We start from the raw sequence: 72,089 nt of genomic DNA, 5'->3' as shown, positions 1-72,089 counted from the left end.
GGATTTAAATGACTTATTCAGGGTCACAGGACTAGGAAGTGGCAGTCACAACTCTGGCTCTAAGTCCAAAGCTTGTGCCACTACTCCTCTCTAGGATACCTTTCAATATATCTGCTTTATCCCCAGAAAAAAATAAAATAATGTTTCTAATTCTAATTCAAGGGTAAAAGCTTTATGTCTGTCTGATATTCAATAGTGTCCTCAAATGTTTAGCTGACTTGTTTTGGCTAAATCTGATGAATAAATGGATGAAAAAAAACCATTTACTAATGCTTATCATGTGCCAAGTGCTTTGCTAATCACTAGAAATATAAATACAAAAATAAGGACAGTTTCTGCCTTCAAAAAGCTTTTATTCTAAAAGAGATTGAGACAACATACAATGGGAGGGATAGTTTGCTTTGGAAAGTTACAGAGATGGTGAGATGTGCCATAGGAGAATGGATTGGCACAATAAGTGTCAAGGAGCAATGACAGAATTAGTTTAATAACTGGCCAATATGACAGCAAAGGAAAGTAATGAATGTTGGAGGGGATGTGGCAAAATTGGGACACTAATACATTGCTGGTGGAGTGGTGAACTGATCCAACCATTCTGGAGGGCTACTTGGAATTATGCCCAAAGTGCTTTAAAAGACTGCCTACCCTTTGCTGCAGCCATAGCACTGCTGGACTTGTACACCAAAGAGATAATGAGGAAAAAGACTTGCACAAGAATATTCATAGCTGCGCTCTTTGTGATGGCCAAAAATTGGAAAATGAGGGGATGCCCTTCAATTGGGGAATGAATGAACAAATTATGGTATATGTTGGTGATGGAATACTATTGTGCTAAAAGGAATAATAAAGTAGAGGAATTCCATGGAGACTGGAACGACCTCCAGGAAGTGATGCAGAGTGAAAGGGGCAGAACCAGGAGAACATTGTACACAGAGACTGATACACTGTGGTACAATTGAATGTAATGGACTTCTCTACTAGCAGCACGACAATGATTCAGGACAATCCAGAGGAACTTATGAGAAAGATGCTATCCTCATCCAGAGAAAGAACTGGGGGAGCAGAAAGACAGAAGGAAAACAACTGCTTGATCACATGGGTCCATGGGGATATGATTGGGGATGTAGACTCTAAATGATCACCCTAATGCAAATAATAATAATATGGAAATGGGTCTTGATCAATGACACATGTAAAACCCAGTGGAATTGCTAGTTTGCTACAGGAAGTGAGAGAGAAAGAACATGAATCATGTAACCATGGGAAAATATTCTAAATTAATTAATTAAAAATTTTCAAAGAAAAATTAATAACATGGGAATAGATATTGAATGATAATACATGTATAATCCAGTGAATTGCTTGTAAGCTCTGGGAGGGGGAACAAAAAAAGTGGGGGAGAAAAAGAACATGAATCACGTAGTCACAGAAAAATACTTAAATTTAAATTTTTTAAAAAGAATTAGTTTAATCATGGTTCCAGAAGGCAGGAAGATGTGGAGAAGTGAAGGGATCCATTAAGAAGACAGCTGTCACCAAAGAATCTATATGTCTGCCTTTTAACAAATGAGCCCATCCTATCCTTCTCATCAAAGGGAAGAAGCTGAAATTCCCAAAGATAACTGACTGAATCAAAATCACATGGCAGGGGGCATTTAGGTGGCTTAGCAAAATGAGAGATCCTGGGTTCAAATTTGACCTCAGACACCTCCTAGCTGTGTGACTCTGAGCAAGTCATTCAACCACCATTGCCTAACTCTTCTCTCCTATGCCTTGAAGACAATACATGGTATTGTTTCTAAAATGGAAGGTAAGGTTTGTTGTTGTTGGTTTTTTTGTTATTAAAACCTAAAAAAAAATTTTTTTAAGTCACATAGAAGTAGCAAATCTGGAAAAATCATATGTGCTTTCCGGATTCCCTATCCCTGGCTAAATCCATGAGACAACTTGCCTGCAAATAAATGGCTTCTCTTTGGCTTTGACCTTGCAAAGAGAATTATTGTATTCTAATAGTTGGGATAAAGCATCTAGGTGGCAAAGTAGGTAGAGTCTCTGGCTTAGAGTCAAGAAGACTCATCTGGAGCTTAAATATTGCCTTAGAAACTTACTATCTGTGTGACTCTGGGCAGGTCACTTTAGCATGTTTGTCTCAGTTTCCACATCTGTAAAATGAGTTTGAGAAGGAAATGGCAAATCGCCCCAGTCTCTTCGCCAAACTGAAAACCAAATAGGGTCACAAAGTTGACTGAATAACAACTGAACAAAAATAATTGGTATGCTGTCTTGCTCTGGAAGACAGAACCTGTAGAGTGCTATGACTGGGGTTTGATCTAGCACTCACATTCAAGGGTCAAACCACTGGCAAATCATTTCCTCTATAAGTCGGTGTCAGACCCTAAACTTTAACAGAAAGACTAGGTCCAATCTCAGCATCCTCCCTCTGAGAATCTCTATGGCTCCTTTGTCCTACAAAGGGTTATCCAAGAGAATGTGCGAATCTGTCTTGTTTTCAATGGTCTCCCAGCCCTCTGCAAGCAAAGAGGCTAACAAAAATATTAACCAGATAATAATCAATAAAGGGCTGAAAAGGGACATGTCCATGAGTGTCTTTAGTAAGGAAAATATTTATATCATCTCTTTGTGAGCTCCGTTTCTCCTCTCCCAAGAGAAGTCATAGACCTGCCAATGTGCACAGTAACAAATTACTGAATGGAGCATTCCTGCTATCACGGGAGGAGAGGCTATGTTACTGGTAGTTGCTCTCTCTCTGGTCTTTCCCTCTGGGGTTTGCGCACTCCCTGAACCTCCCATCATTCTTACACTTTCCCTTCTAGCCCAGTGGTCTATAAGGTTGGTGTCATGCTCTGACCTCAAAGGGATGATCAGAGAGTGGGAAAATGCATCCTAGAACACTCTCCCCACAATAACCCATCAGGGGGCTTGTCTCCCACATGTACCCTCCAATATTCTCCCATTGCACCCTGAGAACCCATCTGCCATTGCACCCCTAGCAACCCAGCTGTGCGAGCTCCCTGGGTCCCTCAGGGCAATCATAGCATAACCATGATTTTCACACACACACATCCACGGATCCCTGCTCTCCAGAGCAGCAATTCTGTGAGACAAGCCCCTTGGAGGGAGGCTCCTGTATTCAAGCACAGTGACCAGTAAGAACCCTCAGTGTGACTGCTAGATTTAGAGTCAGGAAGACCTGGGTTCGGAGCTAGTGAGACATTTACCAGCTGTGAGACCCTGGACAAGTCCCATGAACCCTCTCAGCCTCAGTGTGCTCATCTATAAAAGGAGGGAGCTGAGCTAAATGAAGTCCCTTCTAGCTTTAACTCTACCATCTTGCACATATCCTTATTTTGTCGGGAAAGTGATTAAGTCACATAGCATGAATAGATATGGACAAGTTTTTATTGCATCACAGATTTCATTATAATCTTTCCCCCAAAAGTAATCCTTCTTCCAAACTTCCCCATTACTATCCATGACAACTCCATTCTTAGGGTCCCCCAGGCACCCAATTCTGGTATCACATCCAATCTTGTCATTTCTACTAAAGAAGCTCTTTTGTATTTGTCCCCCTCTCCCCACTCACCTAGTCCACCCGCACTGTAGTTGAGGCCCTTTTCACCTCTCACCTGGACAGTTACAATAGCCTCCTGACTGGTCTCTGTGCCAGAAGTCTCTCCTCTCCAATCCATCCTCCAGACAGCTGCTAAGTGATTTATCGGAACTGCATATCCATCCATGCCACTCCCTTACTCAATAAATTCCAGCAGCTTCTTATTGACTCTGGAATCAAATACTATCATATCTTTATCTCATCCTTTTATAATTTCTTTTTTTAAATGTATAAAATTATACACACTGTAATATATTAACCCAAATCATATTGTTTACTGTATGGGGGGAGGGACAACTGGAATTTGGGACCCCCCCTCTCCCCTGGAACATTTACTCTCCAGTCCAGGACATCCCCTTCGTGCCAGCTTGCCATGGAGGGAGAGAATTCAGATTGCAAAAGATCAAAAAACAATTGTTAAAAGATTGTTTTTACATGTAATTTAAAAAAGGAATAGACCCCCAAAAAAGTAGTATACATATATACTTTATAAACAAAAGGTAGACAGGTGAATTTGTGGACCTGGAATTGCTGGACCTGGAATGAGAGAGACAAGTTCAAATCCAACTTCAGATACTAGTAGCTTTGTGGTCCTGGGTGAGTCATTTGACTTCTGTTTGTCTTGGTTTTCTCCTCTGTAAAATGTACCTCCAAGGGTTGTTGTAAACACAAAATGAGAAGATACTTGTAAAGTGTTTTATAAACTTTAAGGAGCTATATAAATGCCAACTGACTATTATTATTACTATTAAGTATATATCTCTAAGGATATGCTAGAAAAATTTTGACTGATGGGACATATAGTCAAAAAGGTTTTTAGAGTAGTGTTGAGTATTGTCTCCACTATCCTAAAATTCTTGACTTCAATTTGAAACTCCTCTGTCTTCATCTAGAAGCATAATAAAATGCCCCAGCTACCACCACTGCATAGCGTCTTGTTCCCACCTTGCCATCCAAAGACTTCCTTCCCTTATCAACTATGTATGTCATCAAACTTCCCTTCTAATCAGCCCAGTGGGCAAGCAGCAGTAGAAGAGAGAAGTGCATGCTGGCTACAAAGACATTGATGAAGACATACCATCCTGATAATATGTAGACTTCTTTGACAATAATGAAGAACCAATCTTAGAGTCAGTCAAGAATGTGCTAGAACCAGCTCCTATTGGCTCCAGGCAGTCAATTGTTAAATTTTCAGTGTGAGCATTTATATCTCAGAAGTCAGCAAACATTAGGAATCAAGGTTTCATTTATTGTTTTATTAATTATCTAGACTTAAGAAAGTGGCAGAAAAATGAAACATTAATTCTTTATAAAATGTGTCATTTTATTGTTTTTCCCCCAAGAGTCAATCATTAAATGTTTACCCATTAGTCCCTGGTGCCAGCCCTACATGATCTGAGAACTATGGATAATGTGTGATAAATCATCTGATGACTTTGAAGTGTTTTGAGATCCTCAGAGTTTGGGATTCGACCATCTGTGATTTCATAAATAAAGGGAACTCCCAGGTGAGGAAAATTACTCTACCAAGGCAGATCAGCACCTTCTCTGCAACTTAAGGTTTTAGAGAATGTGTCTGAGGTCCTGAGAGTTAAAACAATGTATCTATGGTAATGACATGGAGGTACAGGCTTCTCCTAGACACCCCAAACTCCAGAAGTGTTCCAGGTCAAAGGGGACATGAGGAATTCCCTTCTAGGAGCATCCACCACCACTCCCTTAGGACTTTCCTCTAGATCTCCAATTATCCTAGATAAGCACCCCCAGTCCCACTATGATTTGGACTTTCCCCTAGATCTCCAATTATCCTAGATATGCACCCCCAGTTCCACTATGATTTGGATTTTCCCCTAGATCTCCAATTATCATAGATATGCACCTTCCAGTTCCACTATGATTTAGACTTTCCTCTAGATCTCCAATTATCCTAGATAAGCACCCCCAGTCCCACTATGATTTGGACTTTTCTCTAGATCTCCAATTATCCTAGATATGCACCCCCCAGTCCCACTATGATTTGGACTTTCCTCTAGATCTCCAATTATCCTAGATATGCGCCCCTAGTCCCACTATGATTTAGACTTTCCCCTAGATCTCCAATTATCCTAGATATGCACCCCTAGTCCCACTATGATTTAGACTTTCCCCTAGATCTCCAATTATCATAGATACCTCCCAGTCCCACTCTGTTAAACAACAGATAGTACCTAATCTAATCATCCTCTGAATTCTACAGATCATTCCTTACACCCCCCAACCTCAATAAATTCTTATCCTGTAATCCCTGCTGGGAAAGGGAGCACAAAATCCCCATACCCCATCACCTGGAGGAGGCAATGTCTACCCTTGCACACTGTCTCCTGGCCATTCAACATGATGCCCAAATTAATAAATTTCTCTTCTTATTTTTAAGCTAAGTTTTGGAGTCTTGCATTCTTGCAAAGGGCAGCCTGTCTAGATCTGGGGTTTTTACCTAAAGCTCTCCCATGATGGTAACATAGCTAGTAAAAGCCATATCTGCTAGCCTCTACGTTGGTTCTGTAGTGCCTTTACCATACTGCTTCTCAAGATAAGTGTCATATTTTTTAAATGACAAAGCCATGCTCTCTCAATATATTCCCTAATGGCAGGGAGTCGGTGGGAGGGGAAATTGTCCTGAATGGGCATTGGCAACCTGAGCCTCTAGAGATATGTGACAGCTGATTGTCATTGCAGAGTTCCATCCTCTTAATGGCTTCCTGGTCATTTATGAAAGCCGAGTGACTGCTAATGACCCTCCACATCACTTTCCCTTCAAAACTGAGGATGTATGAAGAATGGGAGAAAATGGGGATGCTGAAAAGGCTTTTTCTATCAGAGGGGGGGAAAAAGTACTTCTAAACCTGGGCACTGAAATGGTATCAATAGATTCGACATGAAAGGATTTCCTTCTAAGAGACAGCAATGGAACTTTGAAAGGCTTCTTTTACTCCACTGCAATGCCTCCTCTCCTGACTTAAAAATAGCCCCTCTCCTTGGCAATAGAAGACCTGTTTCTCTCCAGTCACTTCTTTACTTTCCAAAGGTTGATGGAAGCATGGATTTTCTATTGACTTCAAAGGGACCTTTGTACTCCTGTCAGTCTCCAGGCAGGAGGAGGTGGAGCAGAGAGCAAGATGGTTGCTACCTGGCCTTGCTCTTTCCAGATTCACACGTGGCCTCTTGTCAAGTCTTAAGAATAAGATGAGAAAATCTGACTGATGTTTAAGTTAAAGCTGCTTGGGTCCTTTTCTGCCTTACAATTTGGTTATCTCTTCCTTTCCAGTTCTAACAAGTAAAATGCTCTGGAGACTGTCTTTTTTAGTTGTCAAATATTAATTTATTCAAAAACTGCTCAAGATTTTTAACTAGCCAGAGCCCAAACAGACAGCAAAATCTCAAGTGGGACCCCAAAAAGAGAGAAAGAGTGAGAGTGAGTAGCAAGGCAGCCAGGCTGAGCCAGAGAAAGCAGAAGCTTGAGCTCAAGCAACCAAGGAGACAATTTGGGGGAGAAAACAGAGCGAGGGCATAGCTAGAAAAGAAGGGCAAAAGAGACCCCACTTCTTCTCTCTCTCATCTTATAGATCCCTTTTCTGATTGGAAAACAGACACATGGGAAATGGCTTCAGACACTTCATCTCCTCCCTCACCACTTCATCATTGAAAGAGGTGGTTCTCAACAGGATGCCAACACACCCTTTCCTCCTCACCATGTGGCTGGACCGCCAGGGGGACTAAAGTTGACTGACTTCATTACCGAAGAGAGTTCTTGTTTACAGATGAAAATTAACATGGCTCTACCCTGCCTAGAGTGAAAGCCAGCCCAGAGTTGCACCCTTAACCCTGTTATTTTTAACAAAGGCACAGGATCTAGAGAAAAGAAGGGAGGACTCAACCTATTTTCATAGCCTGCAGGAGAGACTGTTTTGTTGTTTTAAAAGCAAACTGTCCTTGTAGGCCAAAAGGGCAAACCATTTCAATATCACAATTTAATATTAATTTTCCATCCAATAATAGTGAAAAGTGGGAAATTTAGTGCTACTGTCTCTGGGATTTATTCTTTTTAAAATGTATCAGATTTCCTTTGTAACACCCCCACCACCACCATCAACATCATCACCAAATTGTACAAGTTGGCAAATGTTAATGTACCCACTAGATACCTTCAAGGGTCATCAGGTCAACAATCCAAATATAAATGAACAGAAAAATCATCCCTTGCCTCAAGAAACTTATATTCTAGTGAAGAAAGACAATATATTTAAAAGGGCTAAAAACAAGAGTGGGAAGGAGACAAAGTCTAAAGAGAAAATCATGGTAAATATGGACTCTTCCTCAAAATGAAAACCCTGAGAAGAATTCACCAATGGAAACAAGGAGTCTCTAGGATAGAAGAAGAAGGCAACTGGAATGGTGGCAAAGTCATGCTGCATAGTGTGCAGAAGGCCAGCATTGGAGCCAGGAAGACCTGGGTTCAAATTATGCCTCTGACAACTACTACCAGGGGACAAATGGCAAGTTACATAGCCTCTCAATATCTCAGGAAATCTTGCTGACTTCTGTTGAAGTTCTGCCCCTGGAATCCATCACATCAATGAAATTATAGATCTAATGAAAACAAGACCAAACTACAAAACTATGTGTTGTACAATAAGAGAAAGATGAAGTTAAATTGGATATGGTTCCTACCATCAAAGATATTATAAAGTAAGTTAGAGCAGGAATCGAACTTGTGATTCCATTAGTATGGGGAATCTTGAGATGAGGAAAATCCTTCTACCAATATAGGTTGTCAACTTGACTAGAATACTGAAGGGTTAAATAATTTTTCTAGGACCATCCAGCCAGGATGTGTCAAAGGTAAGACTTGAAATCATTTATTCCTGCCCACCATATCAAGCTTTCTCTAAGTAAAATAAAATATGTGAATAAAGAAGAAAATAAAACAAAATTAATTCATAAAGCATACAAAATACAAGTTCCCACCAAGGAAGAATGATTTTTAATTATGTGTGTGTCCGCACATCTTGAGATGGGAGGAGAGGAAGAGAGTGTTAGATGTGTAGTAAAGGAAAATTGGTGAAGATTTCATGGAAGAGGTGGCATTTAGTTTTGTCTTGAGCAGATTTCAACAAAGGGATTGGGGGTGGAACAATCCATGCATAGATATGCTACAAATATTTATTCAACAAATTCTACAAATATTTATTAAGTACCTGCTAGGTGTAACAGTTAAAATTTAGGGAAACTGAGGCAGGTAGAAATTAGTTTCTCTCTGCAAGGAGTATGATATTTTTAGAGGTTTATTAAAGGTTGAGAATTTAAGAAAAATACAAGTAAGAAAGGCACGTGCCAGGTGGGCCAAGAGGCCCAATTCAATTTCACTCACATCATGAGATGCGTCTGCTTGCCAGCAGAGACAGGAAGAGAAGCGCTCCAGAAGCCTTTCCAATCAGGTTAAATACCCCATCTCGATCTCAGCCCAGGTGAGAATTCAGTGAGATTACAAAGCATTCTGGGGAAGTGGAGCAAGGACTTCTGGGGATTGAAGTCCTGGATTCAAGTCTCCATTTTTACATTCCCTTGTTTGATCCACTGGGAAGAAGAACTTCCCCAAAGGATCATAAAAACATAATCAATTTAAAGATTACAATAATTTGAGGATAAGAGAAAAAAAAACCAATAATTGTTGGATGCATTGACAAAAAGCCAGTTAGGGGGCAGTCCCCTTTGGCATGGAAGTATACATACAAATAAATGTTCAGTCAACCACACCCAAAGTCCATTTTTGTGCAGCTTGTGGTCTGGAGGCTTCTTCATGGTGTCTTCTCCAACAGTTCAGTTCTGGATTCAGAGAGGTAGCATCTTTCTTTACCTAAAATTCTTCTAAAAAGGAATTTAAATTTTGCAATTTAAATAATGATATTTTTTTACATTCCCCTGTTAAGAGGGTGATTGAAAAATACAGGATCACTTAGGGATGCATGGCTGAGGTATGAGGTATATGAATCAATTGGCAAGAGAAATTAAAAAGATATCAGAAAAATCCAAATAAAAAAGAAAATACTGGTTGAAAATATAGACAATCAAAGTCTTATATGTGTAAAATTCTAAGTAAAAGAAAAATAAATCTATAACAGGTCCTTGAATCAGGGCCCAATTAAAATGATCTAAGCAATGATGCATTTACCCAGTCAGTAGCCAGAACTACAGAAAGTTACCACACTATGAAAGACAGAAAAGGGACCAGATTAAAGGAGCCAAGGTTGAGATACTTGGTAGAATGTGGAACAAGGAAGACCTGCCTTTAACACATTAAACAGCCTCAACCTTGAACCCCAAACACGTTCAAGTCCTCTTTGTCTAGGCTCAAAATTACATCAATCCCACCAGGATTGGTTGGTCTCTTTGACCTTGTGCTCGATTGGCACTATACAGTTTAGCTTTGTGCTTCTTTAGCACTGTGCAATGGCTCTTTTGTGAATATCTTGTCCTGGAATCAGACAGAATCATTAAGTAAAGTCCCATAATTTATTTTAAACAATTAGTGGCATCATTTTTATAGTCTCTAGCCTTTTGGGCATGCTCTGACAAATGTATCTTACACTTGTAGTACTGAAAAGTCAAAAAGTTAAAGAAAATCTTAATGCTGGTGACATGTGCTTCAAATATAAGAAGGAGAGAAAAAAACCTGAAAACGTATATATTGCACATACAAGAAAAATATATTAAAAGTCTTAAAAAATTCAAAAATATAGCTTATGATCATTGACACACTGTGTCAGCTAAGAAAATATAGACTACAAGGCTTTCTCACCAAAAATGAGATCCATTTCCTCTTCATATCTGGCCATGATCCACTGTAAGTATGAGCAAATGAATTGAACAAGGTAACGTTTTTCATTTTTAAAGAACAGTAGTACAAATATGTAGTTATCAATATCCCCAAAATTCTCAATAGCCCAATTAATTACAATAGCAAACAAACACACTATCATATTTCACATAAGTTGCTGTATGACATTATAGAGCCTATGAATTGATGGATATTTGTCACAATTTTTTACAAATGTAGCAAATCTTTCAACCTTGGTAATAAACACTTTTAAACAAAGTAAAACTCATCTTGGGTTAAGAACATAATCAAGAAATCTAGATATCATTCTGGTGGAAGTAAAGTGGTGAGCTGAAGAGTTATAAATGAGAGGTGCTCCTTTTTTGGAGGCTTTTTAGGGGTACAAATGCCCTGAGATTAACTGCCCCAACTTCCATTCACATATTTAGAAATGCGGGAAGGTTGGGGGTTATAAAATGTATTTCACTTCAGTTACTAGAATGAGCCTTACACCTTGTGGTAGGGGCAGGAAAATGGCCAGAGATTGTTAAAAAAATTATAAAAATCATGTTTTAAAAAACCCTTAAAATCAATTTGAGATATTTAGCACATTAAATTTTCCAAAGGTTGTTATAGCAATTGTAACCAGTTCTGATGAAGTCCATCTATCCTCTATGTGACAATTTACAAAGGCAAAAATAGAAAGGCTGTTTTTTCATATATGGGCTTAATTACAATGATATTTGTTCAGTATAGTTATAGGGGAAAAGCAACAGAATATAACAGGCCAGATTCCAACCAAAGACCACCCGCCTATAGGCCTGGCTCTCAGTCCACTGAGACACCCAGCTGCCTCCCCAAAGTTAGCTAAAGGGTTACAGGAAGCTGAATATTTTCCCTGACATGCAGGGGAAGTCAATAAAAGGATCAATGCAATTAAAAGATATTCTTGTAAAATAGTCATGCTTTTAAGTTCCTGTTTTGAAAGTCTCTTCTCTCCCTTTTCTCTTGCCCCTCTAATAACCCATGTGGAGGCCAATACCCCCATTTTTTACCAGCTAGTAGAAATGAGTCCTGAGTGATGAGTGATCTGCTCCAAGGATAGAGTTTGTTGGGCAGGCAAGTCACCAGGTGGTTGAGATCTGGGTTAAACAGGGACCGGGTGAGTGAGAGAGAACACTGGGGTAGGCAGGGCTGGGACAGGAACACAGACAAGCAAGGCTGGGAGCCTGAGCAGGCAGCCAGGGTGGGCAGGTGAGCTGCAATATGGGTCAAACAGCAAACAGGTCTAGAGCAGATGGCTGCAGGCAGGCAGGAAGAAGCAGCCTAGCTGGGTGGGGTGAGCTATCTAATGGCTGGAATGAGCAGCAGCTTTGTGAGGGCAAAAAAAACCTTGACCAGAGAAACGTGGCTTAAAAAAAAATTCTAGGCTAAAAAATTTGAGAAGTTCTCATCCAATCTAGTGGTTGCCAAAACTGTAACAGTTAAAATTTAGGGAAACTGAGGCAGGTAAAAATTGGTTTCTCTCTGCAAGGAGTGTGATATTTTTAGAGGCTTATTAAAGGTTGAGAATTTAAGAAAAATACAAGTAAGAAAGGCACGTGCCAGGTGGGCCAAGAGGCCCAATTCAATTTCACTCACATCATGAGATGCATCTGCTTGCCAGCAGAGACAGGAAGAGAAGAGCTCCAGAAGCCTTTCCAATCAGGTTAAATACCCCATCTCGATCTCAGCCCAGGTGAGAATTCAGTGATATTACAAAGCATTCTGGGGAAGTGGAGCAAGGACTTCTGGGGATTGAAGTCCTGGATTCGAGTCTCCATTTTTACATAGGTATAGACAAGGGTCATCACATCAATACACATTTACTATGGGCCAGGGAATATGAATGTCAGCAAAAAAGAAAAAACCATCTCTTCCCTCATGGAGCTTATAATTTAATGAAGGGAGACAATAAATAAAAAAGAGCCAAAAACAAAGATGGGATGGGGCAGCTAGGTAGCTAATTAGATAGAGAACCTGGAGACAGAATTAACAGTAAAGCAAAAGACTTAGAGACATAAAAATCCAAGACCAATTTGGAGAATGGCACGTCAATCAACCAGTTTGGATAAAACATGGAGCACATCAAGGTGAGCAGTGAAAAATAAGGCTGGGATTAGGACTTCAGTTTCCTACTCAAGTTAGTTACATCCATCAAGCACCAGCTTCCTGACAAAAGAAGAGGACCCAAACAGGCATCTTGGTCATGTAACAACCTGTCTTCACTGTTACCTAGTTGCAAAGAATTCTGGATTTTTCATAGTTTCAATTCCTGGCTCTTCCATTCAAGGCTCTTCCATTCACCTGTCCTCCAGAGCTTGGCATGCTTTTACCTTAGAGGAAGGAGGGAGTTATTTGACATTATTTGCTACAATTTTTTTCTTTATAGTCTATGTTCCTTTTAAAGTTCTACTCTGATTATAGAGTCCTAAATAGCACTAACTGGTTTGGACATAGACATTCATCAAGACCATCTACTAAGACGTGGACAGGGTCTTGAATCTATATGGATCCCATAACAACATAATCACAAATCTTTGAAGCAATCAATCAGCCAATACATGAGCATTTATTTAGTACCTACTATAGGTCAATCATTATGCTAAAGATTGGGGATACAAAGATAAAAACAAAAGGATCACTGCCCTCAGGAAGCTTACATTTTATGGAGGAAATCAATATGTACACATGTAAGTATGCATAAGCTCTATACAAAATAAACCCATGTTAATTAGGAACTAGCAAATGGGGAAATTAGAAAGGCTTCATGTAAAGATGGTATTTGATCATGAAGCATTGAAGGGACTCTGTTTAAGGTTATTTTTTTTCTTGTGAAAATTAAAAATCTAAGATGAAGACATAAGGAAAGTCATGGAAGATAAAGGCACAAGAACTTGATTCTGACAAAAGAAAAGGTTTTTTTAATTATATGCATATGATTCATATGAAAACATGGTTCAGAGACCTAAAAAGCTGACATTATGCTGATATTGTAGGGAGAAGATGTTGCTCAAACAATTGTTCCTGAGGTTTTGCTATTACTGTGACTATTAGACTAAGGGAAAGCATTTAACAGAGATCAGCCACCTACACAAACACTTTGGCTGAGTATAATGTGTTAGCACTATCCGAGCTCCATTTTCCATCATCATCATCATCACATCATTTATAAAGTGCTTTGCTTTAAAGTTTGCAAAGTGCTTTACATATTTTATCTCAATTGATCCTCACAATAACCCTGGGAAGTGGGTGTCCAAATTACAAATAAGGAAAACTGAGATAACTCGTCCCCAGCCACACAGCTTGTTAGACTCTGAGACAGGATTCAGACTCCTATCTTCATGCCTCCAAGTCCATAATGTATCACCTAGTCCCAGGGAGGAGGTTAGTCTACATGATTTCTAAATATTCTTCCATGTTTCTGTCATCTATACACAAAGTATAACAATGAAAAAATCTACCTTCTAATGGGCACATCTGGGTTGAATCAGTCCGATGAGGGGACTGGATAGAGGACATCTATTGTCTCCTCCAGATCTAAATCCTGTTATCCCATGAATACCAGTTAAGCCTAAGTGGTTTCAATGACCTAGATGCCATTTGCTTTTTGAACCGTGTATAATCAGAAGTGAAGGTAGGACTGAGCTAGTTATTTTCAAGAACAGGAAGACGTTTTATATAAAAGGTGATGGAGAACCATCCCCTTTTTTCCAACAGTCACAGTAGCAGAGGTCATTGGGCTTTCACTGAGGCAAGAGTAGAACAGGTTAGACATTTAGCCTATAAAAACTGTGGGGTTGTGCATGAGCAATCCTCTGTTGTGAAATCTTAAATAATAGATCCCATTGCTCAGGGAGCAGTCCCTGAGCCCTCTTTGATGCCTCACAGCAGTATGGAGTCAAACCTGTGTTCTCTGAGGTTATGCCAAATTCTGTGGAATCCAAACTCTTTTGGGGGGAAGAAGGGGATACTACCAAGCTGGAAGGGCTTCAAGCATCAGCGTAGCCATAGGTTATGGGTCTGTCATCTCCCCACGGTAAGCCTGGAGAGGCTTATCACTCAGTCAGATACAAGGTAATACAATTTTTTCAGCCACCACAATTCTCAAAGACCTATAAACAAAGGCAGAGAAGGGTCCCAACCTGAATCCAGGGAGAGGAGGGGATAGAGTCCACACCGACAAAATCAACAGACCCTTGACCTATTAATAACTATTTCACCCAAAAATAGGAGGAAGGAATTGATGCCCCTGGAGATCCTTTCATCTTCTATGTTTGTGTAATGTAGTGGAAAAAAAACTCTTGGAATGAGGCTAAAGGACAATAATAACCTTCATCCTAAAATTCCCATTGTAGAGTCTGTGATGCAAACTGAATGGAATGAAGTAGATTGGAATCATTGGATTATAGATGTTTAATTACAAGAAACCTTTGAGGCTGTCAAGTCCAACCCCTCATTTTACATATAAGGAAATTGAGGCACAGAAAGCTTACGTGATTTTTCTAGGGTCACACAGCCAGAAAGTATCCCAGAGCAAGAGCCCCAATCTTCCTAACACCAAGTCCAGCCCTCTGTCCCCTATACCAGAGAAGTCAAAAATGCTACCTGCAGCTTGAATTCTCCAACACATTCTAGTATGGCCAAACTTATTCATATATAATTTGGAAATATTTCATAAAATTAATATAAAGTATAATAAAACATAGATAATATTAATATATGATTTTCTAAGTCAACATGTTCCTATGGCAATCCTTATGTGCTGTTTCATGATCCCTATTTTGATTTGGGTTTGACACCAACTGCCATAAGGCAATCTATGAAAGGGTTTTACTTCTAAGCTATTTTACAAAAAATGTCCTTTGCCCTCAAAGCAACACAGGCTAAATTGTTTAACATTTCAGCTTTAGAAAGTGATGTTTTAAAGTGTCTTTTTGTATAATTTACATAAACACAAGACTTCCATCCTGCCTTCTTCCCAATGCACTCTGCCTGAGTCCAGACTCAAGAAATTATTGGGAAATTCATTCATGGCAGCAAACTCTTCCTCTTTTTAGAATACCCTTTATTTGGGGCTATTCTCCACTGGGGATGTCATTCTTAAACAAAGACTCAGGATCCAATCTTAATTTGAAAAACATATGATCCCAGATCAATAGCCCCCTACAAAACGCAATGGACCAAAAGGCTAGGATTTTGGAATTCCAGTGACATCTGGTTTTAAATCCCTGTATTGGTGCCCTGGGCTAGTGCCCCCTTCTTGGCCTCAGCACAAACCCAGAGCAATGAATTGTACATGGATGACTGGAGAGGAGGCTATAACCCTGAAGGAACCAATCTTGCTCTGGGTGAATAGGGCCTTCGGGACCCAGATGGACTGCCCCTCCTTTCTCCCCCCACCATAAGCCCCGACTAGACCTGGTTGCTTAGAAAGACCTAAAGCAGACACTGAAAGGCTGCACTCACCAGTAAGCTTCCTTTTTTTTTCCTTTTCACCTTTTCTTTTTTTTTCTTTTAATAGATCTTTTTGGAATATCTTTTGATATTGGGTCTCCCTCTCATGCCTAAGCCAGAAGTTCAGAGGCCACTAACAGTTCAACCCTACTGATAGCTGTTAAGGAAGCTTTGACTTGCTCATTATCTGACTGGAGCCTCCTTAGGCAGCCTCGTGCCATCCCATCCCCTATTCCCAGGGCCTTGTTATATTATATTATTATATATTGGTGCTAGCCTTAGTGCTGATACAAAGGGCTTAGCAGAGTACTTAGCACATAGTAGGTGCTTTGTAAATGTTTGTTGATTTGACTTGCCTTGAACACCCAATAAATTTTGCCTATGTTTTGGCTCAGAATTCCCAAGCTCAAGTAATATAACAGCCTCAGTTTCCCCAATAGCAGGGATTACCATCATACCTGTCCAGAAGGCTTCCTTCTGCACAGCTCATGTTCCTAGGGCAGAACCTACTGGTTGCTTCCCAGTAAAGCCCATACCCTCCCCACCAGCCCCTTCCCTTATTCCCTTCTCTCGTCCTGACTGCTCCCCTGAGCTCACCCATCCACTCCCTGGGACTTACCCTAGTCAATCCTAGTTGAAACTGAGCAGTCCCCAACATGTGGTAACTCTTTCCCCTTCCCACCCCAGCCCCACTTCCTGATCCTCTCCCCATCCATCCAGGGCCACTGTGCTCTGACTAAGCCACAACTAAAATGCTTTCTCCAGGGCTTTTTAACAAATGTTGCCCAGTTGCTACAGCTTTTCCCTGGGGGACAGGCTCCATTATTTACATTTTGGGTTCTCAAGGAGAGGCAGAAAAGGGTTGTTATTCCCTTCATAGGCTATGACAAGGTGCAATACATAATGAACAAAATGTCATAATAGCTTGATAAAGGCACTTTGTAAAACACATGGAAGAAGTAATTAAAGAAAAAACTAAATGAAGATTCAATTCCAAGGGGAAGGATGCCTTTGGGTTTTTTGACAAAGCAAAATATTCCCCAACCCAATTGTTTAATAGGGCTTTCCCCAGAAGCACTAGCACATATTAATTCAGATTTCAAGGCAGCGTGTTTATTTTAGCTTCAACCTACTTTCATTGGTGGGTAATTAGAGAAACTGAAAGTGCATATCTTATTGCTTAATTTAGAGTCTACCACTGTTACCAAGCTTTTTGAGGATGTGTTTTAATGATAAAGAGCAAAGAACGGTTTTTATTCAACTCTAAGTCCTTGAGGAAGGCAGAAAATCGAAGCTGGCATTCTCTACCTGTGTATCAAGCTCCATACACTGATTTCAAAGAGGGATCACTTATTCGTTATTAGTTCCTCATCAAGATTTTGCACATGCTAATTAAGAATCCAGAGAAAGAACCTTACCAAAGGATCCCAAAGCACTATAAAATGCCTCTGGAGTCATGAACATCCATCTTCATTTATTGATTATTTATTGCCTATCATTACAAGAATATCTAGAGTACAAAGAACACAACATCATCCTTGATGTTTGTACGCAAAGTACTTTGCATTTATTATCTCCTTTGGTCCTCACAACCAATCTGTCAAGAACATACTAAAGGGGCATCTGTGTTCCCAAGAGGTAATAAGACTCCTAGTATATATGACTCATGACTATATTAAACTCAGGAAGCTCACTTATCTAATAGGAAAGATAAGCATCAACAATGGAAACAGAGGACAAATCACTCTATAATTATAGAACTTAAAGTAAGGAACTCAAGAGATCTAGAAATTAAAAATCTCATTCCTTGTGTGATTCTCTTTTATCTATCCCTAAGAAATAGCATTAAGTCCTTATCTAAACATTTTCAGGGACACACCATAAGAGAGCCCAATCCATTTTTGGATAGCTCTAATAATTAGACATCTCTTCCTCATATAGTTCCTAGATCTGTCCACCTAAAACTTCTCCCCATTGGTACTTTCTTCTGTCCACTGAAGTAATAACAAACATCCACTCCTTCATTTAAGTATATATGAGCATAGTTAAAGCTAACACAGAGGAGATGAACATATAACTAAACATGTATGCATACAGTTTTTTTAATGGTTCTATAGTTAAAGAACATGTGGCCCAAGGAGGTTAAAATAATTGTTAATACCTCCATAGAATGGGAAACTCTATTAAATGGGAGATACTATCCTAAACTGCATTTTGTCTTTCAAATCCATGCTTTGGTAGGCACAGATTTTCTTTTGCATCATCAGTACAATTCTTCCATGCTCAAAAAACCACAAGCAAAATACACTCTAAAATATACTGGATAGAAATCTCTTCCCCAAATAGTACCTTTTAGACTTAGGCTAGGGCTGCCAGCAATCCACACATTCCCAGAAGTACAATTGGAAGCACTTTCCTAGGACTCCATTTGAGGAGAATTATAAGACAAGTCTCCCATGAAATGCCTGTCCTCATTGCAGACTCTACCTGGTCCTGACCCCTAGAGCAACTAATTAAAGAGCTAAAACCAGAAATACTTTTCTAATAAATCCTGTATCATATTTAAGGCAAAAAGTTAAATGTTTTATGTTGAGTCAAGGTCTTAAGAAAATGGCATACACACTTCATGTCCCTGTAGGTCAAGAGAAGGGGGGGAACGAAAAGAAAGTTAGAAGACTACCTTGTGGAGAAGTTGATCTCCAACAACATTCTCAGACCAGAGAACCCATAATAACCACAAAGCATTGGTGAGTTATTAAAATTAACTGTAAAAATTTGGTTACCCTCAACCATGAGAGATTTAAATGTCTTTCTGAATAAAATGTAGCAACTTCACTGAATGAACAAAAATTAGATACATCTTCGTTAAGCTCTAGAGATAGAATTTGAAGGAGTGAAAGCCAGGATCTGCCTGTGGAGGCAACCTCTCAAGGTGGGAGAAGGAAATTTCTCTTTTGAAGCCAAGCTATTCAATCACTGAGAAACATCAATTCCATCAGGAAACAAAGACACACACTACAAGCAGACACAGATACAGCAAAATATGAATGAAGAAACAAGAGAGAGAAAGAGACAGACAGACAGACAGACAGAGAGACAGAGAGAGACACAGAGACAGAGAGACAGAGAGTGACAGAGAGAGAGAGAATGACAGAGACAGAGAGAGATTTTCAATCCCTGGTTGAAATGCAAAAAATACTGAGTGAGGAAAGAAAAGACTTCCAAGCCCTGCAGTACCAAAACTTTCCTCCAAGAATTGAACCACTAAAACCCAGCATAGCACTCCCTACTTGGCTATTCTCCCCAAATTGAACTCACTCTGGTGGTTTGGATTGAGACAATCAGTATACCTGGCAGATGTTAACCACAAACAGGACTAACCATAGGGAAACTCCCCTTATGAAGAATCCCTTTCATTTACAATGAGTAGAATGTGCTCCATTAACAGTGGTAAACATTTTTGTTAAGCAGACTTTTTTTTTGTTTTATGCCTTGTTTGATATCAATAATTAAAAGATGATTGAACTAGTTATCTGTTTTTACATCTTTCATGGGCTCTCATATGATCTTAACTTACACCTGGAAGACACCTTGGTTAGAGGAGGGCTTTAAAGGAAGCATTTTAGCCTACCAAAAATTTATACTTTTTTAAATAGTCAACAAACAATGAGCACAGTGGTAATATTTGGAGTTTTGATTTAGTTGTTTGTTTTTACTTTTTTAGTCAATTTTGTGATTCTAAAGATGAAATCTTCTGCAGAATATCATTTGCAAAAGCCTGTCTTGATTCCTTAAACCTTCATCAAGTATGCCCTTGATACATCTGTAGATTATCCTCACAAAGATTTCTTAAAGCTGAGAAAGTAGGCATATGGATCAATAGTTATTGATTTCTTCTCTTTTTTCAGTAGTGCTAACATCCATAAGTTTTTCCAGTTTTTAGTGTCTTCCCCTTTTTCATATATTTTGAGAACTGATCCTTCATGCCCTCAAAGTCATGTAGTCTCTTACATAAACTTCCTTTATATAATTTTCTTTTGTCCCAATTGTTCTTTCTATTATTGTTTCTCTGAACTCAGTTTCTACTTCATGTACCCCAGTGGGAAGTAGTAAGTTTGAAGGGGTGCTCATATGAAGGGGTGCTCAGCCTTACGGATTGAGTCCAGGCAGAGAATCAGTGGCTGGAGGGAAGGAATAAAATGATTATAAGCCATTCAAAGCCTTCTTTTGAAGCCCAATGTCATGTGTAAGAGTTTAAATTTAGGTTTTTTGCTAAATATGAGAGTTATAAAGTAATATTATGATCACCAATTTTAAAATATTGGAGTTTAAGTCAAAATTACTCTTAGCAGCTTTATTTACAAGGAGGTAGAAAGAGTGAAAGTGTAAATGTAGATACAGACAGATTCCTAACAAGCCTACCAGCCTTTCTCTGGTAAAGTCTGGTTCAGCCTCTGCAGAGGCTTCCCCAAGACTGTCTCCACATGGATTTCCTGGTAATCTCTTCAGCCAGAAGTCCCAGTTGTGTCTTCAGCCAGGGTTCCACCAATGCAGCCTCCTCCAAAGCTAAGGTAGGAATCTTAGCCACTCACCCAGCAAGCCAAAGCAGATTCCAGGGGAAAAGTCTCCCTCAAGCCAGGAAAGGAATCTCTGGAACCAATCTCTCCAAATGCCAGGAAGGGGATGAATGCTAGACCATGCTGGCCTCTTTTTTCATGCTTCTTTTTTCCATGGCACTTCCTGTCATTCCCCTTCTTCACAAAAACCAATTTGCCTAGCCCCTGTCCAAAGCTGGGGAGGAGGGAGAGAGGCCTTTGGAGGTGTGAACTTACTCCAGTAAGTGACTCATTTACTTAATGGTAATGTAGGGATACTTTAAGTTCTTGATTTGATCATCTAAAAAAATAGACAAGGGGAGAGTTAATCCTATCTTCACACATGGCAGTAGTAACTTGGTATACTTTGAGATCCAAACTACTTCAAATCACACAGAAGGAACAGTCAAAATGATAACCTTGAAGAGTCCAGATGGGAGGCAGGAACTGACAGTTTGAAGCCTATCTTGTCCCAGAATATTTTCTGGAGCAATAAAGGAAGTCCTGAAGCAAAGAAAGAATCTGGGAAGCAAGTGATCTAGTTCTGTGACTGACACAGGACACAAGACCCTTGAAAGAGACTGGAATGAATACACTAGAGACATGTGGCCTGAATCTGAGACTGACTCAGGGTCTTTGAAGAGATATATAAGAAAAACAATCTTCTATCTCCTTTATTCTTCTCTTTGAGAAAAATACACGCTTCCTTTCGGTAACAACTTTCTTAAATTTTCTGGTTCTTTTTATAGTAAGAATGTCATAATCAACAAGATTCCTACAATAATGTCAACTCATCAATCAGTGGACAAATGTATCACATTTAAAAGTACCAACAGCAAAGTTAATCTTTATAGACAATGGGAAAGCTGAGTGATTCTTCCAGCCCTTAGCTATATTCCTGCCACCATTCTTGAAGTAGTGTAAAGATCGTACTGAAGGCAATTTCATATTTTTTGTTCGTTTATGTCTCATAGGTTGCAATGGCAAAAGATTTCATTAACGTAATGGCCAGTCTACTCATGAATAGTCACTCCACACTTACTTAGGCTAGTCCTTCGACAGCAGAAAGAGTCTATCTCAGGCACAAAACCTGAAGCATTCCTACCATGGTAGGAGACACTATAAAACTTATACCCTACTGGCATCGCTTCCTGAACCAGCATCACTTCCACACTGTGGTGAGGTATCAGGATAGGACCTTCGAGAACCAATTCAACTTGGCAAGAGAGGATTCTTCTAAGATGAAATTCTTTAATTATATTGGAAATTCAATCTTTCATTGAGTACTTCAAGGAGCCTGGCATGGAACCTCGGGTTTCCCTTGGACACCCCAAACAGTGTTCCAGGTTAAAAAAAAAAAGCAGAAAAAAAGTACTGAGGAAAAGGTGACCCTGAGCATCAGAGATCCACAGTAAGGAAAGACTCCTGAGAGAAATATTCCCCTTGGACTCCCCTAGATTTTGAGATGGACACAGATATACATCTTCCAGTTATACTCTGATAGCATCAGACTGTATCTGGGACATCTACTCATCCCCTAAACTATTCCAGGTCAACCCCTTGTGTCTTTGGGATACAAAACATCACTCCATCCCCAGTCAGGTGACAAACATCCCCTATTTCTGCCTGACCTCATCCCACCCCCTTATCCCTGGTCAAGTAGCCCCTGTTGTCTAAAAGGTATAAGAAGCCCAGAATCCATCTCCTCTAGGAGGCAGTGTTCACTCTTGCACCTGCCTCCCAACTTTTCAACATTGCTTCCAAATTAATAAATTTCTCTTTTTATTTTCAAGTTAAGTTTTGAAGTCTTGCATTCTTGCAAAGGGTACCTGTTCAGATCCAAGGTTTTACCTTAAAGCTCTCCCACAACAAGCCCATTTCTGGTTGTCTAGATATCAGGTAGCCAAGTAGAGGCATATTAAGGACAGATAATATTTACCCATTCCTTTTCATCACACACTACCTATATCATATAAAAAGATGGTTCATGTTCAAAGGATCAGTTTCTTTAACCAGAAAATGAGAGGGTGGTCCCTTCCAACTGTAAATCTATGATGCTAAGACTCTAGTAGCATTTATTCAAGGGTCCTGCGTGAAATACCATGTGGAAGCATGACTGGACACAGTGACTACATATGAACCCCACACTCCACCATCCTGAAAGAGGTTTCCATGGCTACCTCAAAGCTAGGGGCAGGGGACAGCTAGGTGACTCAGTGAATGTGGAGCTAGGTTTAGAGACAAGAGGTCCTGGGTTCAAATCTAACTTCAGACTCTTCCTAACTGTGTGACCCTGAGCAAGTCACTTACACCCTATTGCCTAGCCCTTACCACTCTTCTTCCTTGAAACCAAAACAAAATATTGATTCTAAGACAGAAGATACGGGTTAAAAAAAACTAGGGGCAATATTGAAATAATTCTTTCAAGTAGATATTTAATAATGAATGAGATTTTAGAATTAATCTATTCCAGTCCCCAATCACCATCATTTTTCAGATAAAGAAAATGAGACTCTGAGAAATTAAGTGACCTGACCACCTCAGAAAATACTGGATGAGAAGAATAGATTTCTCTCCCTCTCTGTACCTAGAACAGCAAAGGACTTGCTCTCATAGTAAATGCGATATGTGACCTCCAAACGGCTGAATGCCAGAGAAATTTGCAGGTATGGATGGAGTTTCCTTCGCTAGAAGGGACGATTTTATAGAGAAGCTGAGAAAAGTCATCTTTTTCTCTTGGAAAGTGTTCAGCCACTGTCTATGAATTTACTTGCTGACCTTTCTCTGCCCCTCTTCTCTGTCCCAGATCTAAGCCAGAAAGGAGTTCAGAAGACTTCAGGATTACCTGCACCAGAGCAGTATTTCTTCCAATTAAGGGCAAATTGGCTCCCCAATATTGTTTTTATGCCTCAATCCCCAAAAGCCAGGGTTGGGCCAAATGCTGCTGAAAACTATGGGGAAAACCTCTCCCCCATCCATTTTTAATTGCTATGGATTGCAACAGCATTCTCTGAAAAATAAATACTTAACCACCTTCCCTGAGATTTTTCAGTCCCAGAGGGCCACATGATATAGAACCTTCAGTTAATAGCCAAGTTTATTCTAGTGTCATTTCTTTTATTTCCTCTCAGCTTTTTATTTATGGCTTAAATTTTTTTGTGTGCCCCGGTGCTGGGCCTGCTTTCCTCAAGAGGATAATTAAGAAAAAAAAAAGAATGTAGATGTTTCGGGCATTTTTTACCATGGTGCTGGAGGCAGTGTGTGTTTAGAGGAAGAGAAGGAAAAGAGAAAGAAGGGAGCTGGGGCCCTTCCACCTCCATCCAGACCTAAAAATAAAATCTGCGATTTCCTTAAGTGCGTTAACGTGTTATTCTCGGCACTTGTGGTAACACAATCTATTATTCTAACACTTGTAGCATTGTGTTAGGTAAACAGCTAAATGACAGGACTCTGGTGTGTGAACAAATAACAACTGAAGTCATCTGTAACCAGAAGGGCCTCTAATTGAAATCGGGATCAAGGCTCTCTGAAGTATGTGTCTGCCCTACCGCTGACCCACTCTTGCTTCTCATCTTTGGGCCTGGGAGACAAAGGGGATGGGACCAAGGGCCCCAGTAAAAAACGAAGGAGGCTGCTCCCATTAGGGAAGTTCATGTTTAATTCGATGGGGGCCATGAATTGCAACCCTTAAAAAAGGGGGAGGTTTCTCTGGAAGTGCCTTTTTTGTGCCTCTGAAGACAATGATAATGACACTGACAAATACACCTTGGAGGCCGGCTTTGAGAACCAAATCGATAGATTTAATAATTTAGGAATTGCTTGCAGCCATATCTCCCATTAAAATCTGAAGGCCATTGTATTCTCTACTTCCTTGGTCCTTTTTCTTCCTTTTAGTTATGCTTCACAGGCTTTAATAAATAAGTAATACAGAAGGGGAAAAAAACACTTATCTCGAGTGCTTTGCCACAGCCCTGAAGGCTCTCTGCTTCTTTTCTTCCTCGAAATGGATGGAGTCAGAGACAATCACCTCTCCTAAGAAGAGTGATGTGGCAGGGTTAAGCCCCTAGATGTGCCCCAGGCCACCGAAGGCCCCCAGAGACTGGCTAGATCACCCGAGAAGGATTTGGGAGCAAATGACAGATTAACCCAAGTTCCAATAGAAGGATTGTTCCTTCTAAAGGGGAGGTGAATGATGGGAGACTTCCCATCCCCTAAATGGCATGAGACTATAGAGGCCAATAGAGGGATTCAGAAATCACCAAATCAGTGTGCAGTCATTTGAGTCTGGTCCAAAGGGAGGCCCGTGGAATTCCACTAACGCTATATTTTCTTGGGGTACTTTGAGAAAATGAGAAAAGACACATAAACTTCTGCATTAAGCCTTAGGAAATAAAGTTGGTGCTGTGCAGGGACCAGGAATCCCCTCAATGGTCAGCTCGTTTCTCCCCCTTTCTGGGCTTAGGTGCAGGCTAGTTTAGAGCCTTAACTAAGAAATCCCAAGCCTGTGGCAAATTCATTTGACAGTAGAGATGTGGTTTCGTGGAATGATGGTGGCAATAGGTTGGTAGCTCAGGGAATGGTCACACCACAGCATTGGAATAGAGGCTAGTCCGTACTGCAGAGAGTCCAACTTCTTCACTCCTACAAGATGGAGAAAGTGGGCCATGAGTAAGGAACACCACAGTACAATTTCAACACATAGATAGCAGCATAGACCAACAAAGGACCATTAGGCAAAAAAGATATTCGATGTTAGTTGCAATAGGGTGGAAGCATGAAACCTTGGAAAGGAAGCATGCCCTTGAAGAAGTGTTGTCCCACTAACAATGCTGATGCACTGACGAAAATCCATTCCTCCCTCCATTGGTCATAACTGTGTTCAAACTCATCTCTTCCAGATATGAGAGTTCATCCCCAATCTATCGCTCTGTGGAGGTGGGAGGTCCACATTCCACGTTCCACATATGGGCTATAAGAATAATTCTCCCAGCAAATGCAGGTGCTAGGAAGTGCTTAGAGTTTAGTCGTGCATCAAAGTCACCCAGGTCATCCACTGTATTTAGAACCATGACCAGTAATCTTGACTTTTGTCCTGCCACTGGACTTTGTAGGCTGAAGACTTTGCTTAACTCTTCCTCACTTCAATCCAATTCATACACAAACCAAAATATCACTGTCATAATGTTGTTGGTCTTCTTTGAAAACAAAAGACAAATAACAACATTCCACATGTTTTTGAACTTTTTCAAATATTGATCAGGTGTGCTACTTTATTCATTTTCTCTTTCTTTTCTTTCTTTAGCTATTATTAGTCATATGAGATGGCTCTCCAGGAGGGAGAAATACTCTGGGAACAACTATAATGATGTAAAAATCAAATGACATCAATAAAAACTTATTTTTAAAAAAGTTTAAATAAACTCATCTTTTCTCCCGAACTCAGATCTTGGAGGGGGGTGGGGGGGACTATAGTCACCTTGAATGAAGTAATTCTGCTCCTTGAAAAAAACACTAAAGTTCTGGTGAATAACAGAAATAAGCTAACCAGATGGTAGCCCTCCTCCAGCCACCAGAGCACCAAAAATCCAGGTTAGGACCATCATGGAGGGCAATTGAGCGTTTGTCATATAGTTTATAAATTATGAACATTTTATACCTTAGTGGAAGTAGGTACTATGTACCCCCAATGCTCATCACTGGCCTTGGTTCTTTAGGTGTTGGAAAGAGTGAGTAGATTCAGCCTGGTACCATTAAGATAGGCAGCACTAGCCTAGATATGGCCACAGTCCTCATCAATCAAGACCTACTTCTCCAATTCTGCAAAAGGCTGTGTGATGACTCTCAATCAGCAACACAAACCAAGCCAGCCTAGACATCTGTGAATACCCCTGCTACTCATCACCACAATGAATATGCAATGGGAGAAAGCCTGCACACCCAGGATACTGCCACTACATTATGTCTTCCAGCCTCATCTAGTCACACTCCAGCTTCATGCTCTCTCAGGAAATGCTGTCTCATTGCCAAGTGTTGGCTTATTTAATCCCAAAATGCAACAGCCCCCTGCCCGTCATTTGGCTCCCTTAAATATCCTGGCAGAAGTACCAATGCAATCCACTGCCACTCAATTCTGCTCTTTCTCACTTGGGAAACATCCCAATGGAATCTCTCATGCATGGAACAAAATGCCACCTGTGCTCTCTTCCACCACTATAACAGTATTTTCACTCTAAGGCCCATGTTTGCCCCCTTTCCTTCTCTTTGGGGAGGGACAACAACGCCTTTCCATGGACTCTAGAGGAGAACCAATTAGCACCTGCCAAGAGTCCTGAGTAGCTGTTAATCAACTGTTGTCTGATAGGCAGGTGGATTTTCATTGGAAAAGGCCATCGTGGCTTGTCTCAATGCTTCCCTGTCTAGCATTTTCTGACTCTTCTTTCAGTAAAACTCTCTTTCATTCTCTGCCCTTCTTTCTGACAATTGGATTATATGAGGAAACTCTAAAAATGGTGCCCTCTTTGTATCATTAAGGTTTCTCAAAGAAAGGTAGACTACCGCTCTTGAAATGTTTTCTCCTCCTACAATTTCTCCACCAAAGAGTTTCAGACAAACACTTTGGGGATTTTGCTTAAAGAAAAAAATAACTTACCAACAGTTGGAGGGACATGTGAGTATTGCTTGAAAAAATAGGGTTGATCTGACTGGAGAGGCTAAGACTCCGGGAACATGAGAACTTTTTTCAAGTATGCCAAAGGGTATTCAGATGACATTAGATTAGAGCTGTTCTGTGGGAAGGTGAAGAAATGTGTGGAAAAGGCAAACCTTGGGCTTGGTGTAAAGGAAGTCAGAAGCTCTGTTGAAGTCTAATGGCCTGATGTAGAAGGGAATCCATTTCCCTGACCTAGAAGTCTTCAGGCAAAGACTGGATAACTACTGGTCAGGAATAATGATAATAATAAAAAGAATAATAGCATTCGTGTAGCACTTTAAGGTTTGCAAAATTTTATATATATATATATATATGTGTGTGTGTGTGTGTAACATATATATGTTAGATCATTTAATAACATATGTATAGAGGAGATTCTTCTTGTTCAAGTCCAACTAGCATGAATCAATTGCCTTTGATTTGTCGAGCACTACCCCAAGCACTGGGGTTAAAAAGAAAGGCAAGGAACAATCCCTGTTCTCAAACAGCTCATAGTCTAATGGGGAAAACAGCCAAATACAAAACAAATTATATACATGATAAATTAGAAGTCATCAACAAGAGGGGATTAGGAAATGTTTTTTATAGAAGATAAGGGATGAGGAAAGCCAGGAGGCAGAAAGGAAAATGGAGAGAGTTACAGACGTGGAGGGTAGTCTGTAAAAATAGTTGGAATTGCAAGATAAGAGTATAGTGTGTGTGTGTGTGTGTGTGTGTGTGTGTGTGTGTGTGTGTGTGTGTGTGTGTGCATAGAACAACAAAAAACTAAAGTTACTAGATCACAGAATATATACTGCAGTTGTAGAGAAGAAGCAGAGTTAGGTAAGGTGTAAGAAGGCTGGAAAGTTAGGCAAAAACCCGGTTCTGAAGAGCTTTAAAAGCCAAAGAGAAGATTTTATATTTGGTCCGAGAAACAATAGGGAGCCGCTGTAACTGACTGATTAATAGGGGATGGAGAAAGAGCAATCTGACCAGATGATGTAAAGGAAGCCAGAAGTCTTAACTGGTCTGTTGAAGTTTAATGGACCATCCTGGAAAATAGTGGGTTCCCCTGCTCGAGGAAGACCAATTTGATGGTTGAATGGTTAGAATAGGATAGAAAACCCTTGAGATCATTTCTAACTTGGAAATTTGATGTCTCTGTAATTATCCCCTTTGTGCAAGAGTGCCAAAATTGAGAATGAGCTGAGGTTGGCCAGGGAAGCTAAGGACAATGGGAAGAGCTTTCATAGGTTGTACTGAGAAATCTATTGACAATGCTAAGACTTTCTTCCTCAGTTTCCCAGGTGCTATCCTTATTTCTGTGCCTGTTACCCCCTCCTCCACCCAAGTACAACACAAAATCTTTGAAGGCAAAGACTGTTTCATTTTTATCTTTGTGGCCTTTGGGTTTCACACAGTGTTTGATAAGTGTTGAATTTGAATTTAATTGAATATAGCAGCAAAAAGCAAAGGATATATGCAACAGTTATATCATCATTACTTCTATAGAGTCAATCATTCTTCCGCCTGCTGAAATGCACTCTGCCCAAGTTCCTATCAATAAGAGCTGTCCCAAAGTGGAAATGGCTGCCTAGGGATGCCATAAGTCACCCCTCACTGAAGATTTAAAGAAAAACTTTTAAGTTTTAAGTTTAAAAAACCTTCTGTTTAAAGAAAAACTGAAGAGCTACTTGTCAGGATTATTGTGGTGGGTATCCCTTTTAGGTATGTATTGGCTGATAAGGTCCCTTCCACTTCTGAGATTTTGTAATTCTGTCATTTTGTGCTTCTCCATCTTGACTTCAAGAATCATTTGCAGACTCGATGAAAGACTTTATCAAATTCTTTGCTAAAATCTTACAAAACATACTCATCTATCAATCTACCATTTTTGTGGTTGTTCAGTCATTTTCAGTCATGTCTAATTCATTGTGACCCCAATAGAAGTTCTCTAGGTAAATATACTGGAGTGACTTGACATTTCCTTCTCCAGTTTGTTTGACAGATGAGGAAACTGAGGCAAACAGAGTTAAGCAACTTGCTCAGAGTCGCACAGCTAGCAAGTGTCTGAGGTAAGACTTGCATTCAGACAGATGCCTTTTCCATGACTCCAGGTCCAGCACTCTATCCACTGTGCCATCCAGCTGCCCCTATTAATCTCATAATCCTGGACCAAAAAAAAAAAAGATGATATTGATTCTGTCAAAGATTATACTTACTGATGCCATACTGACTCTTTGAGATCATTACTTCTTTGTCTAGATGTTCACTAAGTCTCATTCTTATCTCAATAGTCTATTGTTTAAAGGCTTCATGTTCTTGCTATCTTTAAAAATCAAGATAACATTTTGCCGCCCTTCCTAAGTGCTATGACACCTCTCCTACTCTCCACAAGTTTTCAAAGATCACTGATATTGATTCAATAATCCCACTTGCAAGTCCTTTCCTTACCTAAGGATGTAGTTCACCCAGGTCTGATGACTTGAATCCTTCAATGGCAAATAGATGTTCTATCCTTTCCACTCCAAAGATTATTCTCCTTGGCAAAGAAACAGAAACAAGATAATAGTTGCCCAACTTTCCTGGCTCTCCATTCATTGTCTATTAATCATCATTCCATTTGGCCCACCAACAATCCTATCCCTTCTTTGATCTCTTTTCCCTAGCATAACTACTTCACATTGTCCTTAGCTTTCTTGGCCAACCTCAGCTCATTCTCAATTTTGGCACTCCTGTACAAAGACATGAAGGTAGAAAACAGAATGTCAGATGTAGAGAATAGCAAGTAGGTCAGTCTGATTGCAACACAGAATACCTGGGGGGAAAGGGGCAATGTATAATTAGCCTAGAAAGATAGATTTGAGCCATATTGTAAAGAGCTTTTAAATTCCAGACAAAAGAATCTATTTTGTCTTACAGACAATAGGGAATCACTAAAGTTTTTTGAGCAGAGAAATGACATGATCGGGCATGTGCTTTAGTCATCACTATTTAAAAAAAAAACTACAGAGGGGTCAAAGAGGACATAGACAACAAAAAAATCATTGGACTTAAGAACCAAGAATCCTTTTGATGCAGCAATTTCATTTGAGTCATGGGGATGGGAATCAGCATGCAGGAAGCTGAAAGCGAATTGGTGTTAAGGAAATGGAGGCAGTGAATGGAGATGACTCTTTCTTGAAGCTTAGCAGTAAAAGGATGAAGAGTTATACAGTAGGAGCTTGAGAGAATGGAAAGGTCAAGTGAAATCTTCCTGTAGGGATGGAAAATTAAAAGTAAGTTCAGCTGGCACAGATTAGATGGGTAGCTAGCCTGTCCCTGACCACAAATCTCATCATCACTTATTTTCTCATTTCTTACGAACACTGTGTGGAGGTCCTGGAGCTGAACAAAGCCTGAAAGCAAGACTGATGCAGACAATCACAACCACTATTCACAACATTTGAAGAGGAGATCCAGAACCAAAGATTGAAGATAAAATGGCCCATACACATTGCTCTGCCTCCGTTGATTACACTCTAGAACATACTTCTCTCTCTGTCACCAAACATTCTGTTACCAAGAATAGAAAGATAGACAGACAGACAGACAGACAGACAGACAGACAGATAGATAATAGAAATAGATGATGGATGATGGGTATAGATGACTAATAGATGGATAAATGGATGGATGAATGATGATTAGTTGGTTTTTGTCCTTCATACTTAAAGAGGACCAAAATGGTATCACTACATTGATGTAGTGATACCACTCAATGTATAGTATGTCCAACTGTGACCAATCAAACCAATACAAACTCAAAAGGCTATACCACGGGTTGGACACAAACAGCCAACATAAACATTTGGGATGGAGATGCTTCTAAATTTGTGCATCTCATGCTTTTGAGCTACTACAATTCTGCTTTGCTCAGAGAACACAATGCTTTCTTTCATGTGGGCATCCCATGCAGAACAGTCTAGGAAGAATGAATAGATGATAGAAATCATTTACTACATGCTTACTATGTACCTGCTACCATGGTAAATCCGAGAAACACAAATACAAACAAAAACAGAGTGCCTATCCTCAAGGTGCTTATATTTTAGCAGAGGAAGATAATACATATAAAAAAGCTAAAAAAGGAGGGGCAGTAAACAAAGGTACCCACTTGTAGGCAACATGATAAAGAGACCCAGGGAATCATAGACTGGTCTGGATTGGCAGGGAATGTGAAATAGGCTCATTCAAGAATACACCAGCACCAACCTAAGATCTCTTTCACCAAATATGCAAGTAAAAATGGGAATAAAATCAGCTGCCACTGGATTCAGCTATTTTCTATAGCTCTGATCCCATGGGGAATACCCCAAGGAAATCTCCCATGTCAGGATGAAACATCACCTGTATTGTATTCTGCCTACAAAGTACTATTCTCCCTACCTGATCAATAGTGAACAGAAACATTCAAAGTGGCCCACCTACCCTGGAAATTCTGATATCAGGGAAGTTTACCCAGCACGCTTGTGGAAGTACTCCAGCCCTTCTAAAATCAAACAGGCACATTGTTTCCATAAAGCAATTCTCCCTCCCAAGACTTTACACAACACTTTTTTGCTCCTCATTCTTCTGATTTAGAAATGGGCATAGGATTGAGCCCTTCAGGTAAGCAAGGAATTCTGGCAGATGTGATATTCTTTTCGCCACCCATAAAAGAACAGAAGGAGCCTCGGCACCTCCTCCTCTACCTTTCCTTTGTCCCAAGTCCTACTGTCATCGCAAATTTCTATGCCAGTAGTTAACTTATATTCCAATATTAGTTCCATAAACAATTCATAAAGTCACAGAATGTTAGCATTGGAACACCCCCTTGGGATTTTCTACTCCAAGCACTTCATTTCACAGATGAAGCAATAGAAGTCTACAGAGTGGAAGTAAATTGCCCAGCGTCACGCAGGGAGTTACTGGCAAAACAAGACCTAGAATCCAGGTCTCCTGGCTCTCTTTCTACTATATCAGGTTTCTCTAGGGCAGCCCTTGCCAGCCATCGTGTGCTTGCTTCATTTAGGGGAGAAAATTAAATGTGAATGTGGAAACCTGCCCTTTGCTTCAGAGAAACTTTGGTATTGGCAATAACAGTTTGGCCAGGAGCTTATCCAAATGCCACCATCTGTTTTCTTTTTTTCCTGTAACAAGAAGTCCCACTACATTTAAGCCACAGAGCCCACAAGACTAAACAAATATATGACTGATTTTTCCTCCTCAACTCTAAACATTGGATTGTTTTGGCTTCACAGATAAAGAGCTTTACACAGAGCTACTGGGAATTGTAGATGCTTCTGCCAGAGAAACAGACACCAGACTGAGCCCATCAAGGCAATAAGATGTCCTACCAAACAACATAACCTTAGTATTCTTCTCTCTCAAAATACATGACCAATTCTATGATTCTACCTGATAGCAAGAGGATGCATGAGATGCCTCCTTAAGGTCCTTCCCTGTTCTAGAATTCTGGTTCTACGAAATAACAGGGAATAAAGGGGAGAGATGGGAAAAAGCCTGCAAAACAAGGGCAATAGTTTTCAAGTAGACACTCTGTCAGCGGGCTTTTTAATATACAATATCTGGTCTGGGGAAAAAAAAAAGGTATTATGCAAAGTAAAATGTTCTTACACATTCTCATGTTTCTACCTGTGTTTCATTTGGCTGGTATGGTATATTTCAACCCATTCAGACCTCATATAATAGACACTCAAGAGACAAATCAGTGATAACACTCTCCATAGAACCCTCTGAGGTGGGATCATATATTTTCTATATATCTCTGATTGTTTTTATGATTTAAAGCATTTGCATGAAATCCAAATTATTAGCCCCAGGGGGTAGTTCACTTACAGGGCCTTTTCCTCATTTAAAGTTGCAATTCTTCAAATCCATTCTCATAATAAGCTCCATGCCAAATAGGTAAGTAATCTCTAGTGAGGAAGCATTGACAGACTTGCCTGAATTCTTGGGAACTGAGGGCCTCTTCCCCCTCCACCACCTATATTTTATACTACTCTCCAATTCCATATTTTCAAGGATAAATAAACCAGGTTCCAAGTTGTACACAAAGTAAAATTATATATACATATATATGTATGTGTATAATTGTAATAAATTATAAATATATATAATAAATATAAACATATGGAGACATGTATATAAGCCCATAATATGGAAGGAAGCAAGCTATCATGAAGTTACAGAGGCTGTCCCAATGCAAATTTACTTAAGAGGAAATAGTCATCTCCCCAATGTAGATATGGAAGACCAAAAGCAGAAAGCAATAATTCCCTGGTGGTCTCAAGGACAACATTCATTTTCTGTACTTCTTTAAACTGGGAGAAGAGAAGTCTAGATTACTATTCCTATAAACGTTTTCTGCATTGACCTGGAATCATGGGTATACACATAGGTTCCTCTACAGAGGTTGTCTAATTTGGTTACCACCTTTAGGAAGAAATTGGTGAAACTTTAATTCAGAGTTTCTCTGTATTCTTCCTTGTCCACAGCTGCCAATGGAACATTCTCAAAGCACAGATCTGATCTTATCACTCTCCAGCTCAAATGGCCCCAGAAGTTTCCTGTCACCTCTAAATTTTACTGTCTGGGAAACTTGAGAACCTTTCCAGAATTATTCCATACCATTCCCCTATATGCACGCCATGATTCAATCAAACTAGCCTAATTGCTGTTCTTTGCCCAGAACATTCTTTTCACCAGAGTATTCTTTACCTCCCCCTGTCAGAATTCCTTGATTCCATTGAAGCTCAACTGATGCATCCTCCTTTTCTCATCCTCCCATGTGCTAGCCTCTCAACCCACAATCATTGTATATTTATTTTGTATACATCTTCAAGAAGAGACAGTAGTATAAAAGTGGATAAAGAACTGGTATCCTGTCCCATCTCTAACTATGTGAACCTGGGCAAGTTATTTAACCCATCAGTCCTCCAGGACACAAGATGTTTCAGAGAAGGCAACCACCTGTATTAGCAAAATGTTCCCTTATTCTACTGTTCCTGATGCCAGTGAAATCCCAAGTATACTTCTTCCTATATTTTATTCCTACTTATTTGTGAATGTGTTTTCTCCAAAAGAATGTGAACTCCTTTGAGTGAAGGAACTATTTTATTTTTGTTTGTGTATTCCTGGTGATCACATTGAGAGTGTTTGATAAATGCTGGTTGGTTGGTTGGTTGGTTGGTTGGTTGGTTAGTTGGTTGGTTGGTTGTCTACATGGAATGGTGGGAGGAAACAGGATAAAAGTGGGAACTTTTTACCTCTGATCAGTCAGTCAATAAACATTTTTAAAATGCCTACTATAGGCCAGGTACTATGTTAAGCTCTGGGGATACAATGAGAGGCAAAAACACAGTTCCTATCTTTAAGTAGTTCACATTCTAATGGAGAAAAGAGCAACATACATAAATATGCCCACCCAAGATGCATACAGAGTAAGTAGAAGGTAACCTTGGAGGGGAAGATACCACTACCTGGGAATGCCCTTAAAGTGGGAAGTGATATTAGAGCAGAAGAAGGAAGTTAGAGCCATTGAGGAGGGAGTGCATCCTATAAACAAGGGATAGCCATTGCAAAGACTTGGAAATGGCAGATGTAGGGTCATTAGTGAGCAATAGCAAATAGACCAATATGGCTAAATCATAAAGTTTGGGGAGGGAAGAAGACTATGAGAAGACTGATCACTGTTCAGGGGCATGCTGGACAGTACACTGCTCCTTTTTGTGCAAAGAAAATAGCATTCTCTAGGCACCCAGGCATTCCCCCACCACCACCACCATGAATCTAATCTCAGGCAAGTGCTTGAACCAATGTCAGACATAGATGATCTCCTAAATTGTATAATTTGGGGAATATCCTTGAAGGCCTTCTCTGCTGAAAAATACTCTCAGGCACACTGTCAAAAATTCTTTACTTTATTCTATTGCCTAAGAATCTACCAATTAGAAATTCAGTTGCCAAATCTTCTTGCTCTTCTTTCCCTAACATCTCTCATATATCCCCTTCCCTCCACTCACATAGCCTTTATCACCTCTCACAGAGACCATTTCAATAGTCTTCTAATTGGTCTCACAGCTTCCAGGTTCTCCCTTCTCTAAAAGAGCCTTAACTACAACTGCCCAATGAATACTTCTTAAAAAAAGCTGACCATCCATGTCCCTGCTTAAAAAAAAACCTTAAATAATTCTCTATTGTTGATAGAGTGAAACACAAGGTCATCAATCTGACATCCTAAACACTACAAAATTTAGCTCATATGAACTTTTCAAGTCTTATTTCAAATTACCCCCTTTGTACACTCTCCATTCCGGTTAAATGAGTCTGCTAGCTATTCCCCATACCTTGTATTTCCTTTCCTGTCCCTTCACCTGTATATAAGAGGTTCTATGGGTCTAGAATGCACTCATTCCTTCTCACCAGTGAACTAGCTTCCTTCATATAACAGCTCTTATATGAACCCTTTCCCAGTTGTTCTTCCCCTTCTTAATGTGCTCTCTTGAATTCGTTTATATATACTTTGTAATGACCTATAGGCAAGTTGTGTTCCCCAGTAGAATGCAGAGACTTGTTTATGTCTTTGTATCCCCAAAACACAATTATTATAGATAATTAATAAATGCATATTTAAATGAATCAATACACAATGAGAAAGTATTTAACAGTAAGTTGCCAATCATTTACAGCTTTATGTGAAGCGACAAAGTCACCCCAACTGAATGGAAGGTTTGAGAATAAAATGGGGAAAGAGGTTTATTTGGAATGTAGGGCACTACAGAATAAAAGATAATCCTGGTTTGGCCATCAAAGTGGGGAATATTGGACAAAATAAAGGCAGTGTTTCTCTAGGACATGGAGAAGAGAGGACTCAGGATGTATCTAGCATAGTGCCTAATGCCTTGTGATCATGGTACCCATGGTGCCTTGTACAAATGGGTTCTTGATGTTTGTTGAATGAAATGAAATGGAGAAGAATTGGTTTCTGTCTAGAACTCTAAAGAGGATAAAGAATAAACCTTTTTTCCCATGCCTCAGCATGTGAAATAATTCTTCCCTCATGCAAAGGGGAAAAAGAAAGTGAGCTCATAATTTGTGAAACTATGATATTTCCTTAAGATTTTTGTATCTACAATTCCTCCAGTGAAGTCCTTAATCCATCCTTCTATGACAGCTGCCCTTACTTATGTGACATCAATGAACAAATGTTCTCTATCTAAACTTCCAATTTTGAACTTGAAGTCGAGATCTTAGTCCAAGCTGTGCCCCTGATACATATTATCAATGTAATCTCAGGCAAGCTATCTAATCTCTAGGCCTCAATTTCTCCTTCTGTAAAACAGGTACTACCTCATAATGTTCCTATGAGGAAAGTACCTTTGAAAACTTAAAATCATCTATAAATGCAAAAACTTATTATTTAAAGCAAATTCTATGTAATTCAGTATTGGCTCCATTCCCAAACGTCAATGATCTGTGATTTTTTTGTTGGCATGGATACCCCTTCTACCAACACAGATGGCAACTCCTCTTTGCCTTATTATAAGCTCTTCATTAGTTTCTGAGACAAAAAAAAAACATTCCCCAGAGGCCTACCTTCTGGTGATGAGCCTCTGCTTGCCTGCCAAGCTAGGCTGAATTTCAGAGGATAATAATAATAGCTGATATCAATATAACATTTGAAGGTTTAGAACACACTTTACTTAAGTTATCCCTTTTGATTCTTACAAAATTCCTATAAGATAGATGCCATTAGTCCTGTTATATAGATGAGAAAACTGAGGCTCAGAGAACTTAAGTAATTTGCTTATACTGAGAGGTAAGATTTGAAACCAAATTTTTTCTGGTTCCAAATCCTGCTGTCCCCATTGAACCATAAGGCCAATTTTTAGTAACCTGGTTCACACTCAACATTTTTCCTTCTTTGGTAGGATTTTTCAGAGCTTGTACTTCCCCAACACAATACTTCAGATGCGAGGCCCCTCACTGAGACACCAGAACAGGATTTTAGTGAAAGCAAACAAACTCCATAGAAATTCTGCATCTTAAATGCCTCTTCAGATTAAAGGCTTATGATTGAGAGCAATTAATTTTTCTTTTGTAAAGAGGCCCTAACAGTGACTATTTGGAGTTTTCCTTTGTGGTAAAGAAGGAAATAAGTGGTGAATGGGTTTTCCTGAGTTCATCTCAAACATAGAGGAACACCCTGGAACAGTAAGTGGACTTAGGCAGTGACCAACAGATGTTTTTTCATTAGCAGCCAGAACTCCACAGAGGGCACCAAGTGTTATGGTAAATGTCAAGATTAATCCTAATGGGAGATACCAAGGTGAATCAGCAGATTGAGAGCCAGCCTAGAGATGAGAGGTCCTGAGTTCAAATCTGGCATCAGATTTGTCCTTGCTGTGTGACTCTAGGCAAGTGACTTAACTCCCATTGCCTAGCCCTTACCACTCTTGCCTTGGAAGCAATACATAGTATTGATTCTAAGATGGAATGAAAGGATTAAAAAATATATATCCCTAATGGTACAGAGAAAGAAGAAAGAAAACAGGTGTGAAAGTGGCTCCTCTTCACCTCTTTCCTGAATGGTCCATCTACCCTAGGTTAACTTGGGTGAGTACTAAACACTAGGGCTGCCTCTCCAGAAATGTCTTCTTAATATAGTCTATCAAATGATTGGAAAGAGTGATAAGACAGTGTAACTTGCTCAGAGACTGAGAAGAAAAGAAGCCATTGATGAGAGGATAGGCCTAAGGAAGACTCTCTTCTCTAGGGACCACAAGGAAGCTCAGAGAAGGGGGTGCCCATCAGCCACCCCAGCACAGGTTATAGCTGCCCCCCACTGGAAGAAGAGGAAAATGTTCCAAAGGGATAATGTATAAGTAGGGCTGTAGGGCCAGTGGGGAGGGAGAAAAGGTAAAGAGAGATCCAGCCTCCAGAAAGTTGGGGCCCAACCCCTTTTGGGATTTAAAGAGGAAAAAAAAGTTTTATTCATGAGTTGTTAACCATTTTGTTTAGCAAATCGGTTTATCCCAATGACCTCTACAAAGGTGGCAGATGGCACTAAAGAAATCCTCCTAAAGACCAGCCCAGGCTGTTTGCTCATACTGTGCTGAGGAATCAGCATGCAATGCACAAATCTGGGGGGAAGGGGAGTGGTTTGGGATAGAAAGATTGCTTGTGGCTGGAGAGAGTAACACAAGGTATTTTTCAGAGTTAGGATAAAGCTCTTTGGGTTTGTAGTCAATCATTATAAGAATTCTCTGGCATTTGCCAATACCTAGTCCTTGCTCTTTGCAAATTGGCCAGTAACGCTGAAATGGAGGGGTTTTTTTCCCTTCTGTCCATGAAGATCCATGACCGAAGCATGTATACTTTAATATCAGAAACCTAGAGTAGATGAGTACGGTCCATTTGGTCATGGATTCGGGAAGAGATGGGGAACTGTCACAGAATGATGCCAGGAGGAAAAGGAGCAAGGAAATCCATGGAAATCAAAAGAACTGGCAGATCAGATGCACCTGTATGAAAATCCAAATGGGAACAGGGCAGGAGTGTTGGTAAGGGCAAAGGGGATGGCACTTTTAACTCACTGATTCAGTCAATAGGCCTGTAGCCAGCCTCCTGGGCCATCTGGTCTCTTCTACTGTATGGGAGAGACTTTGCAAAGCAGATCCTTTGGCCAGGCGCCTGACAAAAATTCTGAAAAGGAGAAGACAGATCAGAGTTTTCCAAGGCTTTATTTCCTTGAGAGAGGGGGAAAGGGGGATGGTGGAGTGACAATAATGAGCAGATCCGCCTTTTAAAGTTGTGTAAAATGGTATATTGGGGGGATTCATTAACCAAGCTAAACTGTGCCTTTCATCTGCTTCTACTGACAGCCTCTACCTGGGTTAGTAAGAGGGGCACAGCCTCTAGTTTGTTTGAGGGTTATTTCACCATCTCTTTTCATTTGTTTATGAAGATGTTTAAATTTTTGTGATCTAAAATAGGTGTGCAACAGTTCCTCAGTGGTAGTCTCAAAGGTTTTTGATGATATTTGCAGCCTGTTAGGTTGAAAGAATTTCCCAGAGTATGGAAACATATCCTAACAGTGGGCTTCAAATGCCTTGTTTCATTATAAAGCATGCTGTATAAAATAGATTGAGTAAGACTGGACTTATTACCCAGCCTTGCTTTGCTGCATCAGTGATGGGGAATGGGTCAAAAAGCCAGTCATCTGCTCTAACACAGTTTGGCATATACTATTGTGAAAAAAAACCCTAGGATCCCAGAACTTCTCGGGGTGACCAAAGCAGTGTAATAGCTGCCACAGCCCCATTCTGTAGATTGTAGTTTTGTACTCGCAAAGAATACTGTCTGGATGGATTTGTTTGGTTCCCTGCATCTTTCTTTCCTGTCTGCCACACAACAAAGCTAATGCCCACCTTGTCACACTGCGGTCTATCTCTGTGATTCTAGTAGCAAACTGGTGACAGTGTTGGGAGTTCCTGCTATAGATGACTAGCCAGGTGGCATGCAGGGAGATGCCATGATAATTAGCACCATTAGCCTTTTCTCCTCTATCCATCAAGATGGGGAGATTCCTGGCAACTTTGAAATATGGAGAAAATTTTGCACATTATAGAGTGAGATGGAGTCCATGATGGATGGGCTCCAAACACAAATACCAACTTCTTTTATCCAAGCTCACCTAAGGATAGAGGATGGGTTTTCCAAATGGTTTTACCAGTATTTAAGGGGGTAAGGGTGAGATCAAACAAACTTAAAAGGTACAATAATAATCGAGTTACAGAGTTCAAAAATCTTCAGCCAAAGGATCATAATTTTGGAGCTGAAGGGGACCTTGGCATTTATCTAGAACAGGAGCTCTTGACCTGGTTAGTGCTGTGAATCCCTTTGTCACTTAATTGAATTCTATAGACCCTCTACTTACCTTCAAAAATGAAAGGAAAGCTAAATTTCAACTAAAGGGAACTAGTGAAAATAAAGATCTCATTTTTTTTTCATTCAAGTTCACAGACCCCCTGAAATTCATTCATGGACCCCAGATTAAGGAATACTGAACTAGATTCTAGAGATCAAACCTTCATTTTAAAAATAAATATCCTGAAACCTAAAGCATCTAAGAAAGTTATCCAAAGTCAAACAAGTAGGATATGTAGAGCCAGAATTTGAACCCAGGTCATCTAAATCTATATCCAACATTTTCCATTGCAACACTTTGTTTTGGGGCTTAATTAATCCCACTTTCATCTAAATATCATCTGGGACTGACCACTATTTGACCATTGCATCTTGCCTCAGGAAGATGATTATGTGTATGTGTGGTGTGAACTCCCTTCCTCCTTACCCACATCTCCATCCTAAATCCCAAGTTTTTTCTTCCTTTCATAAGCAAGCACCCTTCCTGGACCATCTCACTAAATCTTACCTCACAGGTTTATGAGGATTAAATGATATAATACTTTAAAAGTACTTTACAAACTTTAAAGTGCTTTATAATTGTTAGCTACTAGCAACTATTTTCAAGGAACTATTCAAACACACCCTTAAAAAATTTATAGTACCATACTTACTAATAATAACTAACATTTACATAATGTTTTATAGTTTGCAAAGCATTTTATGCACTTTATCTCATTTGATACTCATAACAATCCTGTAAGGTAGTTGTTATGTCTTATTATTGTTATTGAGATGTTGTTCAGTTGTGCCTAACTCTTCATGACCCCATTTGGGGTTTTCTTGGCAAAGATATGAGAGTGGTTTGCTTTTTCCTTCTCCAGCTCATTTTATAGATAAGAAAACTGAGGCAAACAGGGTCAAATGTCTTGTGCAGGGTCCCCAGCTAAGAAGCATCTAACATGAGTCTTCCTGACTCCAGACATCACACTCTATTGACTTTGCTACCTAGCTGCCCTGATGTTACTACTATCCCCATTTTATAAATAAGGAAATGAAGAGTGAGAAGAGGTAAAATGACTTGCCCAGAATCAAATATCCAGTAAGTGTTGGAGGTAGGATTTGAACTCAGGTCTCTCTACCTAAAGGTCCAGAATACTATTCACTCTACCATCTAGCTTACTCCAGGAGGCAATATTAATAGCTGATATTTATGTAGCACATTAAGATTTGCAAAGCAAATTTTATATGCATCATCTTATTTGATCTCAAGATTCCTTCTATGGGCCCATCATCTCATCTAGGTTGATGCTTTCTCTAATATGTCTCAGAGGGAAAATCTGAACCTTGCCTTCTGGAATCCAAGGCTGTCTCCATCTCTCTCCTGTATGGAATGCTCTCTCGCTCTCTCTCTCTTTTTTTCTTTCTCTCTCTCTCTCTCTCTCTCTCTCTCTCTCTCTCTCTCTCTCTCTGTCTGTCTGTCTCTGTCTCTCTCTGTCTCTGTCTCTTTGTCTCTGTCTCTGTCTGTCTGTCTCTCTGTCTGTCTCTCTGTCTCTGTCTGTCTCTCTGTCTCTGTCTGTCTCTCTGTCTCTGTCTGTCTCTGTCTCTCTCTCTGTCTCTCTCTCTGTCTCTGTCTCTGTCTCTCTCTCTCTCTGTCTCTCTCTGTCTCTCTCTCTGTCTCTGTCTCTGTCTCTCTCTCTGTCTCTGTCTCTCTCTCTCTGTCTCTCTGTCTCTGTCTCTGTCTCTGTCTCTCTGTCTCTCTGTCTCTCTGTCTCTGTCTCTCTCTCTCTCTCTCTCTCTCTCTCTCTCTCTCTCTCTCTCTCTCTCTCTCTCTCTCTCTCTCTCTCTCTTTCTCTCCAAGGAATATACACTCATATGTTGGTATTTTTAATGATGCACTGATATAGCTTCAACCTCTACTCCTCTCTTCAAGTTGTTCTGCTCTAAAAAGTCATCCTCTGGTGAATAAGCTGTTGATGCTCATCCTCTCCATTGACAGCTAAGGCTGCTTCCCAGACAGATTAATGCTAGACCTGCACTCCTAACCTGTCTGGTTTGGTAAATATTGCCAGAGCTTGCATAGACCTGGCCTCCAAGAACCCAGGGTCATATTGTCATCAAGGCAAGGGCTTGAGGAACTAAAAATCACACCTAGAATTCTCACCCCAAACAAAAGAGGGGCAGTGACTTTACAAGTGAGACACATGTAGAGAATGGGTGAGAGGAGCTATTTTGTAATGAGCAAAACTAAAATAATTCCATTGATTCAAATGAGATTTATTAAGAGTCTTCTATTTTTAAGACAATGGAAAATCACTGGCAATGGAGTGGAAGAAGAAAATAAGTATAGGATGAACAGTTTAGCATTCCTGAGTAATATTCAAGTTTTCTGTCCTTATTCCATGTACATGTACTTTCAGAAGAGGGAAGATGAAGGGAAGGCAAGAGAGGGCAAGGGAAGAGAAAGGAATAGAAGAGAAGAGATCTTTACATTTTTGAAGCACTTTATATGCATTATTTCATTTTATCCTTAATCTATCAAGGTAAAATTTCTGACCTACTATCATAAGCTATATGCTCTGAATTCTTTTTCCACAGGTAGTGAGGACTTTTCATTGAAGTAGTCACAGTTTCTCACTTAGTCCTCCTTGAACCAAAGTCATACATTTGCAACATTGCCTTAGGCAAAGGGAATAATCTTTGGAAGAAAAACCTAAAACATTTATATAATGAAAATTGCTTTTATGATTAAAGAAACATAAAATTCCTATTCAATGTATGTTTTATATATAAAGTTGATTTATTTTTTCACTTGCTCAGTAGCCCAATAGTTTCCTAAATTCTTTGCTCTTAGTTTTAGAAGTATCAAGGTCTGTGTCCGGGGAAACTGATGACAGTACCATAGTGCTGTCCTGTCAGATGCAAGAAAAGTAATGTTTCAAACTCTTGAATAAATCATCCTTTAAGTAACAGATGTGAGCCAAAGGGAGAATTTTGCTCTAAACAGACATTTATATGTAGTCATTGAATCCCTTAGTCCCCATTGTTCCTTCCACAAGGAGCAATGTTCCAGTTAGTTGATGCTTTCTATCCTATCAGGAACCTAGAAATGACTTCTAAAGGTTGCAACTTAAACAATGTATATTCAATGTTGTATCATCATCACATTTAGAAGTAAATTCCCTGTTTTCTGTATTAAATCATCTTCTCCTCTATGTACCAAAGTCAGTATCTTAGTTTGATTTTTATTCTATACTTCCTTCCCTATGTGTGCCAAACCTCAAAAATCTATATTACTGGGGGGGTTTTTTCCATCTCCACATCCTCAAAGTGTCCTCTCCCTATTCTCTGGCTAAACCCTTCCTTTAAGTATCAGTCCTTTCTTACTATAACAATCAAACTCATCTCTTTGCCCCTCTGGGTCAATATTTATAATAGCTTTTGCTTGGTTCTATTAATTTAATATCCAGTGAAGTCTAATGACTCATTGAGTTCCTGGGCACTTAAAGGCTATCCCAGTGAAGTAGAGATGATGCACAACTGGTCCTTCCAAGCTAGACTGTGAGCTCCTTGAGAGCAGAGATTTGTTTTTGGTTTTGTCTTTCTTTGTAATCCCAATGAATAGTACAGTGCCTAGTACATAGTAGGTGCTAGCTTGCTAATTAATTAATTAGAAAGTCTTCAAATGTAGACCTGGCAAAGGAATGCGTCACCTCCAGGCCAGCAGAGATAACTTTAGAGAGCCTCAATACCAGAAGGTTGGCCATGAAATAACGAGTTGCATTTCAACCGTAGCAAATCAGTCAACAGATATTTTTAAGCACTCATTATGTGCCAGGCACTGTTCTAAGTACCAGGTATATCGAAAAGGGCAAAAACATGAGCTGTGTCTTCAGAGAATTCACATTCTAATAAGCGAGATAACATGCAAACAAGTATATATCTATCTACAAGATTTATAAAAAGTGCACGCTTGGGTTTCAAGAGTTGCTATGGACAAAAATAAATCATTATTTGTGTTGGTGAAAGGAATACCCACACTAATAAAATCACAGACAGCTTAGGGATTACACCTGTGATTTCAGTAATATAGGGAACTCCCAGGTGAGAAAACTCCCTCCACAAGTCAGCACTTTTCTCTGAAACTTAAAAATCTTAAAAAGTTGATTAGGTAGGGTAGATGGCTTTTGCATGGTAGCTTAGCCAGTCTATGTCAGAGAAAGGACTGTCAGAGGATGGAGAGGCAGTTCTCTATCCACTACAAAACATTGCTTCACAGAGAATTGACAGTAAACTAGAATCTTTGACTGTCCACTTTTCGTCCCTCACTCCCAACACATTATCAACCCATTTTCTCATTCTGTGATACAATTCACTGATAAGTCCCTTCACTCTCGTTCTTCCTCAGAGTCCTTCCTTGGTCCTGACTTGCAGTCAACTCATGCTGTATCACACACTGCTCCATTGCCTTCCATATGAAATTCATTTTCCTTTCCTTGGAGGCAATGTTGCTCCATATCTCATTACCACAGAGCAACACCATTGGGGTGTTAGTATTGAAAAGGTGAGCCTTTGCTTTCATGGAAAGTTTCGGATCAATAAAAGAGCCTTACAATTTCTCAAAAGTAATACAGCCCACTCTGATCCTCTTTACTGTCTATCTGTATTGTCTGTTCCAAATATGCATACCATTGAACAAGCAGTATGTCAGTGTCCTTCCTTCCATGTGCATGTTGAAATCTGGTCAATAGACATTCTTTGTCTCCTTGGTCTTTCCTGTGTGGATAAAAGCCAAACTCATCTGAGGGACCACAGACCTCTTCCAAGAAGGCCTTGCAATCTTTTGGATATAAATATGCAAAATGGAAATACAGAAGACCTCATCATCCTCATAGACTACGTGTTGGATCTGTTCCATTATAGTGCTTTGAGATCATATATCTTCCTTTTAATGCCTCAATGGATGCTTATTGTCAGAGGGTCATGGAAGAGGGTTATTTCAGCTATTACACTTGAATGATTTGTTGTTAAGTAGCATTTTGTTCTATCATGCCAAAAAATATTTTTAATCAACAACTAGTAAAAATCATATGTATTTTCCACATCTTTCAATTAATTGTGAAAAAATAAAGATGTCACCCTTGTTGATTAACACTTGCTTGTTCCTAATAACCTCATTAATAATACCCTTTTAGTTAGATAGATGGATGGATAGATAGATAGATAAATGCATAGATAGATAGATGGATGGATAGATGAATGGATGGATGGATGGATGGATGGATGGATAGATAGATACACAGACAGACAGACAGATAGATAGATGAATGCATAGACAGACAGACAGGCAGATAGATAGATAGATAGATAAATAGATAGATAGATAGATAGATAGATAGATGAATGCATAGATAGATAGATAGATAGATAGATAGATAGATAGATAGATGGATAGATAGATAGATAGATAGATAGATAGATAGATAGATAGATAGATAGATAGATGACTCATACAATTTCTCAAGAGATAGGAGAGTTGGTGTATAAGTCAGTGGTTAGCAATGTTCTCTCAGTTTCCTTTTTCAGTATGAATAAGGTCTGTGAATTTATTTTATGTCTTTGGGTAGCACAGTGGATACAGTGCCGGGTCTAGAATCAGGAAAACTTGAGTTCAAATCTAGCTTCATATACTTACTAACTGTGTGATCTAGGGCATGTCATTTAACTTCTTTTTTACTCAGTTTCCTCATCTATAATAAACTGGGGGTAATAATAATAATACCTGCTTCCCAGTATTGTTGCAAGGATCAAATGATATACTATTTATAAAGGGCTAAGTACGCTGCCTGACACATGGTAAGTACTATATAAATACTGGCCACTGTTAGCTATTAGGTACCCTATACGTGATTCCTTTGTGTTTTCACAATACTGTCTCCTCAATCATAGATTTCCCCTATATATATATACTTAGTCTCATCTAGGTGCTTTTTCTTTCTTTGTTCTTTTTATTACCATTTCCACCTTTTCTATAGGACAAATTGTTTGTGCTGCAATCCTTGATGGAGAAAGCAATTTGTTAAAATGGTTTTTGCAAATTTTTTTTCTCATTCTTCTTCTATTTGTAATCCTTCCATTTTTATCTTGGAATGATTCCCTTGGGATGGCTCTGATGAGTTAGAAATGTTGCCAAGTTTTCTTTAAATGAGTTTTACCTTCCACTGCTTCTCTATGTTTTATAAGATGACAGTACTGTTCATAATCATCTATCATCCTTTTTAAGATTTACAAATTAGTTTATATTCTAAATCAGGGTTGCCATTGGCAACCATCTCTCTTCCTTTGGCAAGTAAGTCAGATGTTTGCTAAGATTATCTGTGGGCTTTTTTTGGTCTTCTCGTGGTAATTAATTTAAATGGGTTAAATTTCTAGGTGAAATTATTATAGTCAGTGTCAATATCATTTCCAATGTCCATTTCCCACTTTTTAATTACTTGTAACAATCCAGGATTAAGTAAATTGCACTGTAGGTCTTTTCCTCATTGTTATAATTTTTCTTACCATTTCTGATCTCAGCTCTGGCTGAATACAAATGATTCATGGATAATTTTAACACCATATTTTCCTATCTGATAAAATGTAATACATTTTAATGCATATAGTAATATTTGGTGCTCACCATTATCCAGTACCTGCAGATTCTTTTTTTAAAGATGTGTGAGGCTTCTGGATAATTTCTAACACATAAGAATAAGTAAATATAGGATAATTTGAAGAGAGATCACTAACAAGAGAATCAAGAAAGGTTTCCTTTATAAGACAGTATCTGAGTTGAGACTTCAAAGATTCTTGAGTGCATGGGTGAGGTGACAGTATATCCCAGGCACTAAAAGCAGCTTTGTGAAAAAGTATAGAGGCATGAGACAGAACACTACCAGAGCTAGAGAAATAGTTAGTCAATACACCTGGCAGGAATATATGAAGGGAAATGGTGAGGGAAAAAGTCTACAAAGGTAGGCTGAAGACAGACCATGAAGAGCCTTAAATACCAAGCCAGGATTTTATATTCTAGAGGAAAAAATGACCACTGAAAACTCTTGACTAAGGGAGTGACATAGTCAGATGTGTTTTGAGAAGATGACTTTAGGAGCCTTGCATAAGATTGGTTAGAGAAAAGAAAGACTAGAAAAAGAGAGATTGATTGCATTAATCCAGGTAAGAGATGATAAAGCCCTAAACTAGGATGTTGGTTGCATGAAGGAAGGAAAAAGGGCATATGTGGGAGATACTATGGATATAGAATTAATAAAACTTGGTAATTAATTATAATTGGAAAATGAGTAGGAAGGATACTTGTAAGAGTTGATAATGAATCTAAGATTACAAATCTGAGTGTCAGGAAGGATAATAGCAACTTAAACAGAAACAAGGAAGTCTGGAAGGGGAATAGGTTTAGGGTAAATGATAATTAGCTCTATTTTGAACATACTATATTCCAGACAGTGATACTAGAAGCCCATGAGAGCTGACAAGATCATTCACCAAAAGTATATATATATATATATATATATATATATATATATATATATATATGAGCCAGGGAAGAGCTTTGAGGGACACCCCCACAATTAGAGGAGGAATATGGATAATGATGCAGCAAGCAAGATTGAGAAGGAGCCATCATGTATAAGATAGTAGAACTAAGAAGCACCACATAAGCCATTGGAGGAGAGAGTATTCAGGAGAAGAAGTAGGTATACGGTATCAATAGGTATAGAAGTCAAGAAGGATGAAGACTTTGAGACAAACTGACAAGTGGTTAAAGGATAAGAAAAGTATTTTTGAAAGAAGTACAGTTAACAGTCATCTTAAAATAGTTACAAAATCACCAGTAATCAAATAAGTGAACATTTAAATAACCCTGAGATATTACCTCATATCCATCAGTCTAGCAAAGATGTTACCATCTTTGGAAGGATAAGAAAATTCATTACTAGACAGACCATGGGAAGATAGGTGCACAAATTCACTGCTGGCAGAGTTGTGAATTGGTTTGACTGTTCTGGGAAAGATCTTGGAACTATGAAAGAAAAGTTACCAAGTTGTTCATACATTTTGATCCAAATATTCCACAACTGAGACCCCAAGGAAATTATTGACAGTAAGAAAAGACCCATATGTATTTATAGTAGAAGAATTACTTGCAATAATAAAGCTGGAAACAAAGTATGTGTCAAAGGATTACAGAACAGCTAAATAAATTACGGTATGTGAATGTAATTGAATCATACTGTACCATAAGGAATGACAAATATGCAGATTCCGAAAAACATAACAAGACTCTTGTGAAGTGGTATAAAGTGAAGAAAGTGCAATCCAAACAGGAATATACAGTGACTAAACAATGTTAGTGAATTTAGCATAGAAAAGCCCCCCAAAAGCCTCTAGTCAAAAACAATAGCCAATACTTGCAGCATACCATCTAGGTTAAATGATATATTCATCCTCTCTGTTAATAATCATTAAGCTAACTGTTTGGGGCAGAGGGGGAAACATATTGCAACATAAGCCTATTGGGAAGTCTGTTATATCCCAAAAAATAGATAAATAAAATTTTAATCAGTTTTTTAAATGCATACTTACAAAAAAAATTAAATAAATGTTGTGAAGGAGGAGAAAAAGAACAAGGAGGAGGAAGAAGAGGAAGAGGAAGAGGAAGAGGAAGAGGAAGAAGAAGAAGAAGAAGAAGAAGAAGAAGAAGAAGAAGAAGAAGAAGAAGAAGAAGAAGAAGAAGAAGAAGAAGAAGAAGAAGAAGAAGAAGAAGAAGAAGAAGAAGAAGAAGAAGAAGAAGAAGAAGAAGAAGAAGAAGAAGAAGAAGAAGAAGAAGAAGAAGAAGGAAGAAGGAGGACGAGGAGGAGGAGGAGAAGAAGAAGAATGAGGAGGAGAAGAAGGAGAAGTAAAATCACACAAAAACAAAACTGAATATATATTTTATAGATAAGAAGCAACTGGAGCTTGGTGTGGAAGTAATTTCAGCACAGTTGTCTCTGTACAGGAAATTAGAGCAAAGTTTAAAATTATGATCAAACTAGAAAGAAGATAAAGATGAGAAGATAAGCATACTATTTCAAAAGCTTCAACCTGACCTATTCAATCAAGCTGACAACATTTTAAAAAATGAGAAATGGAAAGAGGCAAAGATATTGACCTTAATTATCACTATTTCCTGCAAATTTTTAAATACTATAAAGCAGTTGCCACAACAAAGAATCCCCCCAAAAAAGGCAAGAAAGTATTTTAACTAACAAATACCTAACCTCCTTGTCAAGTAGAGACACACATCAGCCAGAGAAAATATAGGTTTAAAATGCAAATTTTTTTGATAAACACTATAGAGAAAGATGGCAAAAGATTGTGAGCAGTGTGACCCCATAGAACAGCAAAAAGTAGTTGAGGTGAAAACATCTACAGAACACTTGGAACAAAATCAAACAAAGCCACATCATCTCAAGCATATGCATAAATGAAACTGTCAGTATGACAAGAAATAAATGTAAAATGGAATGGGTTTGCCCATGACAACCTATTTTCATCATTAGTGACAGCAAAACCACCACATTTGTGTACCCACAATCTCCATCCTTAATATTCAAAGCAAGGAAATAGAAAGGGCATTGAGGAAAACAAGGTTGGAAAGACTGATAGAGCCAAACTACATAAGCATGAATATATCCATTGGTTGTTTTATAATATACCTCAGTGTAGGAAAAATATCAAAAGAAAATGAGAAAAAACCTGGACAATATCAATACTGGGAAAGGAGACTGAAAGTGGATGAAATGCCTCATATCCCTACTTTCTCATCTCTGAAAAATATGAGAATAATTTATTATGAGTATCAAGGGTATCCTTGATGAAACTATTAGAAGGGAACAGGGAGGTTTTCACAAATTAAATTCCACTAGAAACCACATATTTACTGTTTTACTATTGACTAAAATATTGCTAAGAATAAAAAATCCCATTGTTCGTTGATTACAAAAATAAAAATTAAAAACACACTTACACACATTTGTCTCAATAGAGCAAAATGCAGCCTTGACGCTTCCCTCCCAACAAGGCAAAATCATGTAAGATTCATTGATAATGAAAACACAAATAAAATATTCTACAATAGAAAATAAACTCCATGAGGTCTGGGTAGTAGTAGTCTCTCGGAAGCCGAGTATGACTATTGTCTTTGTGCATTATCATCTATTGATGTACCCTCATGTAGCTTTGAAGTCCAAAGGCTGAGGCACAGAGTTTGTGGCACATGGGGCCTGGGACGCCAGTTGTTACGGGAGGGGCGGGTGTGGCCTGGTGTCGGCGTTCACGCACAGCGGCAAGACGTCAACGTCGTTCATCTTCAAAGGTGGTGGCAGCACGGTTAATGTGGGTTCTCCAGTTGCTTCTGACAGAGTCAGCGAGTTCTAGTTGCCTTGGTGTAATGCCAGCCCACTTCAAGTTGGACTTTAGCTGATCCTTGAATCTGTTCTTTGGTCGGCCTTGTTTCCTGAGTCCAGCTGACAGTTCACCGTAGAATACCTGTCTTGGTATTCACTGTGAGTCCATGCGGATGATGTGTCCAGGCCATTGTAGCTGGGTTTTGAGGACCAGGACTTCGATGCTGGTGGAGTTGGCTCTGTCGAGGACTTCCTGATTGGTGATTCGGTCCTGCCATCGGATCCTCATGATTGACAAGAGGGAGCGTTGGTGGAATTGCTCCAGCTGTTTCATATGCTTCCGGTACAGTGTCCATGTCTCGCAACCGTACAGGAGCAAGCTGAGGACCACTGCGTTATACACTTTGAGCTTCGTCGCAGTGCTTACTCCGCTGTGTTGGAGGACTTTGGAGTGCAGCCGCCCGAGTGCCTGGCTGGCCTTTTGGATCCTGGCATTGATCTCGTGGTCTAGGGACCCGTCATTGGCGATGGTGCTGCCCAGGTACTTGAAAGTGTTGATGTTAGAAAGCTGCGTGCCATCGATTGTAATGCATGGCTGGTTCATTGGCCTCCCTGGTGCAGGTTGGAACAGCACCTCTGTTTTGCTGAGGCTGATAGTCAGGCCAAACAGTTTTGTTGCTGTAGAGAACCTGTCCACAATAGTTTGGAGATGATTTTCTTGGTGGGCCACGAGAGCACAGTCATCTGCAAAGAGAGCTTCCAGGATGAGTCTCTCTTTTGTCTTTGATGAGTCTCTCTTTTGTCTTTGTTTTTGCGGTCAGGAGGTGAAGGTCGAATAGTGAGCCATCCAGCCAGTATTTGATGTAGACGCCCAGGTCTAGATCCATCATAGCATGTCGTAATACTTGGGTGAAGTATAGGTTGAATAGTACCGGAGCGAGGACACAGCCTTGTTTCACGCCATTGGAGATGTTGAAACGATCGGAAGTCTCTCCAACAGATAGGACTTCCCCTGTCATGTCAACATGAAAGAGCTGGATCAGTTTGACGAATTTTGCTGGGCAGCCGAGCTTGCTAAGGATCACCCACAATGCGTCCCTGTTCACTGTGTCGAACGCCTTCGTCAGGTCTATGAAGACAATGTAGAGACTCAGGTTCTGCTCAAGACATTTTTCCTGCATTTGCCTCACCGTGAAGACCATGTCGATGGTGCTGCGATCTGGTCGGAAGCCACATTGTGATTCAGGCAGGTTCTGCTCTGAAACAGATGACAGGAGTCTGTTGAGTATAACACGGGCAAGGATCCCTGTGTTATCCTCGCCTGTGTTATACTTGCTGACACGAAAAACTATGAACTATAAACAATTTTTCAGTGCCCTCAAAACTGTCTATGGGCCATTAAAATCTGCCACTGCCCCCTTGCTATCCTCTGACGGTGACACTCTCATAAAAGACAAAAAAGGCATCAGCAACAGGTGGAAAGAACACTTCAGCCAGCTCTTCAACCAACCCTCCTCAGTCGACCAAAGCGCCCTTGACCAGATCCCCCCAAACCACACCACTGAACAACTTGACGTCCCTGCTTCATTAGAAGAAGTCCAAAAAGCCATTAAACAAATGAGTGCAGGCAAGGCACCTGGTAAAGACGGGATCCCAACTGAGGTGTACAAGGCCTTAAATGGAAAGGCGCTTCAGGTATTCCACATAGTGCTGACCAGCATATGGGAAGAGGAAGACATGCCCCCAGAACTCAGAGATGCCTCCATCGTAGCCCTATACAAGAACAAAGGCACACTGTGTAAAGGAAACAAGACTAACAGTTTGTGGGGGAAGGGCCCAACTGGGAGTGGCAGTTGGGTCTTGTGACTAGCACTTCCTTCCTGCTGGATGGGTCTCGCTTCCTGGTGGTGGAGGAGAGAGGAGCTTGTTCAGCCCAGTCTGGTGTGGTGTGCCGCCTCTTCTTGGTTCAGCCCAAAGATTCAGGCCCATTCACCTCTGAAGGGTAGACCTGTTCTTGTTTGCTTTCTGTCTACCCTGAAGATTCTAAAAGACAAAACTGGACTGATATAGAGTGGACAGGAGTGGGAGGACCCTCCACCAGCCTCTGGGGCCTGGCCTCAGGTTGGAAGCTGAGAAAAAAACTCCAATTCCAACTGGGTTTTAAACTTTATATTATTTGAATTCTCAGTCAGATAAGTGGACTATCTATCTTTTCTGGTCATAGAGGGAGCTGAACTTCAGGTCAGTCATTCCAGGACAAACCGTCCTTATTGGACCCCTGCTGTTTCCTCTCAGCAGGGGGCATCTCCCTCCTTTGCCTCTCCAAACATATTTCCTCTCTCCCCTTAACTCCTCCATACCCCATACAAACCTCCCATTAAATCCCCATTTTTTCCAATCCTATTTCCTTTCCCAATAAATATTACAACACGAGCAGCCTGTGACAACTACAGAGGCATCTCACTACTCTCCACTGCTGGGAAGATCCTCACCTGTGTTATACTCAGCAGACGCCTGAGGTCTGGGACTATTTTGTTATATCCCCAGTCCCTAGCGTGAAATATTACTTAATAAATACTTATTAAATTAAACTGAACAAGTCTAATTATTGTCAAATGAAGCATAGATGTTTAACCTTTTAGTGGAAGAAAGGTTATCATGTCCAGAGTGCTAATGAAAAGGAGATTTCCTATACATAACAGTCCTCCAGAAGCTGCCATTCATGGAAAGTGAATTACATCAATCCTTAGAACAAAACAGATGCTCCTCACTGAGATCCATGAATACACAGAAGAAATTGGCCAGCAATGCATACAGAGAAAACTGAATGGATGAAAACTGCCTGTTGTCCAGACTATGACATGCATTTGAAAGTCTATCAGACTAGTCGATCAGTAAATTTATCAGGCAGGCGGTGTATATGGACAATAAATTGACCACAGAATTGAAGAGAAGAGGGGAAAAGAAAGACTAGATTGAATTTCAAAAATTTTCCAGTATTTTTAGTGACCCTAAACTGCTCCCAATCTTAAATACACACAAAAAATCCTCTTTTTCACACAAATATTCTCCCAGTGCTGCGTATTTTAGAATACCGCACATCAAAGACTGAAAGTTACAGGTCACCCAAAGGGTAACAGAAAGGTATATAATGGGTACAAGTAGGTTGCAACAAACCTCTAAGAGTAATCTAATGCAAAAAAATTTGAGATTTTCAAGAAAAAAGGCAAAAAGAAAAAGAGGTGGGCATATATTGAGTATTGTATATCTCACTCTCACCCCAATATATATTTTAATTATTCTTACATTAAGTAAGGGCTGCATTGGATGTGATGCCTATTCAATCTATGATCCAAGTCCCCACCTAATGTGTATTATTTTGTTATTAGATATATCAGAGACACATAAAAAGACTTCATAGCATACTTTGGAATCAAGAAGACCTGGATTCTAGTCCAACTTTAAATTTTAATAGTTGTGTAATCTTGGGCAAGTTGCCTCTGTTTCCTCATCTGTAAAACTGAGAGGCAAATGCCTCACAGGCTTCTTTTTATCTTATTATCTTAAAGAAGATAAGGTATGTAAAGTACTTTAAAGCAATACAAATATATCAGTTATTATAAATAAATCCATAAGCAAAACATTTAATTAAAATGAAAAAATGTAAATTAAAAGGAAGGTGATTAAATAATAAAAATGTTCTCTGTATCCATATACAAAGGAATGCAAATCTCCTACACCTCCAGGGGAATTACAGTATAATTCCCTTCCAATTCCTCTAATGCCTCAGCATAGTGGAAGGAGACTATCATTTTGAAAGTCATAGTCCAAGGAATGCAAACATAAACCCATTTGTTTAGGAACCTTTCCCTGGAGTCACCCAGGCAGGCTGGAGAGTAACTGAAAGCTATCATCTTAGTTCTATAGTCACCATCATGATCCAGACAAGATGCTGAGATTCAGGATACCACAACTATCACTCCCAGCATGGACAGTTGGGTGGCACAGTAGATAGAGTGCCAGGGAGAATAATCTTCCTGAGTTCAAATCCAGACTCAGACATTTACTAGCTGAGGGACTCCAGAAAAAGTCACTTAACCCTGTTTGCCTCAGTTTTCTCATCTGTAAAATGAGCTGGAGAAGGAAATGACAAACCACTTCAGTATCTTTGACAATAAAAACCCAAATGGGGTCATGACGAATCTATTACAATTGAAACAACTGAACAACAACCAATTTATCTCACTTTCCAGCCTGACTACAGCTCTACAACATGCCATTCTCATCCATTCATCATTGCCCCCCTCCACTCCCAACATAGGACTCTCAGTGCCATTTTTAAAGTCACATGCTTTGAAGGACCTCTTTCCTAATCAAAGTCCTCTCCAGGAGATGCTTTCTCCTCACCACATTGAGGGAAATTAAGTCCTTGTTATCCCATTAACACTGACAGCTTAAGAACTGCACTAGTTTCCATGAGATGAAAAAAAAAATCTAGAAGACCTACAGAAGGCTACCCCTAGAAAATATGTGCATTTGTTGTTAAAAGCCAAATGCTGAAGTAATTGAAGGAGGAAGAAGAATGTCCTTGAGGTTGGTAGAGGACATCAACAAAGACAGGAAAAAAAGGTAGTATAATGACATTGCTTAAATTTCAAAGGAGAAGTTATTGAGTAATGGTGACAGAAAAAGAATCTGAATGCTGCCTTAGAAAAGCAAAAATTACACTGATACCACTTCCCAATCCTGTGAGCTGGAGTACAGGAAAAATAAGGATGGAATAAAGAAATAAAATATAATACTGAGATGGGTACTAAGGGTTGTGGCAATCTTCAGGGGAAACTCTTATTCAGTCAAGAAGTTGGATATGTCAGGTCCATGCTAGACTCAGCTCAAACTCAGAACCAAGTGGTAAATTTTCAGTGTGAACATTTACACCTCCAGAATTTACACCTCAGCAAACAAACCAGGGTTTGATTTAGTATTTTGTTGATTGTCTAGACTTAAGAAAGTGGTGGACAAAAATGTTAATAATGAAGATTAAATTTAAAAGTTCACCGTGGATACATCTTCCTCTTTTCCCTCAAGTCTTTTATTGACATTTACCAGCAAGAGAGGTAAAGCTTGAAAATTAAAGGGAGTTTGTTGACCAAATAATGGAAATTCCAAAGGACACAAGGGAAGAGTAAGATAGGGATTGAAAAAAGATAGGGCTGAAATAGGTCAGTATGACAGTACAGATTAGGGTAGGAAGGAGAACATATTTGGACCTAGAGCATGAAATGACAGATATCAGAGGATCTAGAAAGGTTGAGTACCAAATTAAAGCCATTTACTAGCTCTAGTACTAAGAGGTCAAATAGTTAAAAGTTTATAAAATAAACCAGCATCATGGTTCTAACTGGGCAGCTAGGTGGCACAGTGTATAGACTGCTGGGAATAAAGTCAGAAAAACTCATCTTCATGAGTTCAAATCCAGCCTCAGATACTTACCTAGCTGTGTGATGGACAAATCACCTAACCCTGTTTATCTTGGTTCCTTATCTATAAAATGAACCAGAGAAGGAAATGACAAGCCATTCCAATAGCTTTGCCAAGAAAACCCCAAATGGGGTCACAAAGAGTTGAAAATGACTGAGACAACTCAAAAACAACAAATACCTAGAACAAGGCTGAGGGTTTTGGCTCCAGATCTGGGAGACAAGCTAGTCTGAGGCTTTCTTGGGTGGCATTCTTTAAGTGGTCTTAGCTACTTAAAATTTTTTCCTAAATGCTGAAGAGAAATCAATCAAAACTAAAAGCAAGAAATTAAAATGCCATAGTGACAGTTTAGAAATACATCAACTGATATTTTATTTACTTGAATTATTATATTTGTATGAAATCCTAAGTCTTTCCTGTCATGTTTCTGAATACAAAAAAAAATTGTTAACACAAAGAGCCATTACTAAGAAGTCTAACACCTAGAGCATCATCAATTGAACTATGACAGAAGGGGTTGAAGGTCTCAAAGTCTAAACTATGACCACTCTGTGTGGTAGAGGTAGATTGGAAACCAAGGTATGGGGAGTTGAGTAGGTTGAGAGCAGGGTAGGTATTATTCTACGTGGGCTGTGGATTAGGGATTGAAGTGGAAAAGACTATGAGTCCAGAACTGAAATTACTAGGAAGTAGAGGGAATGACTTAGGTGTCTTAAATGATGTCAACAATGACAACAACAAACTATACAGAATGGAATGATCTTTAAAGGAGAGAGAATTGCCAAGACAGTGGCAAAGGGGGGGGGGGGTCTGAAAGTAGCAATGGAGAGGAAAGAGAATGCCAGTTTTTCCTATTGTCCCGATATGCCAGAGAGTGTGAGCCTTGCCAATAGAGGTGATCTTTAAAAAAAAAAAACTAGATTTCAGTAGAATAGAAGATGGAAGGAATGTGAAAGGAGATATTTGGAGTCATAGAGCCAGGACTCAAACTTATCACCCTTCAATCTAAACTCTTTCTACTAAACCACAACATAATATTCTTGGAGGGGAAAATATACAGAGATGACAGAAGAGGATAGCAACTGGGGTTGAGACAGAACTAAGCTTCCTATGGGATACTAGGTGGCAGTGGTGGTGGCAAGTCAGCTACCAGTAAGCCATCTTTATCCCTGATCCCAGCAACTGATAGTGGGTTAAACTGTATAATAGGGTTACCCAAAAGCTTATTTGGGATAGGAAACATAATGGGGCAGCATGGCAGGAAGGGTCTCTAGGAGAGAAGCATGTAGTCCCCAGGAGGGGGAAGGAGGAAATAAGAAATGATGACCCCACCCAGGTAAGCAGTATATTGTGTCACTTGGAGGTAACAGGAAATGGCACCCCTCCAGGGGGAAAATCACACTCCCTAGAATGTTGGCATGTGGAGCGTAACTCCAGTTGCCCCCATGCTAGTTCCAGCTTTCTTGACTGATAATAAACAATGAGACAAATTCTCCCCTTCTAGATAGACAATGATTTGCCATAAATATATTAAGGGAAGTTATCCACAATTTTGCAGCAAGAAAAGAATATCTACTCCCTCCACATGAGTAAAATGATCCTGTACTTGGTCACTCCCCTCATGCACAGGTTTCTCTGATGAATATGGGGCAAGGTCAAGTTGAAGTCAATGAGGGGGACCACAGCTAGAATAAATTCAACAGTAATTTACCCAGATCTTTATGGTGAATGTGAAAAATGGAAGTTTTGTGCATTCATATATGTGAAGCATATATGGTCATGACACTATAGAATTAACCATCAGTAGCATATGCTTACAATACATCATCTAGCCCAGAGTTTGGACAATTAGAACTTGGTCTTCCTCTTTGACTCTGAAGGAGTACGGCAACATTCTTTCCTAAGTCATCAATCAACAAGCATCCACTATGCACCTACTATGAGCCATGTGCTAGGCTAGGCACTGGGGATATAAGACAAATGAAATAGACTCCATCTCTAACTACTGAATTCCTTCAGACAGCCATGTTTGCATGTCACAGCTATTCCCCTTCTAGGAAATAATTCAGCTGATGTCACAGCTACCCTCCAAACTATCACCATGACCAAGAAAAGACCTTTCTGCTAATTGATTTCCAATGGATGAAAAGTCTGGTTTATGGAAATCAGGAGCAGGATGACAGATTAACCCTAGAAACTACATCTCCCAAATAGCATTACACAGACAAATATTCAAATGGGAGCACCAAGCACAGGACTCTGCTCACTTAGAGGTCAAAGAGAAAGTCTTCTCCCCTGAGCAATATCTAATGACATCTTCCCTTTCATGAGTTTACCACAATCTCAGCAGCAGTTTAAATTTATTACATGTTGACCTATTAGCATCATCTGAAATCCTAGACCTTCATAGAGCATGGGCAAGATCTTTCTGCATGCCCCAAGGCAAACCCCTAACTGACCCTTGACAGGGCCAGTGGGATTCTCATTTCTGGGTGTTCCAGCACACTCAACCCATGTGGTCTCTGTTCAGCTACTGAAAGGAGTCAGGACCCCTTTTTCAGGTACCATATCATTCCAGACTGCTCAATTTGTGGAGTATTCAATAGCAGAAAAAGAAAACAGGTATGTTCATAGAAAAAGGTTTTTCATATCCATAAATCTCCTCTTTAATATCCCAGGATGTAGGGTGTCTCTCCTTTGGCATCAAGGAGTGTTCCAAAATACATAACAGAGCTAAAAAGGCCGAGTTAAGATCGGAAAGAGGAATTCTGCCATGTTACTTTCAAACCACTAAATAGGTTCCCTAATGATTCTGGGCTAAGGAGTTTTGAGCTTCTGAAAACCATAAGAGACACTAAGTCTGCTGAAAAGAAAGGCACATGTGGGCCAGGTTGGCGCTCTGTTTCTGGGCATAACTTTAAAAGTCAGTGATCATTTCGAAAGGAACAATATTATTCTGCAGCATTTTACCATTATTCTATCGAAGTTAAAGGTCACCAAGGAGCCCTTGGCTTTTCTTGGCGCTGCTGCCACCCCAGCAATGCTAATAACCTCATTGCCATTGCTTCACCACGGCAAGGTTTTATACATATCAAAAATTTAGACATTAACCCCTATTTACAACATTTGTTCGAAGCATACGGCAGAGAACCTTTTTAGTAAATCACTTGAGATAAGCTGTCTGGCCCCAAATAAAAGATGTTTGCCAGTTTCTTGGTGAGGCAGGAGAAGAGCTCTTTATCAAAAGCATATTAGCATATTTTGCCTCATTAATAACTTCACTGCAGCATTAATTTGCCTAATTATCACATTTAGAATTCAACATGGTGGCTAATTAATTCAAAGCCTGAAAAACAAATCCAGAATTATAAAACATACCGACATGTTCCTGCTTCAGCATTTTGCCTTCCCTGTGTGTGTATGTGTGTTTGGTAAAATTATATTTCATTATTCTGTTCCCAAGGAACACGAAGTAATTTTTTTAAATAAAAGCTTTTGCATGTGGTATAGCTAACATCCTCTGTGTCTTGAAATTTGATTCTTTGCATTGTTTTCAATTCAATGGCTTCTCTTCACAGTTCTCTACATTGCCTCTTTCTCCCAGGTGCTCCCCCAAATTTCCTTAAGAACACAAGGACCCTATCTTTGGCATCTGGGGATGCTTCGTAGCCCTCCTCTACCAGCGATTGCCATCAGCGCTAGGTTAGCTAGCAACATCTGTCCCTTTCTCCTTGCCATAGAGGAAATAACCAATTTTCTAGGAATCCAAAGTAAACATTAGTCTGTGCAGTCTGGAAATAAAAATCAGGAAATGTTGATCAAACAGAAGATAACCGACTATTTCAAAAGGTTTTAGCTTTAAAAAATTAGAACCACAGAAAACTCCAGTCTCAGAACTCAGAGCAGACACTGAGCCAGAAGCAATGGCACCCTTTCAGCTACTAATTCATCCCTCTTACTTAAATCTGATCATAACAATGGGCCATATGCTGCCATTGTCATAAAAAGATACAGAAAAGACTAAACTCTACATAACATTATGAGGGGGGAAATAGTCATTTAAGTTAATGTGCTCTAGCCAGGCAGCCTTAAAGATAAAAAAAAAAAACAAAAAATCCATGGTTCAAGCAGTAGCCATAGATACAAATAACTGCTTCAGGTCAATGTGTTCCAGAAACTCCAGGGAGGACACAAAGGAGAGCACTGTTAACTACCTGGGAAGAAAAATACAACTGTTTCCGATCCACCAGTACTCTCAGATAAATATGGGCTGTTAACTAAAAAATCAAATGTCTGTAGATTTTGCAATATCACCTCCTAGAGGAAGGATTATCACCATTAATCAATCGCCTGTCCCATTCGCCATCTTCCCAGGATCATAGATTTAAAATTGGAGGAGACTGTGAGGCCATCTGGTCCAACTCTCCCATTTTACAGGTGAGGAAGCAGAGGCCCAGGAAGATTAAGTGATGGTAAGTGGCAGAGCTGAGATTTGAATCCAGATCCTTTGATCGAAAATTCAGCATTCTTTCTACAGCATCCACACTGGGCAAAGAATTTCTCTTGGCAACTTAAATTGTTACTATTCCTATATTATGTTTTATTCTTCAACTTTACCATCCGGTATTTCCATGACAGTAAGTTTCCGTATCCAAAACTAAATTCATTCCAACAATTCAGATAATAAATAGAAAAATAAGCCAAATTCGCCAGTTCACCTCTTAGTCATAGGGCCTGGTAAAGGAGGAGACAGATGTAATTGCTAAATGAAACCAACATTTAGCACAGTGCTTGGCACATAATACATGCTTAATAAACGTTTAATTTATTTATTTGATTTATTTAATACATGATTGATTGATTATTAATTTCTTCCTCAGTATACTAATTTCAGCATGTCTCTCAATCTTTTTAGATCCCTTCTCTTCATGGAAACAGCAACATTTTCACAATTGCACCATGGTACATGACTTTATTTTCCTATTATAAGACAGAAGAAGCAAAGCCTTCCAGAGTTCAGGTTCTCAGACATGAGAGTTTTAGTGTAAGATGAGAGGAAGGGGGGGAGGTTGGAGTGCCCAGGCCAAAAGAACATATGGGCCAATAAATCTAAGGCACGATCATCAATCCATGTCAAAGTGATCTATAAAAACAATACTATTCCATGCCATCTTTTTTTTTTCCCTCCAGATCTTTTCAAAAGATTTACTGACCGAAGTTTGTCCTTAGTCCAACCATATATGTTGTACCAAAGGGAAAAAACCTAATAGAAGCCAGTGTTAGGGATAGAGTGAGCTACTATACTAGTCTTTTAGTAGCCAGTTTAAGTCACCAATTAAAGGATCTTTCAGGCTACTCTGAAAATGGGCATGAATCCACATTGTAAAACTGCCACACAATCAGGCAAGATTTAGTGTTTATTCAAGAAACCCAGAGGACTAGAATAACAGGGGGTCCAAGGTTAAATGACATGACCAAGGAGCTATTTGAGCAAGCCTGCCCTGCACCTGCCTGCACTGGAGTCGCTCTAAGCCAATGTGTCTTTTCACTCACTGGCATGGACCCTAAATTCATCCACAGCCATTTTTTAAATCTCAAGAATTTTCTAAGAACCCCAAAAGCATTTTTTTGGATCCTTCATGCTCAATAAAGACCGTACAGGCATAAAATCCCTCATTTAAATTGCTGCAGTTTTAATATAAAATGTATTCTACAGAAAAAAAGGTTTTATTACCACTAAACGCCTGCTGCAATCCAACAAAAGAAGAGACTGACCTTGATTTTGAATCTCCTGCCTTTCCTCCTCTACTCTCTCCAGTTTGACTTGCTACACACACTTTCATTATTTCACTTCCTTTTCTGAAAAATAATGATATTCCCAAGAAGGTTAGAAAATGTGTATTGTTTTCTCAAGACAATCAAACATATTATTTTGCAAAGAAAGGCTAGTACAAAAATATTCTCTACCCTAGAGACCAAAGCAACTCAATCTTTGAAAATCACAAAGGAAGCCGGTTTTCTCAGCTCTTACAGACTTCCGGTATGAAAAATAAGGTAAGCGGAGAAGTGGTAAAGGAAAAGTAGGGGGAAAGGGAATAAAACTATTTGGTCACTTTAGCAACTTCCAAATGGGGGACTCTTAAGAGAAATAGAGACAGAAAAAAGAGATACAGAGACAGAAGAAAAAGAAATTTTGTAGCCAATAAGAGTCAAGCCCAAGTGATACAGTCAGATAGTTTTAGAACTGGAACCCAAAGAACAGTCATTAAATTTTGAAAGGTAAATCTGCCTATGACCCTGTACTGTTTAGTAATTTTATCAATGACTTGGATAAGGTATTTGCTTAGCAAATTTGCAGATGATACCAACCTAATGCACTGGATGACAGAGTCAGGATGCAATAATATCTTAACAGGATGGAGGCAGAGTTTCCAAGATGTGGAGATGTGAACCTTTTAGACTTGAAACAGCATAGGAATGGAAGAGAGAAGATGAGATTTAATGGGCCAAGATGAGATTTAAGGGAATAGATGTAAGGTTCAAAACAGTCAGACTCTCAAAGACAAGATGGGAGAGGTGGGGTTAGACAACAGTTCATCTGAAAAAGAAAAACATTTCTAAAATAGAACTCATTATTTTTCTACTAAACCCATTCATTCTCCTAATTTCTCTGTTTTTTGTCAGAGACACCACCATTCTTCCAGTCATCAAGTTCCTAAGTTGCTATGACTCAACCCCGGCACTTTGCACTCATTTACCAGCAACCCCTTATCCAAGAAGTTGACAAGACTTGGAGATTCTACTGCCTCAACAACCCTTACCTCCCTTTCTCTCAATTCATAACCAAGCGCCCTGGTTCTAGCCCTCGTGCCCTCTCATTTGGACTATTGTAATAGCTTCCTAATTAATTCCCTCCCCATTCAAGATCCATTGAGCTGCCAAAGTGATGGAGTTCAAGCTTAGAATTGATCACATCTTTAGCCTGCTTAAGAAATCTCAGTGACCTCTACCATAAAATATACAAATACTTCTCTTTGGCATTTAAAGCCCTCACAAGTTCCAGGCTACCTTTCCAGCCTGATTATGCACTTCTCCCCCTCCCAGACTCTACCCTCCAGCCAAGCTAGCTTACTTGTTGTCCCTCATAGACAATTCTCTCTTCCATCCCTATGCTGTTTCATGAGCTGGCCCCTCAAGTCTAAAAGGTTCACATCTCCACATCTTGGAAACTCTACCTCCATTCAAAAATGTATTCCAAACCTCCAAAAAGAATTATTCCACATAGCCTTTCCAGAGTCCTCCAGTTGTTTGTGATTCCTCCACCTCCTCAAAGTCACTTTTACTTATTTAATATTGACTTATGTGTATAAATGTTACTCTTTCCTCCCCCCCTCCCTAAATATAATCAGCCTGAAGGTAGAGTTATTCTATTTTTGTCTGTAGATCTGTATAGCCCCTAGCATAGTACCTGACACAAGAAATCCTTATTGAATTGAATTGAATTGAATAAACTGAACAAAATCCCCTAGAAAGAGACCAGGATAATGAAGGGTCTCCATTTCATGCCATTCAAGAGTCAGTTGAAGGAAACAGGAATGTTTAAAGTAGATATGAAGGACCTTCAAGTATTTGAAGAGTTGTCATAGAGAAGAGGGAGTAGAGAAGCTCTACCTGGCCCCAGAAAGCAGGAATTAGAAGCAACAGATAGACCCTGGAAGGAAACAATGATAAATTTAAGGCAAGGCAGAACTTTCTAACTATTATAGGTTCACAGAAGTAGAATTGGCTTCCTGAGGAAGAAAGGGTTTTCTCACCAACTAAAGATCTATAATTTGGTAAATCTTGGATAACACTTTTTATTCAAATATAGTTCAGATTAAGGAGCCTCTGAGATGCTTCCTAAACCGGAGATTATGTGAGTCTCGAGTGCTTGAACCAAACATGGTAGCCATGCCCCTAAAAGACCAGACAGTGAGACCCAATGGGTCTATAGCTATTAAGTTCAGGTTTTTTTAAACAAATTCAACTGAAATCAAATTAAATTGAATAGAATTAAACTATGCTCATGTATAGACACAGCTGCATCATAGTTTACCAGATTTAGAGCTAGAAGGGACTCCAGGATGTCATTTGGTTTAAACCTTTTTTATTTTAAATACAAGAAAATGGAGTTATTACATGATTCTCTGAGGTCCCATAGGTAGCAAGAGGCTGAGTCAGGGCTTGAACTCAGCACAAATGATGGAACCGATCCATTACACCATATCCTCTTAGTTTCTACTATTTTGCTCAGCCACAAATTCTAGCTCCAGCAGCCAAGGAATGAGCCAGAAATGGCCAGATTCAGAATGAGGAAAGATATTCTCCCAGAATCATCTGCCTCCCTTTCTGGCAGTCTCCACAGGCAGCTGCACTCATAGCCCTCGATATGCCTCTGGGCATGTCATGTGGTCATGCTGGAGTGGCTCTGGCGGAACATCTTTGTCCTCCTGGACACAGTTTCCCTTTGATTCACCTTAAATCAGAAACATACAGGCACTGTTATTGTACTAAAAAAAAAAGAAAGAAAGAAAGAAATGGATTATTGAATAAATCCTGAGCAGGAGCTTGACAATGGTGTCATTTAAGCAAAAAGGGGACCGTTTCCTTTTGTCTTTGGTGTAAATCTACATATTACTTCTAAGGCCCATTCACCTCCCAGTACAAAAATTGCTTGTACGATAGTTTTCATGAGACGCGAGGAGGGAAACTTTACAGCTCCTCTGCACTAAAATGTAATAACTTTCTCCACACTGCTGCACAAAGGATTTCTCAGGGAACAGGGGACCAAGTTTCACAGTTGCATAAATATAAACTAAAGTAAAAATCCATCTTTGAGCCTGCTAGCACACAGTCAACGTTGCCATTTTTCAAGATTCTGAAGGTCATTCTTTACTATGTGTTCTTTCTGCTAGGCTTTAAAGTTAAGCTAGTTTAATAATTCATGACATCATACCCATTAAAATATGAGTATTTTCAACCAAAGGAAACAGCGGCTTTTCGTTTTTGCCTTTCACAGTGGAAGGGGCCCAGACGAGCCCTTGAATCGAAAAGCAGGGAAGTTCTATTGCAAATCCTAAATTTACACAAAGACACTGTGTTTCTTCCTTTGTCACTGTACAGAAAAAAATTATTTTTAAAACACCATAACCAAAGGAGACAGGTAAGACTTCCTAGATGTTCCTGACAAAGATTCGCCTTAGTTTTTGAAAGGAAACAAAAACTATGCTAGGAAAAAAAAAATTAAGGCCTTAAGAAAGCAATGGGCCTAACATTATATAGGGGTAGTTATTTTATTTGAGCTTCTTTTTTTTTTTACGGTTTATTATTACTATATTCTCCACCCACCTATCTTAGATCTTAACTGACAAAATGTCAAAACAGAGACAATTAAAATATTTGAGAAAGGTTGTGAAACTGTTTAAAAATAAACCTTTTAAAGAAAGGCTGCATTGTACCTACGTTGACAGACTAAACTAAATGATACAGCTGGCCCAGCTCTTTAAAAGTCAGTAGACTGGATAATTATTACCTAGGTGAGAAATGAAAATTCCTCAAGTTATGGATCTTCCATGGAAAATGGTTTCAGGAGCCTCCAGCTTGTCTGAAGAGCTGTGAGAGAGAACAGTCAGAGATAATAATAAAAGCTCATTTTTAGATCACATTTTAGAAAGCATTTTGCCTCTAGTATCTCATCTGAACCCCTCAACGACACTGTAATGTAGGGAGCACAAGTATTATTATTTACATATAAAGGGAATTCCCTCTTCCCTCCTCCAACACACACACACACACACACACACACACACACACACACACACACACACACACACACCTCCTATAACATGGGAATGAAGAATAAAGGACCTTGGGGGCTTCCTGCAGGCTGGTCAGTTTCAAGGTGTGTCATGACTCTATCATGGGTTCAAAAGAATTCACTCACTCAAACCTGAATGAGTGGGGCCAAAGGGGGTCCCAAAATATTTGAGGGTCCTCTTTAATAATAACAACAATATCAACAATGATAGCTGCTAGCATTCTATAGCACTTTTAAGTTTAAAAAACACTTTATAAATATTATCTCATTTGATCCTCATAGCAACGCCAGGAGATGTAGTTGAAAATATATAGTTATTTTAGAGTGGAAGAAACTGAGGCAGAGGTCAAGTGACTTGCTTGATGTCACACAACTAGTGTCTAGAGATTGGATTTGAAATCAGATCTTCCTGACTAAACCCAAGAAGGCTCCACCATGATGCCACATGTAGACCCTACCACTATGCCACAGAGCTGCCCTTTGTATTCCAGCCTAATGTGACACTGAGTCCGGCTAATAAAAGGGCTGAAGATATCTTGAGTAGTCCCCTTGCATGGTGGGCAGATCAAAGTCACTTTTAAAAATAACTCCTGATGAAGCAACAGCAGAAGATGATGGAGGCAAAGAAGCTACAAATGACAGCTATGAAAGCAGAAAGCAAAAGCAGTTGTTGGGGTACAATGAGGTGCATCTCATTGTTGGGAGGTACAGCTGACAGAGGTCTTTCTTAGTCAGTCCAGTTTTAGGACTTTGAGTTGTCTGGGTGGTATTCTCTTTCCCATTCTGTGGGTAGTTGCACCCTGTGTGAATGGAGGACAGAGAACGATTCTACTGCTTTGGTTTTTCCTTGTTGTTTTTGCTATTCTGCCCAGATTTTTTTAAACTTTACTATGGATTTGATTTATAATTCCTACCTGGACTGTTGGCAGAAAATACTGTCTACCAGTATTATTTAGGCTGCCTGACTACAATTACCCAAAACACTGCTGATTGAATACAGTCATAGCAGAATTATGTGAGACTCAAGGTATGCCCATTTTATGGATGATGAAATTGGGACCCAGAGAAGTCAAGGTTACACAACTGGTAAGAGGCAGAGCCAAGCAGTGCCCACAGAAGTAAAAGTGAAGGTGAATGAAGAGAGAAGCAGGTAATATAATAAAGGAAAAATATAAACACAGAGATTGATGGAATCACTGGATGGAGGGGAGAGCAAAGGTAAGAAAGAAAGAAAGAAAGAAAGAAAGAAAGAAAGAAAGAAAGAAAGAAAGAAAGAAAGAAAGAAAGAAAGAAAGAAAGAAAGAAAGAAAGAAAGAAAGAAAGAAAGAAAGAAAGAAAGAAAGAAAGAAAGAAAGAAAGAAAGAAAGAAAGAAAGAAAGAAAGAAAGAAAGAAAGAAAGAAAGAAAGAAAGAAGGAAGGAAGGAAGGAAGGAAGGAAGGAAAGAAAGAAAGAAGGAAGGAAGGAAGGAAGGAAGGAAGGAAGGAAGGAAGGAAGGAAGGAAGGAAGGAAGGAAGGAAAGAAAGAAAGAAAGAAAGAAAGAAAGAAAGAAAGAAAGAAAGAAAGAAAGAAAGAAAGAAAGAAAGAAAGAAAGAAAGAGAAATAGAAAGGAGAATCAGTTAAGAAGTATTTTAATAAGGGATACTAATAAGGGATACAAAAAAGACAAGCAAATTTTATTTTAAACTATAGATAAATTAGGCTGTCTTTGGTACTAACTCCTTAGGCTATGGGAACAAACCTTACTCTCTTGGGCTCAATTATGAATTCCATAGTTGGTTGGAAGGAGGCTGATGAGCTCAAGGAAGACTGAGGGAGGCTTCAGGCACATACAGCCAGTAGGAGGTAGGATGATCTGCAGAAATTGTTTCAGGTCTCACTCAGCAATACCTGGACTAAAGCTTACCCAAGGCTTTTCTAACAGAATCTGGATCCAAATCATTCAGGACTTTATAGCCTAATAGAAACTACATCAATTGAACTCAGAGTCTGATAAACAATCACCATCAGATGTCCTATAACATTAGTTCAGGGTAGTTTGGACACATCTCTTAATGAAACCTCCTAATAAACAGGAAAAGCCTTCTTGGGCACAGTTTGCACAAAACCTAACTTGAGCAATAAGTTCCCAGAACTATTTTGTTGTGTTTCTTTTTAATTCACCCTGCCTCCCAAACCAGCAACCCTTCCCAATTTCATCATCATCATTAACTACTGCCACCTTGGAGTGATTTCCCTTCTTCACCACAGTCTCTAATCTATCACTAAGTCCTTCTGATTATTTTCCCATAATACCCCTCACATATATTCCTTCCTTTCTGTTTCCATACACAGGACCAGGATCTCAGTTCTCATCACCTTGTGTTTCAACTGACTATAATTGCCTCCTGCCTAGTATGCCTAACTCAGGGATCTCTGTACAGAAGCTGTAGTAATCCCCCCCATCCAATACAATTTTCGTTTTCTTGTCCCTCTGATTAACCACACATAATACTTGTCAGCAAAGCTCCTTGGTCTAACTTTCAAGACTGCATGCTAATTGCTTTTTCATACCTACCTCATGCCCCTCCTCCCTCATCAATTCATCCATTTTCTTTCCTGGTAAACCCTAACAGCATGCAAACATCATTTTTCTGGGTCCCACATAAATTTGTACCCCAGGCTCTTACTCGTACCCCAAGCATCATTTTGTTGGATCTGCCCAATACAAAAGTTATAAATCACATATATATATATATATATACACATGCCATATCATAATTTCGTGAATCTTGAAAGAAAATTGTCCATTTTAATTCTGTAGACGGGTTATGCATTGCTGTTTTGTAACATTTGAGTTATTCACCCTAACAATGGCTTTAATTGTTTTTATATGGCTACTGTTGTTCTAATGGGCCAACCGTGGCTGCATTTAATAAATAGACCATTTCACTTTCCTAGTTTCCTCATTTCTCCAAAAGTCAGAATGCCAGAGAGAACAAAGTTTTGATGGATGGAATTTGGTATCAGTTTAGAACACAAGCATAAGCTGGGGAAAAACATGAGTTAGATAGTGTAGTCTAGACCTCATGTACCCTGGTTTTTAAAATTTTTGCTAATGGTAATATTACTTGGCCCTTTTCATGATTAAAGAAGTCAATTATTAGAGCCTCTAACTAGAAGGAAAGGAATCTTAAAGGTTATCTAAATCAAATCCAAGGCCTTACTGATCAGGAAATTGAGGCCCAAAGAGGAGGATTAATTTCCCTGAGTTCAGAGAGGGGTTAGAGGGCAGGAGGAAAAAAACAAGCATTTATTAAGTGCCTATTATTATGTGCCATACAAAGCATTAAGCATTTTATTAATATTGTCTCATTTGATTCTTAACAATAGTCCTAGGATGGAGATATTATTATTATTATCTCATTTTATAGTTGTTTTAGAGATAAGAATTCACTATTTGGTAAAAATTGTTGGGATGCCTAGAAAGCAGTCTAGCAGAAACTAGATATAAACCAATATCTTACACCATTTACCAAGACAAGATCAAAATGGGTTCATGACCTAGGGCATAAAGGGAGATATCATGAGCAAATTAGAAGAAAAGAGAATATATTGCCTTTCAGATTTATGGATAGGAGAAGAATTTATGAATAAATAAGACTTAGAAAAACATCTTAAGATATAAAATGGATAATTTTGGATACATTAAATTAAGAAGCTTTTGTACAAATAAAACTCATGTAGTCAAAATTAAAAGAAAAGCAGTAAATTGAGGAAAAATTTATAAACAATATCTCAGATAGAGATGTGTCGCATCTAAAATATATGAAGATGTGAACTGGAACGACCTCCAGGAATTAATGCAGCATGAAAGAAGTAGAACCAGGAGAACTTATACACAGAGACAGATACACTGTGGCACAACTGAATGTAATGGACTTCTCTACTAGTAGCAATACAATGATCCAGGACAATTCTGAGGGACTTGTGAGAAAGATCCAGAGGAAGAACTGTGGGAGTAGAAACACAGAAGAAAAGCAACTGCTTGATCACTTGGGTCAATAGGGATATGATTGGGGATGTAGACTAAACTATCACCCTAGTGCAAATATTAATAATATGGAAATAGGTCTTGATCAATGACACATTTAAAACCCAGTGGAATTGCACATCAGCTACGGGAATTATGAAGAGTGAAATGAGCAGAACTAAGGGAAAATTATATGCAGCAACAGAAATATTTTTGAAGAATGACTTGTATGTGTCTACCTCCATAGAAAGAACTGATGAAGAGAAATAATTAAAATTTAGTACTTATATATATATATATATATATACATATTTACATCTTTTTGTCAAATGATGCCTTCTCTAATGGGGGGAAAACAAGGAGCAAGGGAATTAACTGGGTATTTTAATTTAAAAAACAAACAAATAAATAATTTTTAATGGAGGCAGACAGAAGTTGAGTAAGTTGTCTAGGGTCACACAGCTAGTAATTATCTGAAGCAGGATCTGAACTGAGGTCTTTCTGATTCCAAGTCTGGTCCTCCATCTACTGTATCTCCTAAGGAGAAAGAGGCTGAGCCAGATTTCTAAAAGGAGCCCTATTCTCTTTCCCTGGCTCTATTTTCTCTCCATTCAATTTTGTGATATATCTTCTGGTAACTTTTCTTCACTAAGACTTCATCTGAGGTCTTTGAATAATGGAAGGAGCAATTATGTCCTTTTGCTCTTTATTTCTCTTTGTCTTAGACTCTTACATTTCTCTTGATGCTTCTTCAAGGTGTGTGTTAGTGTAGAGAGTCAATTAGGGGAGTTTACAAAGGAGTACACATCTTCCTAAGAAGGATGTAGACAAGGCTGGCCTCTGGCATCTCCTTGAAAGATTGCAGCCATCTTTTCAAGTCTTGGTCCTGGGGATGGATTGATTGGCTCAGTTGTTTTGTGTAAGATCCTTTGTGGTAGGCTTAAAAAGGAGAACCAGGAAACCTGTTGCAGCCCTTTATTCAGATTATCCTGATTAAATTGAGCACAGATCAGAAACACAGATGGAATGTCAAATTTGGAGTAGTCCTGAGCACTGACCAGACCACCAAGTATACACTGGCAAACTCTCTCTACCAGAACCCTCAGGAGATGCTAAAGACAATCTTTAAGCAGAACCACACTGGAGCTTGCCTGCTCTCTCACACCCAGACCAAAATGTGGTCAAAGATCTTGGACTCCAAGTTCCTGGCCCAAACCATGGAGAAACAGCATCAACATTTCAGGCCAAGAGATGGTAGCTGTGGAGAAGGGAACCCTAAGGCTAAAGTAGTGGTGTACCTGAATATTCTGGAAGAGTGAAGTTAGTTCTGGAAACCCTGATATCTGGAAGGATATCGAGAACTTTTGTGATTCAGTCATTTTCAGTTGTGCCTGACTCTTCATCATTCTGTTTGGGGGTTTTCTTGGCAAAGATACTAGGGTAGTTTACCATTCCCCTCTCTAGCTCATTTTACAGATAAGGAAACTGAGGCAAACAAAATTAAGTGAATTGCCTAGGGTCACTCAGCTAATAAGTGTCTAAGGGCAAATTTGAACTGAGGAAGATAAGTCTTTCTGATTTCAGTCCTGGCACTCTATCTACTGCTCCACCTAGTTGCCCAGGATCCAACTTTCTAGAAATAAAAAGGGGAATTGCTGGACATTCCCAGCCTTCGTGAAGTAGATTGTACCCATGGCCCCAGAACTGGAGAAGCAACAAGGAACTACCTAAGTCGTAATATAGAGAAGAAAAAATGTTGGACTTTATCCTCCACTACTGCCTGAAGCTATTCAGGCGCTATCTCCCTAGCAACCCAAGCTTGTCTCCATCTGTGGGAATTTAATCTCTTAGAATAGTACCATAAAGCTGGAGGCCTGCCTGTGTAGTCCCTAAGGCAAAGACAGGACGCACCAAAATATAGGAAGGGCTGCTTCAAATCTATTTCCCTTCTAGGACAGAGTCCCAACCACAGGATGGAACTGAGAACTGGTTGGACTGTAGAGACAGGGCTCTGGAAAGAGGGAGAAGAAGATGCCAATTGCTTACAAGCTACTGTGAATCCTTTGTGTTTTCTGCATTCTCTC

The sequence above is a fragment of the Monodelphis domestica genome, chromosome 8 (genome assembly GCF_027887165.1).
Source record: "Monodelphis domestica isolate mMonDom1 chromosome 8, mMonDom1.pri, whole genome shotgun sequence".
Classification (NCBI taxonomy): Eukaryota; Metazoa; Chordata; class Mammalia; order Didelphimorphia; family Didelphidae; genus Monodelphis; species Monodelphis domestica.
This window is presented reverse-complemented; position numbering follows the sequence as displayed.